This window comes from Lonchura striata, chromosome 14 (assembly GCF_046129695.1).
Source record: "Lonchura striata isolate bLonStr1 chromosome 14, bLonStr1.mat, whole genome shotgun sequence".
In the NCBI taxonomy this organism is placed as follows: Eukaryota; Metazoa; Chordata; class Aves; order Passeriformes; family Estrildidae; genus Lonchura; species Lonchura striata.
The window spans coordinates 14,490,045-14,562,133 of NC_134616.1; positions in this window are offsets into that span (position 1 = coordinate 14,490,045).

Below are 72,089 nucleotides of genomic sequence, written 5' to 3' on the forward strand. Positions count from 1 at the left end.
CACACCTTTTCCCCCACCAGCATCATGTGTTTGAACACTGGGTTGTATTGCGACTTTATCTAATGAGCCATAAATTCTGTCTTTTATAATATATCAGTTTCTGCCTCTGGGCTTCTGTTACCTGACACAAACTTGTCCTATTATTATTTCTGTGAAATCCTTCACAGTTTATAATTCACTTTCAAGAACATTTCACTGTCTCCTATTTGAAATAGCTGTCTTCCCTAACAGTACCATTCATAATTTAAAATCTATATTTCAAATAAGTTCACTTATCACTCTGTTGAAATATTTTCTATACAAAAAGAGAAAACAATAAGCAAAAACAGCTAATTAGAAGAGAGTTGTGTTTCATTTTAGAAAAGTAACAAGTGATTCCAGATCTCTGCATTAACTTTTAAAACTAGATTTAAATTTATGTTTCCCAAGTCCTGTTTCACCTGAAGATATAGCAAGAATTTCAAAAAGCTTGGAGACTTGTCTTTCTTTGAAATCAAAACAGGAAAATTCTTGCCCTGGGGCTCCTAAGTCACTTTTGAAATGTGACAGTGTTGAAAAGAATACAAATTGCTTCTTAAAGAGCTTGAAGTTATTGATGGATATAGAGTTGAAAATAGACAAAGAGTTTAATGACACTTTATTATTATTATTATTGGTAGTAGTAGCAGTAGTGTTGTTATTAATTTGTTGCTTGGCAAAAAGAAAATTTCTTGGTTAAGGATCTTTCTAAAAGCACTCAAGTAAATGGATGAAGGGGACAGGAACAACTGAGGAGCAAACTTCATTTGAAACACAATTTCATGTATATGAGCCTCTCCCTCACTCAGAAACTGTTGGATCACTTTGATAATGTTTGAACTTTCACAGAGGAGTTTGGGCAATAATTCTTATTCTCGCTCTTCACATATATAACTCTTCCAATATTATTATATAGGAAAGATATGCTAGAAAAGCCATGGATCCTCAAAAGCTGTTCCCTTTACTTTCTGCCCAGATGAAAATAATTTTCTAAATTTCAGGAAAAGCTGGGAGCTTTCCAGAGTAACATGTTCTTGAAACTTTGTTCTAAGGGAAATTTAAAACTGTTAAATATCCATTATGTGGTGTATAATTGATATATTAGATATATTAAAAATATTTAATTTGGTGTTTGTTGCTTATGGATAAGAAAACACTTTTTTCCCCCTGAGCTCACATCTAAAATAAATTAAATCCAAAGCCATTTCTGCATTTCTGTGACATCCCTGGATCATTCTAAGACCTGTCTGTCCCAACAGCACAATTGTGCAATGCAGTGAGGTGTGCAAAAAGAGAGCTCCTCCAGGCTATCACACCCTAATCCTTTTTATGAATAAAAAAGAGTGTTAAATATAGACATTTCAACTTAAAAAAAATTTAAATAAAAGAAAAATATTTTTTAAAAAATATTTTAAAAATGTAACATAGCCATTTTATCTAAATTTGAAATTATATTCTGTATAAAACTATCTTATTATAGTTTTTTACTCTGCATTATCCCTTACAAAAAGGCACAGCATCCCTGTCTCCTGACATCTTATCCAACAATATTCCACATAATCAGTGTGGCAGAATGAGTCCAATACTTACAGTGACTCATGTTCTATATTCAAGAACAAACTTTTAATTAGTTGAGAAAGGTGAACATGTCTCTTTATCTAATCAAAATCATCATAAACTGAACTTTATTCTTTTTCTTCCATTGTTTGTTGTTTGTTTTTTTTTAAAGAAATCACTCTAATTTTAAAGAAGACAACAGTAAGAGAAAGATAGAGAAATATATAATTTGATCTAATAGCACAAATTCTCATATTGCAGTAAAAGCTGGTGTCCAGTTTTAAAAAAGAAAATAACATTAAAAACAAAAAGAAAGGAAAGGGTCAATCTTGATGGATGGACTTATAATAAGGGCTCTATTTTCTTTTCCTATGTGTTCCTAAACTCTGTGTTTATAGCAGCCATTCATTTTGTTTTTCCTATATGTGAAAACATTCTTAAATGTGATGGACAAGCTTATTGTAGTACGAACACCAAGTACCTGCCATTGGTCTCACTGGATTAATATTTACTTCTACTCCATACTTCATCTGTGCAGAAGATATAGATGAAAGCAGAACCGACAAGGAGATTTTGTCAAAAAGGATTTAAAATAATTTTTTTCTAAGTATGCAACATTCAACAAAAGTCTCAACCTTGCACATGACCTAATGAGAACATAAAATGTCAACTCCAAGTTTCAAGGATAAAAAAATAAGCAAGTAATTAAAACAGAGGAGATCCATAAAAATATTTTTAGGCAATTCTATTTCTATCCTCGTTCTAAGACTTGTATTCTTTACACCCTGATTAACAAATCCTCTCACATTTTCTGGCTCCTGAATACTCTTCTTAACACTCATGACATCCATGGTATTTCACGTGGATTTGATACACATGAACTTATATTTTGCACATAAAAGACAAGGTAAACCTGTAATTTTGGCTACTGCTACACTGGAAATGAACAGCACAGCAGTTGTGGGGAAAAGTGAATTCTCTAATGGACTACAGAGCCACAACTAGTTATTCAAAAACTTCCTACTCATTCTTCAGAGAGTAAGTGAGTGAATGGAAGGGCTCTACCTCCAGCAAGAATAAATTCAACAAACTGCAAGCAAATAATGATACAATGTGAGCCAAGGCTACAATTATCAGAAGCACACTGAACCAAAAGCAAGGTGAAAATACCCTGTATTAACATCTGCCATGCTGTAGGTTGGATCTGCATTCCCACTATGTAGAACATAAGTGCACTGATCTTTAGAAGTACACGTATGTTAAAAGGAATGCAGGAATGTTTTTCCAAGGACAGCCACTTTTCCCATCCAGAAAAGGGAAGGAAAACACTGCATGTGAAAATTAAAATGCCTTTAGTGTATGTCACTTAAGACAACTGCATCACTTATCAGCTTGCAAGTACAGCTTACCTTTTAAGTAGAATATGAAATTAAAAATTTAAATATCAGCATTTACATGAAAAATGTTTTAGCCTACCATACTATTATTTCAACAAGAATTCAGATACTCACTCTCCCCCTCTCTTAGCAAACATATCCCTAAACTTTTGAGATTCTCAATATTTTGGAGGCCTATATCTCATTCTTTAAGCATTCAAAACTAAATGTGAAATTTGTGAATTTGTAAAACAGGCTGCAGTCACAGCCTGACACAGGCTGCACTATCTCATCAGTTGCTCAGTGCTCCTACAGCTGGAATCTCCAACAGAAACAAGGACTGCTGACAAATAAGGAGAAAACAGGGACAGAACCATTTCTGCCATAGGGACAGTTCACCAGAGCTGCAATATTTCTGTTTCAATAGCACATATTGATTGCCAGGCAAAAATGTGTGAAAGCCACTATAAAAGATAAAACATATCCCCAACTGGGTGAAAGCCAAGTTCACGTTCCTTAGTTAGGATGATTTAGAGTCAGGTGGATTCAATACCCTGCCAGAATATCACATTCCAGATCTTTCTGAGACAAATCTGCATCTCACATCCACAGGCAGCCAGGACCCACAGCTTTCTCCAGCCACACCTCTTGCAGACCAAAACATTCAGTTTTTTTCTAGTTTCATCTAATGAAAACAAAACTACAAAGTTCCAGAATATGGTGCAGAGAAGAACAACCCAGCTTTCTCAGGAAGACACCATCCTAACATAATCAGCTAGAAATACAAAAGCTGGAAAGATGTACCAGATGAGCAGAGTTGTTTCCTGGCACAGAGAGCTCAGGCTAAGCAAAAGCCTTTGCTGGGTCAGATTACAGCACACAAAGCATGCAGAGAAAGTGGCAAAATGAATATTCACAGTCAGGTATGAGTCCAGAAAAATATACAGAACTTTAATGCAGAAAGTCTTGAAGATACTGAAGTCTGATGGCTGATCTCTCTGTTTTAATCTAAATGGGTGCTAATCACTAAAGAGTCCTTCAAACTGGTTGGGAGTATTTTCTTTCTAAAATGTTACTAATGTTGCTAAATTTTCAATATTATCATTATTCTTTCTGCAGCTTAGGCAATGTGCTGCTGTTGGGTTTTTTACCAGTGAAAGACAAAATGCAGTGAGGGAAGAGATGTTTCCACCCCTTTCTCTTTGCAGGGGCCTTTCTGGGCCACAATAAACAGATATTTTAAAAAAAATTATACTGCACAGGTACTCCAGAGTAAATTCAGACCAAGAACTATTAACCTATGAACACACAAGGAATGAAACATTATTTTAGATCTGTTCCAGAGTTATGAGGTCTAAATCTATGTGTGAATTCTACATTCCAGACTACATAATCATCTTGAAAATTTTAGAGAACACCACAAAGCCACAGACATTCTCCCCAAATTGCATTGCCTTTAAAAACCATTGTGCTCAAAATAAACAGCAATTATATGTAGTTTTAAAAGGTGCCTTGAACTCTGCTGAGTCAATTGGCTACACACAAATTGTCCTTGAGGATTTTGGTTGTTCCATAAAATATCCCTGAGACTCTTCAGAATGCTGCCCACTCTCCTTGCTACCATTAAGAGAAATGATGCATTGCATACTGGATGAGAAGTGCTGAAAAAGTAGCTTGGGTAGGACAGGGAGATCCTCACACAAACCTGGAAAACTGAGCAATTTTGGAAATCCATAGTAACAAACATTTTGTCTAAATTCAGCAATAGAGAATTCATCTGAATTGGGGACTCACACAGAGACAAAAATCCCTTCTGCATATGGAAAATACATGAAAAAAAAAAAACAAACTCACAAGGCAGCACTTTACAAGATTCTTTCCAGTATTTGCTCTTCAAAAGCAAAAACCGTCCCAAAATTTTAAAATCACTGCAAACACTGCTTGCATTTTTTTTTCTAAAAACACACACAATAAAGATACAGCTAAAGTTTAAATTCAAATAGTCATAATTTAGCTTAACTTCAAGAAGAATCCAACTTTAGAATTTACAGAATCAAACATTGACAATAATTTGTGTTTTGATGAGAAAAAAAATACATGCTTAGAATTAAACTTAATTTTCAGTCACTCCTGGAAAGGTTTTGGGGATGGGGGGTTTATCCTCTCTTCACTTGCACTCTTGCTTAAAATATATTGTCACCTGCTATTAGATCACAGACAGTTTTCAGTAACTGTGGTTTCCCCAGTAATGCAATTTCCTTGTTCCTGTGTAACTGTATGGTTTGAAAATAATTCAAATGCCTTGTAAAGCTCATCTTGAGGATTTAAATGGGAGGAACATTAATAGAATTAATAAAAAGGGTTGTACATGTACAGGGGGATGTTTATAATACATGCATGTAAACCTCTAAAGGAGTATATCACCCATTAGTTTAAAACATTCTGTCCATTAGAGCAGAATTAATGATGAATAGGCCACAGAAAGCTGTGAAAAATTTTTGGATAAATTAAATGGATCCAAGTTGACAAGACCAGATTCAGTTCACCCAGGGGTATGCAGGAAACCAGCCAATGCAATCTGTGAGTCATTAAAGCTTATTTTCAAGAATTTGTTAAAGATATAAAGGGATGCTTTTAAAGGACTGGTGAAGGGCAAACTTCATGGGTATTTCCAAAATGAGGGAAAGGGTCTAGAAAATTATAGATCAGCCAGTCGAACTTCAATGCTCAGAGAGATACCAGAACAAATCACTTAAGAGTCAATTTAAAAGCACCTACAGGATAGTAAATGTGATAAAAAGCAGCTAACATGGATCTGTCAAGAACAAATCTCATCAAAATGATCCAATTCCCTTTCATGACAGGATAATGGGTCTGGCAGATAAGGAGGAGGCATTAGAGACAATCTGTCTTGACTTCAGCACTGCACTTGATGCCATCCCTCTGGACACTCATGAGTAAACTGGGAAATTTGGGGTTGATGAAGACAAAAAATGGGCACAAAACTTCATATAAGTGCAGCAACCAAGAGTTTGTTGTGAAGCAGGAAAGCATTTTAAGCAGAATTCTAGATGAGTCAGTCCTGGACCCACTTCTACACATATTTTCAATTTCAATGGTAGGCTGGAGCAAATACAATATTCATTCCCAAACCAAGAGACTACATATAATGGATTTAGTGGATAGAATCCAAAGTGGATTAAAAAAAAAAAATTAAAATCAGTTTTGGTAATTTCACAAATTACTACATTTAAAAAGATGCCCAGAACATTATTTTGCAGCAAAATAGTAGACTAGAATAATTTTCCACTCCCTTTGAAGAATTCAGGGCTGCTCTGGGGATCCCAGGTACTGCTTTATGCCTTCAGGCAGAAGTCTTCATAAAACCTTGTATTTTTTCTTACACATTCATATAAAATTAACCAATTTTGATTAATTAAATGTTTTACCGTCCTAAAATAGTAGCACAGGAAACAGAGAGGGAAAACAGCTTGCTTTATTTTAGAACCCTTTCTTTCTTTTCCTTCATTGTTTCTTTCAGCAATGTCCTAGACTGAAATGTAGTTAGATTTTTCTGAACTGTATTTTTTTTAAGTAGTGGTTGTGTCATAATGAATGATAAAGATGATAGTTTTCAACACAACCAAAGCAAAAAGTAGTACAAAGATAGGACCAATCAGGGAATAGGGAGGGAGTGGCTCAGGGACATAGGAACAGACATAGGAACAGGGGAAGGAGCCACTGGGGTTTTATTGGCTTTTTGAGGGAAGCTTCTTGTTTTCCCCAACCCAGGGAATTCCCCCCAGGGTCTGCACATTTCATAGGTGCTCAGCTAGAACAGCACTGATATTGTAATAATAAATGCATTTATCAAAACTACCTTGATTTAGTAAACTGCTAAAATACACTGAGTCTCAAAAAGCATTGGAAGCTGATTTTGCAAAAAGTAAATAAAGTAGCAAGACCTCTACCTATTGTGGCAGCAACTCTTTGTAGAACTCGAGCAAGTCACTTCATCTTCTGTTCTATTTAAAAGCAAATGATAGCTCTTCCTTAATTTACCCCCTGTGCTGAATAATTAGTTAATCTCTGTGTAATTATTTCAAATTGTATAAATGTGCTCAATATTGTTATTAGCATAACCCAAGCTGGGTAAGATACAGAAAAATACCACTGTGTATATTCTATCATATCAAGTTGTTAGGCCTTTGCAGTAAACAAAGTAATAGTTGGCTTAAAGCAAGATGGAACAGGGAAAGGAGAAGCTGAATTAAGTTCTTTAAAAGGAAACCAGAGAGAGTCTAAATAGAGAAACAGAAATATCAACAAAGAGCTGACAGATTGTCAGGGCAGAGGGGAAAAGAAGGCATGACCCAGTAAGACAACCACACCTCCAACCCAAAGGCAGCTCATCTGAAAAGAGATCAACACTTAGAACAAGTGTTCAGAGTGATTTCAGTCACTTGCTGAAAGAGGGAATCCCTGCATTCACAAGTTTGTAGCAAACAGGAAACAGAAAGAAAATTGGAATTTGCAGAACTGCAGAGATTCCTTCAGAGCTGCTGCAGAGAGCATGGTAACTGCACAGAGTAGGAAACATTAAAGCAAAATCCAATGCACCACAATGAAAAGGTAAAATAAACCTCACATTTCTGCATCCAACATCTTTTTTTGTGAGACTCTCAGGTCACTGCCTTGGCCATTCTTCACTTTTCACTTCCAAAAATGAACAAAAAGACAGGGAGAGAGATAAAATCAAATTAAACATCAAATATTTCTGAAAGTGGAAAATGCTACATATTTGAGTGCAACTTTAAAATCCATTTCCATTAAAATGTTGTGCCAAAAATCTGTCATTGGGGTGTGTTGGAGGGTGAATGGCGACAGGTAAATTTCATATGCGCTCCCCATGTTTGCTGTCATGGACTATCTTTTTCTCTAAAGGCACTTATAAACCTGGGTCTCTTGTGTTCAGGGAGCTAGGGAACATAGCTTTTGATTTACAGAGACATGGGAATGTGTGCAGTGAGGAAGCATCCTGATGACCAAATAAAAAAGATCAGTAATTGGTCCGCCAGCCATGGGATGAAGAATGATCAATCTCCAGAGGATAGGGATTTGCAGATTGCATTGCGCTACAGCAAATTAGTTTTTTAACCATTAGTGAAAACTTCCTGTTTAGGTGTGCCAAAGGTGCTTTTTTATTTTGCAATCAATAAAATGCTAGCACTTATTGTCTTTTTTAGCACCTTAAGTAAGCCTGTTTTAAGGTATTTGTTAATAATGAACAGAATTTCTGTAGAGATTTCATGGATTTTTTTACTTGATTCATCCCCTTTACAACTTGTACAGGGAGAATCAGTATTGATAAAGTCAAAAAATCCTGTTCTCCAAGAGCATGCATGACTTACAGCATCAGAGATTTAGAAAAAAATCAACTGAAAGGGGCCTGTGCATGACCCAAGAATAGATCAACCATCAGTCCAGCTATATGGGCATTTTATTCACCCCAGGCCAGGGTTCCAAGAGACCTCAGCAGGCCAAGACAATGAGAGTTTAAACAGACTTAGGTTTTGAACATCCTCTAGTAGGGCTTGTTTCTGCATTCCTGCTTTTCCTTTCCTCTGGTGGCTTTGCCCTTTCCACCTGTCCATCCCATCAGGAGGACTTGAACAGAATTGTAATCCAAGCTGTTTATCTGTAGCTCATTGTACTTCAAGTGAACAACCAATCTCCATGAAGAGGAAAATCTGTATACTAAAGTATAAAGTTAGCACAGTCTACAGATGTACATTATGTCTTTTTTGTCCCATAGCATAAGTTACAAAGTCAAATCTCAATTTTCCTTTCTACAGCACCCTCCAAAACGGGTAAACAAATGACTTTTTCCTTGCTACCTGGTTGGTCATTGAAAGCACTTTCACACATGCACTTCTGCTAACCTGAAGAGCATTTTTAGGTGTAGTTCTCATGATCATAACTCTCTTCAAAACCAATCTCATGTCATTTCTAACTAATTCCAGGGTGAAACAACCAGACTTCAGAAGTAAAGCCTCCATGAACAAACCCCTGATACCTTCCTGCACCAAACCTGGGAGGTTTCATTTCCCTGGGCTCAGGCCTGTCAGGGAAGGCACTCCAGCAGTCATGGGGTTAATAGGATGGGTTGATGTGTTCCCATTGACACACTGAGCATCCCTGGCTGAGGCACTGCAGGCAGAAAGGGGCCACTGATTCCTGCCAGAGTCACTCGCTGTGTACAGGAAAAAGACAGAAAAGAGGTGAAAAAACTTTCACTGTGCTCAATTATTTATCCTAAAAAATGATAAATTAAAATAATCCCTTTTCAGATCAGACACATGGGTTTTCTCTTAGATGTTCTGATAAATACCAAAGCACATTTCATCTAAATAGAACAGGCTTCTATAATAAAATGTGTGTGATACCAAGCAAGACAGCATGATAACTTCTCATCTGGGATAGCCAGTAGTCCTAAACCCATTTAGGGGGGCACACTAATTAGCTAAAATGCAGCTGGTTAAGTCCACATGATCAAGTGACCTTTCCTTACAGCAGAATTCCAAACTGTTTTACACTGATTCTATACAGGTGATATCAGAATCAGGCTGTTCAAATCCAGTATACAAGTTACTCCTTAAGCAACAATATACTGTTAAAAATGAGAATATAAACTGCCTAATAAATTAAGAAATAAGAAAAGGTATCAATATTCACAAAAATAGGTACAAGGAGAATCAAAACCAAACCTGCTTATCCCTGCAATGATTTTTTTTCATGAGATTCACTCACAGAATATCCTGAGCTGGAAAGGGATCACAAGGACCATCAGCACTGTACAGAACACCCCCAAAAATCTCACCTTGTGCCTGCTTGGGTAGCTGGACTTAAAAGTGTTCGGGGCTAATATAAATTTCCCTTACACATCAATAATAATGTTAGAAGAGAGAGAGAGAGACCAAAATTCTGGGCATGGTAATCTAAATTTTAAAATTTACTTATTAAAAAAATGCAGATATGATGAATCTACTGTTCCATCTTTTAAAAAGAGAAGAGAGAGACAGAAAAAAGTGGGGGAGAAGGTTAATTCTACCAGTTCTGTTTGTAGTTTAGTACATCTACTGGATATCATGTTGCATCAGTGAAGCATAAAACTATAATGCAAGTAAAATTTTTAAAAAGCTATTTTTGAGCATGAAAACAAAAAGTTTTATGTCTTTTACTACAAACTCTTTTACTTACACCAAAAATATATCAAGTTACAATTATCTCAGTGTGCTTTCCAGGAAAATTAAACATTTGGTGTCTTGTTGTTCTTGCTGTTTTCTGTAATGAATTGCAAACATCTAAGTGTTACTTAAATATGCAGCAGGGCTCTGCTCCCCTAAGAGTTAATTTTCTGTCTGTGAAAACCTGCTCCTATTTAACAAAGTACCAGCTCTTAATCAGCCTTCAAGTGTAATGGCTAGCTGGGGTATGAAAACAAATTCACTGCAAAGCTCATCAACACATCATTGTTTCTAACAAATAAATATCTTAATACTGAAACAGCACAATATTTGTATATATAAAATAAAAAGATTAAATGACATATCAATAACTCTGTAATTAATCATCTTTTTGCTTTTCAACATGAACAGTTAAGTGATGAAAATTGATTGGGAGGGTCTCAATAAGTACCAATGGAATTGAATGGAGATGTTCAACTCCATTCTCCCATATTTTAGGATTGTCTTTGTAAGAAATATAGAAGAATAGGGATCTGGATAAATTTTTGTCTTGCTTTTTTTTTTATTTTTTCTAACTATAGAGAACTAAGAATAATTAATAAACATAAATCATTTGCCTTCAAGAGACTTTTGCATAAACTGGATTAGAAAAACCAATGGACAGAAAATACCTGAAGAAAACATCTCCATCAATTTATGTTATCTTTTAGGAGCTTCTCTGTCATCATTCCTGCATAAAACACACAACAGGCCTCTCATCTCTTCCTTCCCCTCTGTTCTATACCTGTTGAATATTTACTATCCCTTCCTTCAGTTTTTGTTCTTCCAGAACCTGTAGGATATTGCAGTTTGTTGTCTCCCTCTGAAATAACACAATCTAAGTTATATAATTACCAGGAAAGAAAATATGCACTTACAGTAAGGTATTAGAGGCTAATGAATAAAACATGATTTGTTTCTTAAATAGAGTACAGCATTTTATTTTCTGTTGCTGCGAATTTAGGTGAAATCTGTGTAAATCTCTCCATAATAATCCTTAAAACTCCTGAGAGAAAACTTCCTGAGAAAAAAAGACATTAATTCAGAAAAAATCAGTTTAAAGAAAGAACTCAAATCTCCTTGTTAGCACTTTGACCTTGCCATGGATATTTTCTGCACTGGTTTGTCCTGCTCAGCTGCCCAGAGCTCCTGAGCTGGTGGCCCTGCCTGAGGTGTTCTGCACTCCCAGGCACTAAAACCATCACAATTCAGGGAATTTCCCAAAGACCTGTCTCTGTTCCACTGCCCTGATTCTGTTCCCTCCTTTACCCACACTTTTCTCTTCTCTCTGCCTTCTGCTTCTCAGGTATCATTTTTTTTTAATAAGTTATTTCTTCCCCCAGGAGGATAAGATTGGGTTCTCTTTCTGTTCTACAGGAAATCTGCCTTTTGTTTCTTCAATGGCATGGGGAGAGCAACAGTGTAGGAGTGATGAGGGTTTGGGGGCTTTCATGGGGATGATAGATGGGGGGTTTTAGTCAGTTTTGGTTTGTTTGTGGCTCTTTTTGAAAGTTTTTCTTCTTTTTAATAATTGGATTTCATTGTCTCACTGCCCTCATCCACAGGAAATCTCTTTTCTCACCTGGTGCTGTTCTCATCTCCTCACAGTATTAACAGTAAAATCCCTGCACAACTGAAAATAAGAGAAAGCATCCAAGTCCCAGATCGTATCTTCCAAGGCATTACTCACAGGAGCTGCAGGAGCAGAACTCAGATTATCTCAGAAGTTCAGTGTGTGATTGACACAGCTTGAGTGTCTCTTCAAGTAAAGCAAATCAAGAGACTTCTAAAATAAAAGTGGAGTAGGAAACAAAGATCTTTACAGGCACTATGCCCTAATCTTAATTATTTTAATTAATATTTTATGGGTTGCAAATGCAAGGGGTTTTATGCTTTGCCACTTTTGTGTAATCAAGTTTCTTTCACTATGAGCTGATTAATCTCTGTTTTCTCTTTTAGATGATTGCATTTGTTCAGAGTTTAGCTCAAAATGACACATTGTAGGAATAACCTATTGAAAAAGCTCATCCTTGTTGGTAATTAGCTGTAATGACTTCTAAAGGGAAAAGGAACAGCAAGGGCAGGGGAAAAAAAGGTTCTTTTTTTTCCTCTCCTCAGCATTTATGTCTTAAAGATATACTGCACTAACCCCAAACATTGCTGGCTCATTTGTTAACACACAGGTGGTTTGTTTGTCAATTTGAGACTTAAAATATTGAACATTTTATCACTTGTGACATCTGAACTCCTGAAATTATGAAACTGTAAGCTGGCTATGCTTAAATTTTCTAAGCTTAATGATTGCTGCTCTGCCCACCAAATTTATTTGACAGATATTTTGTTGCACACAAAAACTTATATCCACAGATATATATTTGTATACACACATACCTTCAAACTTTCTTCCCCTTTACCTTGAACTAAATGTAAACATTTAGTAGGAGGGAAAAAAAAAAAAAGTAATGCAACACTGCCATTATCTCACATCCCTGTTAATTTTCCAGGTATTGTGTGAGACTCTCTCCCCAAAGATGAAAGATTTTCTGAGGAATAAGAAGAGTTTCCTCAGAAAGAAAAGTACCAAACTCGTCATTGGGATGGAGGAAGAAAAACTGTGATTCCACAGTAAAAAGGGTACAGAGATGATTCTTATTTCTTCCTGCGCTCCTTGGGAAACTGTGTAACCAAAAGTAAAGGGCTGTTATAGACAAAATGCTTGTTCTAACCACACCACATCCTCAGGACAATGAATAAGGAACATTTTGGAAAATAGAAGAACAGATAAGGGGTAAGAGATTCTTCATCCACTTGACAGAGAGGAAAAAGGGAGGAGGGAAACAAAGATCGCTGCTATGTGAGATCAGAAGAAAACTAACTGCAAAGAACAGCAACAGAGGCTTGTTTGAAGCTCTCAGATCTCCTATCAGTAAGTTTTTAAAACTGAAAGGAAGCCTCTCTTTATTCTCCTCCCTCCCTTCTGGATCAAAATGAGGTTCCTTTGAACAAGTAAAACAGAACTCATAGACACACAAGAGTAACAAAGTGATAAAAGGGCTGGGGCCAGAATGTAACCATGAAGGGGATCAGAGGATAAAGGAAGAGTCATCTGAAAAGTATCAGGAGAAAAATAAAAATAGCAAAGATGATCAAATAAGATTAATAAAGTTTAATGTTAGACCAGACCTTTTGTGTCTTTTCCTAGAATGGTTGTTGCTTAAAATATCAAGGAACATATTTAGTCCTGATTGTGCTGTCATTAATATTCTCTGTAATAAAAAATCTTCCAGCATTCCTACACTCAGAGACAAAACAGGGTTTTTTTTTCCAGAAGATTTTAATATATATTTAGTGCCATTTTGTATTTTCTTCTCGATGTGCAACCATATTCTGCCTTTTGGTACCATGACAAACATCTGCATAATTGGCTTACCTTTAAGTGAAATACTCAATATATTTTAATGCACCTATATGGGTAAACAATTCCTGACTGAAAGTCAATACAAATAAATGCAACAGTTCCTAATCCATCTTTCTTTTCTCAGTATTTGTCAATTAATTAACCAGGTTAACATTGTGATGCAGTGCTATTACATCTTTACAAATTATTTTTGGGTTTGTTTGGTCGGGTATTTTTAGCATTTCCAAATATAGATATTTCCACAGTATTTGACTACAGAAGATAGCTATGCTAATCAAATAAGAAATGAGAAAGGGAGCTACTCAGAATTTGTTGTCTAATAGACAATGACACCTATGAGAAAAAGAGAAAGAAAACAAACTTACAGATACCCAGAAAACAAAAAGATCATTTAAGGAAATAGACTGATATGTGCTGAGAATGGGGGAGAAGGGAAAATCAGGGATCTTTCTGTTGTTCATCTAACTCAATGGGGAGAGGAATCCTAAACTGAACATAGCCCTTTCCTCTCTCAAATATTTCACTCAGGGCAGAAAAGTCATCCATTTTACCCCTTTCTTCCCCAAAAAATTCCAGCCTGCATTGTTAATTTCTGCTCATGCAAGTCTCTGCAAAAGATTCACATCCTTTGTGATTGTCTCCTTTTACACAGAAATCTTATTTCTCCCTAAAAGGATACATTAAGTTCAGATACTTTTTAACTTCTGAAGGAAAATTGCTTTTAAATGCAGCAAGGGTTAGCCTGTCTAGTTCAGTTCTACTGGTTCACCATGACAAACCAACAGTTGTTAGATAACTAATATCTGGTATCTTGTGGCAGAAAAAAAAAATAGGTAATTTTTAATGTTGTCCTGATTTCAACCGGGATAGAATTAATTTTCTTCCAAGTAGATGGTACAGTGCTGTGTTATGGATTCAGGATGAGAATAATGTTGAAAACTCTCTGATGTTTAATTGTTGCTAAGCAGTTCTTGCTCTCATTCAAGGACTTTTGAGCTGCCCTGCTCTGGCAGGGAGCAGGTACACCAGAAACCAGGAGGGAGCATGGCCAGGACAGCCCACCTGGGCTGCCCAGGGGATATTCCACACCATGGCACACAGTGTCCTCTATAAACTGCCCAGGGACAGGCTGAGCAATTGGCACTTGCTTTTCTTAGGCTTCACCTTTTTCTCTTTATTGTCTTCCTTTTCATCACAATTAATATTATTAATTGGTTTATTTCAGCTATGAAACTGCTCTTATCTCAACGCAAAGACTTTATCAATTTTCCCAATTTTCCTCCATGAGCTCCTGGGGTTGCAGGAGCTGCTGTGTGGCACTGAGTTGTCACCCGGGTTTAAACCATGACAGCTGCCAATGCTCACAGCCAAGGGACATCTAAATATACAACAGAAACATGGGGGGAAAGAGGACTGTGTCATAAAAATCCTTAATTTTACATTGCCTATATAAATAGCTATCCAGGAAGCTTTCCTAATGAAGTCTCAACTTAAACTTGAAATTCAATTATACTTCAGGTGATTTGAAAACAGGAAATTAATACATTTAACTCTTCAGACATTTGGTTTTCAAGATCATCTGTTTAAATCACTTTTTCCTGTCTGTAGAACAAAGTGACAGGACAGAATATGAGTCACAATGAGCATATTATGGAACCATTAATTATTTCAGTAGTTGATAAAATTATTTCCAAACATATAAACAACATCGTATAAAATTAGACAAACATTTAGAAATTTAAGAAATTCACTATTTCTTAATGACAAGTTCTCTCCTGATATATGATATGCCTTCTAAAAAAATTATATAAATCAAAGAAAAAATTTTGGCTGTTTGTTTTTTGTTTTGGTGAGGTTTTTGTTGTGTTGGCTTGGTTTGGTTTTGTTCTTTTAAACTGGGATTAACAAATACGAAGACAAACACTTTGATATTTTTCACGGTGAATGTTATAGAAAGGTACTTAAATTCTATCTAAGATGTGTTAACAATGAAACCTGAACAGCTACTATGTCACCAAACATGCAAAGGACAGACTTTTTTTTTTTTAATAATTGGGGAAGGAAACAGGTTGTACAAGCACTACAGGACTTCATGGACATTTGTTCCAGACACATTGTTCTTTGAAAAGGAACAATGCTGCAAAGTAAGTGTGGTAGCAGCTCGAGAAACAAAACTTCCTGGGAAAGGCTGTGAGAAGATCAGAGAAAAGAATGAGAAACAATTCTTATCTCCACTCACCGCACCTGTTTCTGTGCACATGTGGAATGTGTTATGGAAATTTGTTTATCAAAGGGTGGTTTCTTAATTAGCCAATGGTGGTGGTGTTTAGACTGGAGGAACAATTAGGCCACCTGTATCATAACTGCCTATAAAAGCAATGGGTTTCTTAATAAAGACAGATTGATCAGCCTTCTGTGAATCAGAGTCAATACTAATTATTACCAATTTGGGGATGTGTTACTATGACAGGTAAGAATTCAGAATCAAAAGCCTCAAATATTCATGTTTCAGTGAGTTTTATTCATATTTCAGAAAGCTTTTATCCAATCTTTCAGCTTTCTGCAATCAACAAGCAGCAAAAAATCCCTCAAAAATATTTCATTTTAAATTCTTTAGCCATTTAGACTTCTAGAAGTGTATTCAAAGCTTCTGGCATGGATCAAATGGATTCCCAGAGCCTCTGTCCTACCCCCCCAAAACTGAGCTTTCAGAGTGCTCAGGAATGGCTTGTCTTTACTCACTACAATTATCACTTCCACACTGATTTCTATCAGGAATCTACTTTAGAAGTCATCAGGGCCTCCAGTTTTATCAGAACTAGATATCAGATATGTCCAGCTTTGGTGTAATTTTTGTCCTAATGCATATTTTTAGAAGCTATATGGGTCTAGTGGGAAAAAAAGAGATTTTACTTGTTTTAGATCATGGAAAGAAATATATTTCATAGACTTTTTAAAAAAAACATTATTGTACTTCACAAATTTCTCATTTTAATGTATAAAGACTACCCTATTTCAAATAATCAATTATTCTCAAATGTTATAAACAAGGAGACCATGTTAAAGTAAAAAAATATTTCTCCTTTTTAACAGACACTGGATCTCTTTCAGTAAGATTTTTAATTAAGTTTTACACTATATTGCCATCTATAGGATAGCACTTAAATAAAACTTCCAAAAATTAAGCTGTGATAACTTTCTTTATAGCTCTTCCTTGCAATTTACAGACAGCAAAAAAAGCTAGTGTGGTTCTGTGATTCTATGTAAATAACTGATGGCTATTTCATCATTCCAGGATAGCACTGCACAAACAACTGCAAAAATCTGGTTGGGTAACCACTAGTAGATAAAGATAATTCCATTTGTTGGGACCAGAGGAAACAGCACACACACACACCAGCAGAATCCCCAGAGGTCTTTGAAGTAATGACCATATAATGTAATATTATAATGACATATTATCTGCTCAACAATAGTTAGAGTATCTTTTGCTTGACAGCCAAACAGATTTCATCTTTTGAGCTAGTTTCACTACATGCTCCACCTGGAGGATCTGCTGGATCCAGATTATCTTGAAAACATGATTGAGACTAATCCTCATGTGGCATTTTTTACCCTATTGGCTTTATCCTCCACCTAGTGCAGCATGCATTAATAAATAATATCTGGTACTGAAGCCTGATGATGAATAATCAAAATTAAAGCCATTCTTTTTGTTTCCTACTCTGAACTTCTTTGTTGTTCATCTTTTGGGTTTTTGCTTTGCCTTAGGGTTTTCAGCTTTTCAGTTATTCCGACTGGGTTATCCCGTGAATTACTGAGTTTCCCATTTTACCAGGAATCATTCATCTTTCTTTGCAGTCAGATTTGCCTAGATAGGCAATTGTTCACAGTCCAGACATGCTGTTATTTGACTGCTTGTGTCACAATTCAATTTCTGTGCACCATGATGGAAGCATAGCAGAGGAAGCAGAAATTATACATGTCTTCTTTACACTCTTATTGTAGTAATGTTGGCTGAATCTGTAAACTCTATTGTAAATTCCAGTCTTTCTCAGTAGCTCTTTTTATCCCTTTCTTCATATTTACATTTTAAAAAATAACTTGTGTTGGTCAAAATCTTGTTGTGAAGCAAAGATATTACAGCAAGCAAAGAGTAAGATGTTGAGCCAGTCTCTTTGCACAACTACTTCTGCCCACTTTCAATACATTTGGTTCTGCACATTACTTGAAAAAGAATAAAAAGCTGCATTTGGCACTAAATTTAACCTAGCAGGCATTTTTGTGTTTCTGTAGTAAAAACCTAGATTTCTCTGTATGCAGAGAGAGGAAAATCAGAAACAAAAACCCAAAAACTGTGAAACCAAGGTTTATGGCAACTAGAAGGAGTTTCTGCTCTTATTTCGCTGCAGAAACAAAATAATTTGCAGAGGGTCTTTATCATTTTCTATTTATGACATTGAAGTTCACTTTTTTTTTTTGCATCTTACTCTTGCTGATCCAGCTCCACAAGTTTGAACTTCTAGAAATACAAGCATTAGAAGGCACTAGAAAGAACAATTCAGCAGTGCCAAATATTATACTATTAAAAGCACCAGAAAATCTGTCTTAGGAAGCCAAATTTTTAGTAGAAAACACATTTTTAGGAATAACACATCAAAAACCAAAAAGATCCATTATTCTTATCCTGCTAAAGATACACAGCAAGCCTGAGAATGGTCATGCAACATTATGCAGTTATCTCCCAGCATTACTGGTTTTGTTTCTTGTCTTGAAGCCTGGCAGATACAATTTTAACTCTGTAAGCAGATGCTGTGTTCTCTGCATTCAGGTATATTGCCAATAATATAAAGATCCTCAGCAAGTGCCTCATCAAAACTTCAGAATGCATGAGTTCACCATCCCTGAGAGATCCAGATGGCAACTTTTAAGTGAAAGTAAACAAAAAAAAAAAAGCCCTCTACTTTTATACACTATTAGAGGTGAGTGCTGTTCACTAAGTACTTCATAATTAAAGATTTAATAATGGATGCTAGGAACATTCCCTAATGATGGCTGGTCAATGTCCAGCAACATTTTCTAGTTATTCCAGGACTGAATGTGACTCAGCAAAGAAAAAATATCTGCATGCCCACATGAGCCAATCTTTTGGGTTTATCCTGCAGTTCATGCCAGGGCTCAGCTGATTTTTCAAAATGTGTAAAAGAGAATTATATGGGATGAGATGCTATAGAGCTCCTACTGACCTAGTTCTTTTTTCCAGCAACATTCAGAAATATTTAGAGGGATATCTTTCCCCTCCTACTGAACAAGAAAGATATTACCTCTCCTTATCAGGTCTCGTTTCACTGAATTCACAGCAGTTTCCAATGAAAGAATTATTACATGAGTGCAGGGGGTTAACAGACATCACTTCTACCCACATTAACATATTTTCAGTACTCCTACTTGTGAAGCCACCCCAAACTCAGGCTGAGAAATTCACTGCCTGTAGTACTTGTTACATCATCTCATCCTTCCCTAGCCCTGAGGTAGACTAAATTACATTATTAAATATTACATTATTTAAATTTCCATATATCTTTTTAAGCAGACAGTAAAAAAGAAGAGATTATATAAGTTAAAATGGTCAATAATTCCATAAAGAAAAATATTTCAGTTTCTCTCCAGCACTTAAGAAAAATTCACAGCATTTTTGTGCTTCTTTCTCTGATGTCAAGTAAATGAACATATTGCCAGACTCCCACAAACAGGTATTGTCAGGTTTGCATGGCTTTGTTATTTCAAAACCAATTGCCTCAAACAAGGCAAAGTGAAGATTACTCATACTCCTGCCTCCTGCTGAGCCTGATGCTTTAAGAGAGGCTTTTAGTTTTATGTAACACAAAAAAAGATGCCAACATATTCTGAAGAGCAGAAAATACACTTTTCCTCACATTCTTATGCAGTAAGTCATGGAGTTAGCTGGATGATTGTTATGGAACTTTCCAAAACAAAGACAAGTTTAGGCCAAGCAGATGAAAGTTCATTAAATCAAAAGTGAGCAAAAATAGCATATTTGGAGAGTAAAATCTCAGAGCATTGCTACTGCAGAAGCAGGCACTCTTGGATATTTTGATTCCATACTGAATTACCAATCTGAATGCTTATATTTTCACTTAACACACAGAACTGAAAATTTTAAATTTTTAAAAGTCCATCAGCAAGAACATTGGTGGTATCAGGAAGGACTGCCCGAAACAATGCAATTTATGAGATGAAGGATGTCTATGTCTGTAAGACTATTGTGATCAACATTCACAAAATGCAGTCCAAAATGGAAAGACTGAATAAGCCCAAGTATGTACTTTGGATTACATTTACATCTGAAGTTAGAAGCTGAGCAGCATTAGCAGTTTAGAAGATCAAAGCATCCAAAGTCTTCATTTTTTTTACTCAAATCTTTGTTTTTCTTAAAAGCAGTCTTTACTAAAAATGTTTCAATTATTCTCATTGAATTCTGTCTTATGAAAGTATTAGGTTTAGTACATAGGAGAGAAAAATGCCATCTTTTGGGCTTAGTAGTATAAAAACACCAAGAGAAAACAGCTAATGGAGACTCATTTTCTCATCTTTCACTTTACTTTTTTTTCTTATATCAGTGCATGAAATATTACCAAAAATTAAACTGCTAGTTAACTTTACACACACTGCCAAAAAAATTATGAAACAGTAAATTTGGCCAAATAAGACTGTCTTTCCCTCTGAGTTACCTCACAGTCTTGATTACATTTTTCAGGAAGCTATGGCAGCAAACACATGTTGAGCACCCTGAGTTCCTCTTAATTTTAAAAGTTGTCTTCAGAATTTCACTTTCTCTGTATTTACTTTACTTTCTAATATTCCATTTCATGCAGCTAGTAGTTAAAGGTGGAATCTTTAAGTATTCCAATTAAACCATTAATGAAGATATATCCCAGCAGAGTGAAAACATTTGTAACAGAGGTTCTGGCTCTGTTACAAAAAAAACTAAACTCCATCTGCTCATCTTCTTTCTCAATTAGTGGCCAGAAATGCCAATAATAATTCTGCCCCTTCATTTAGTCATGCAGTTTTGTCCACTTTTGCTACCTAAGAAAATCAGAAACCTAAGCCTGAAACCCATGAGTGATTTGGTGGAATCAGTGGCCACCCTCCAAACACTTCAGGGATACCAAATGTGTGAGATCCAGCCCAGATTAGAGTCACCGAGCACATACCTGTGCTTAGTCAGCACAGTAATGCCATAATTGATATTATTCATGCAATGAAGTCAGAATGACTGGAAGTTTACTGTTGTGTTGCAAATTTTGAAAGAGAAGCAGCTAAAATAAGCAAATGGTAAAATTATCCATAATAGCTGCCTTTGAATCATGTCCACAGTTCCATCAGTCAGGCAAAACCAAACTGCAGCACTTGGTGAGTGACCTTGTCGCTGACACACAGCTGGGGTGTGCTGGGGCATCTGCCTGCATCCCTAAGGCCCCCCAGTAATTAGCACACAGCTGCCTACTAGATATAGTAATATGGAATTTAAACACCTTCAAATGATGCAAGCATGACATTTTAATTTCAGATAAGAAATGGGATGTACACACCTCTCACACTGCCATTTCTAGATTTTGAAGGCAGACTTCATTTTCTCCACCACCTCAGACTGCACAGAACAGAGTGGTCACAGGTCAGTGTATTCCAGCCTTGGTGGAAACTCTTTGAGACACAATGGACAACTTTGCATCATTTCACCCTTTATTGGTTGCTTTAGATGTTCAAAGAAAAAGTCTATCCATTTGCCTAGCTCCATCTAGGCAAATCACTATAGAAAAGGAAATCACTATAGAAAAGGATAAACTAATCCATCAGAAGATAAAATAGGAATATGCTCTATTCTCTTTCCTCCTGGGCAGCCAAAGCAAAGGCAGCATTTTGGATGGGGCTAGCAGATTCCATTTTTAATTTAAATTGCCATAAGGAAAAGGCTGTGAAGGAGTCTCAGAGCAGAACCTAAATGCAGTATTGATGGGGCAGCCATGCACAACACCTTTCCTAATGTAAAGAAATTAAACAAAATTACTTTTCACATAGAAAATCTACACCTGTACAGGGCTTAGTGTTCCTTCATAGATTTTTTTAAGCCCCATGTGCCTTTGGGATTCCATTTATACTAGCTATAGTTATTCAAAGATTACATAAACATATAAATATTGTTATCCTTTCTTCAGAGAAATGCAAAAATAAATACCAAAAATCCTTAACACTTCTTCAAATTGCTGGGTAAATAAAAAAAAAAAAAAGACAAAAAATCCCAAACAAACCAAAAAAACAAACAAAAGAAACCTCACAGAAACCCTCAGGCAGAACACTAAACCATTGAGAGACTGTGAGAAATTTATCACTTTGTTGTCTTCAGCTTCTAGAGAATATTCACTTTTGGTTTTCTTACATCAAGCCTCAGTGATGAAGCTCTTCCAGCATCTAAGACTAACATACATTAGTAGAACCTGAGTGAAGTGTTGCCCAAATCTCATATATATTACCTGGCCAGAGAAGAGGCCTTACTCAGGGGAAAAAAAAAAAAAAAAATTTAAATTTAATTTAATTTTTTTAAAAAATGTTTTTCAACTAAAACCAACAGAAGCTGCACATAAATTTATCTATGTTCTTCAATGGCACATGATTAATATAAATGTCCCTTTCCTAATTTATAAGTTCTGAAGTAGATAAATCATTTCAAGTAATATTTGGACCGAAATACCTCAGCACTGTATTTTGATGTTGATATTACTTTCTTTAACTGTGTAATATCCTGAGTTGCATATCCAGCAGCTGTCCAAAATCAGGCTCTTTCCCCACGGCCATGGAAGACCTCTTGCTTAAAACAAACAACCTCCCAGTCCCTTCTCCCCTCAGGGAAAACCCCCAAGCTCAAAAGTCACAAATTCTTACGTTTCCTAGTTGAAGTCATGTTTTTACTTGGCGTTCCATGATGGAAGAGCAGCATCTCCTTAATTGACAATTATGGTAGTACAGAAGCACAGAACCTAGGGCTGCTTTGCCATCCAAATTCTGCTGCTTGGGCAGAATCTCTTTGCTAAGCAGAAACATCTGGTCCACTTCGAGCAGGGCACTGTCCTAACTCATCTGAAAGGCAGAGGAAGAGTCGTGTTGCACCCCCAAAGGCAGAAATCTGGTGCATGCAGCATCCAGGGTGTTCTCACCTATCACAGAAATTTTAACTGGCTGAGGGAAGTTTGCCAAGCCAGGCAGGAAACCAAAAGTGGGATAATAAAGGGGGATTTCTAGCTCAACACAGGTAAAAACATTTGCACACCACAATTTCTTCTAGCACAAACAGTTCTTAGGACTGCAGATACATTTTCTCTGTTATTTCTCTAACTAAATGCATGAAAATGAAGCTTCTGCACATGCAGAGGGGCTGTTGGGCTGAAAACATTGAGAATTTCCAATAAGAGACACTGCACAAGAGTTTAGGCTTCTTACACTGCCAGGGAAAAGCTGTAAAGTACAATATGAATCTTTAGTTTTGTTCAGTATCAGGTCTCTTAGTGAGCTCATTTAGCAGGTTTTATAGGGTTCAAACAACGGTTTGCCAGTAATTCCCATCTCAGTGACAATGGTAACAGTGTGGTGATTTGCTTAAGAGACAGAAATTAAAACAATTTATTGTATTAATTAGCATCTCCTCTTCTACACTGAGAAACTTGCTTCAAGTAATCTGACAACTTAATTGAGGACATCATTGATTTTAATTAACATTTTTCTTAGGAGAAAGGCTGTTACTGTTGGATGGGGCTGGAAATTAACAGTAGGGGTGAAAAAAAAGACTCCTAGTCAAAGAACATTAATTTCTGGCCTCACTGCAGAATTTTGAAATTCACTGCCTTTAGATACATCAAAAACACAGGTAGAGAAGTACTAAAAAGTCATGACATCTGAGATTATTTCAGTGACTGGACTCAAAATGGAGTCAACATGCATAACATCACTTTAATTGGTCTGTATTCAGATCCAGAACAACAACTAGATCCTTGCAATACTCACCAATTTACTTTTCTTTCATTGACTAGTTTTCCATATTTCCTGATATTGAGCTTAACCTTCAGATTGAAATGATTCTTTAGTCCAACCCATCTGCTAATGTAAGCAGAAACTTGTGCCTTAACAAGATTATTTAAAATAATGTGTTCAATTTTTATTTATAAAGCCATCCAAAATTTGTTGGATAGTACCATTAGCTCTGAAAAAAAAAATTGTATTTAAAAATTGAAGATGAAAGTCGTATTTGGAGGGGAAGGAAGTGTCTTTCAGGTTTTGTAACAGAACAGTATATTGACCAAATCCAAAATGTCAAGAGCAGGGTCAGATCCCTTTACAGGAACTAAAACATTTTAAAAACACAGAGCAGGATAATTCAATCACTGTTTATCATGTGTAGAGTGCTCTATCACTTCAAAGGATTTCAGTACCAAATGAAGCAGAACCTGTTCATTAAACACTTCATTACAAAACCAGAGGAAAGGGTAAGAAACACCCAAAGGACTCAATCTGCACCATTATTTTTGTAGTTTTTGCACAAATATCTAAATTCAGGAAGAACAACTACAAGACCATCCCACTTTTTTTATTTTTTATTTTATTTAACTACATTCCTAATATAAGCTCCCTTTTTGAACCTAGTTCATGGCTACTTGCCACTTTAGACTTGCATCCTACACAACTGAAGTCAATGAGAGATTTGGTACTAAATTTATTCCAAGCACAAATTGTCCCAATTTGTGTGCAGAGACCCACAGTTCCAATTATCTTTAGCCAGCAGATGTGAATATTCAGGACTTGTTCACACCCAAAGTTGACTGCTTTACCTTTTCTATTATTATTTGAAGTAATAATTACTGACAGCAGGTTCCCCTGTATATCACCCAAAGCAAGTTCACTGCCCTTTAGCTATTTTCATCTGTCTTTGTGAATGAGAGACATCAAGGCAGAGTTTGCTTTTAAAGGTGAGGATAAAAGGCCTTCTGGGCACTTGAGATTGCAGATGGAATGCAGAAGAACTGTCCCAGGTGTCTCATGCAGACACCGTGCAGAAAATGACAAACTAAAGCCAAATGCTTTCAAATTATACTCCCCTCCACCTTGTCCCCCATTTTCTCCTTCTACCAAACATTGTAAAATCATTGGAAAAGTCTGAAGAATTTTACTTTCACTTCCATTCTATCCACAGTGAGAGATTTTAAATATTTGTTTCTTGCTTTTAAAACATCAGATGCAAGGCAAGAACTCCACAATGCTTCACAGCAGGTAGGTGCTGACTTACTGTCATAAAAGTGTTGATTACTTTACTGTTCACTCAGGTTATTGTTCTCCTTATAGGACATTTTCAAAGAACCCAACCTAAGGCTAATTTCATCTTAATTACACATGAAATTAAGAGCATGAAAATCCTCTCCACTCCACTTGATTGCTTGACCAGTTTAAGTGCTTCTCTGGACAGGTGCATAGATGAAGATATGGGAAATTATTTGGCCATTAAGAAGCTAAAAAAATCTAAGGACTGTCCCATAGCTTCTTCATAGACTATTGTTGTTCTGAACCAAGAATACAGCATGGGCCCACACTGAAATTTTCATTAAAGTCAGTGTGATCTTACAGCATGCACAAATTCTTTATTTGAATTAATGGTGTGGGGAGGTTGCAGAATACTGGCAACACCTCTCATAATTATAAAAATTTCAATATTTCAGAGACAGAGGTGTGGGCACAACAAAAGTTTCCTTGGAACACAAACCAGAACAATAATTTTGTTAAAGAAATGTGTTTGACCATTTCTATTGTTATTTTTGGTAAATTTAGCCAAAAAAAAAATTTCTTGGAATGTTTATATGAAGAAGCATGATTGGGTTATTTATTGTGCAGCAAAATTATGTCTTTTACTTCTAGAATTCACTAATTTTTAAAAGGCAGTAGAGGAGAGTACAAGCAGTAAAATATTGTTTCCATCTCTGTTTCCTGCAGCTTTGAAAATAAGTAGCTCTTGTTGGGGTTTTCTTGTGTTTGGGTGGTCTTTTTAGATTTAGTTCACACAATACTCCTTTACACAAACTGTCAAGTTTTAGAATTCTGTGTAACCTGTGGAAGAAACTGATCCCGGATTTTGCATTACCTGTTCCAGAGCACAGATTATAACACATTACACAGTGAAACTATCCTACCACTTATAAACTGTATTTAAAGAAGCTCTTTACTGAGCCTGAAATGAGAAATATACCTGAAATGCAAGTCTGGACTAACATACTTGATCTTGGACAAATCAGTTAAAGTCCTAGAGCATTTACTCTCAAGAGGCAGTGACACTTGTAGACCCTGGAAGCTTAAATTAGATTTAAAGTAGTCCAAATGAGAATATCCACTTTCAAGTCAACCCACTTGTCTTCTGTAAGTGCAAACAGGCTCTTTGATTTTTAATTTTTTTTTTTTTTTTTTCAGGTTTTAAAGTTAACCAAATAGGGAACCTTTCCACTGGGGAAAAAAAAAAAAAAAAAAAAAAAAAAAGTAATTTATGCAGGAAGAGTAAACTCATGTTTTCCACAAGGTAGATAAAAGCCACCTCTCCACTGAAAGGCATGAGTCAGCAGCAGTCTCTGTTAGGATTCAGCAAAGGCAGAGACACCCCAAACTCCAAAACTGTGCAGCAGGATTTCATGTTTCAGTGATGCCATCAGCTCATGAGTCAGCCTCCTCCTCCTCACTGGAGTCCCCCATCTCTCATGTCCCAAAACTGCCATGGCAAACTTCCACCTGTGCCTTCCCTGTTACACATTCCTGAAGCTGAGATACTCTCGGTGAGGTTTTGTGAGGAATTTCTGAATTCCAAACAAAGTTTAGCAGACTCCACGTCTGATTCCATGATGCACCACAGGAATCCTTCAGCCTTTTTGACAACAAACCTTGAGGGCAGCTCTCTGAAAGTCACTGCAAGAAAACGTGAGATTCGAAAACCTACATCCTAGAAGTGACACTCTTGGGATTAAGTGGTGTAACATTTAAACTTATCATTAATTCTAATGCACTTTACTACCACCACTACACCGGACAGAAAAAAAAGGTTATATCCTGTAGAAAAAAAGCTTTGGTGTGGCTTTCTGAAGGAATCTGGATATATATCACAGCCTGGTTCCACAATGTCCCAGATAAAGAAGTTGGATCTCAAGCTTGATTTGGTTCTCAACAGGACTCTAAGCATTCTGTATACGTCTAAACAAGTTCTGCAAGCTTCATAACTTCATCTAATAACTCAACATTTTACCCATACTTTCTACTTTGTCTGTAGTCCTTTTCAACAGGTATTTTTTCTTATTCTTTGTCCAATGCCCTCACACTTAGTATGCAGGTATTTTTAACAACGTTTTAGAGTATTACACATGTTCTATCCTCACCCTGTCAGGAGAAAACTCCTGCAGGCTCTTTGTTTAGAGTAGTGAATGATACTGACCTAAAACCCAACCCAGACCAAGGAACCCAATTGTTTGTGAGACAGGCACAGTGCTGAACTGCGAGTCACCAGTTCATCTACTGCAGGGTTTATGAAGTTCTTGAGAAGAAACCATCAGACAAAAGCTGCATTCAGAGCAACTGTGCAGATGGCCAACACACTGTTCAGCCACATCCTGGAACAGGAATACATGAACTCCATGATGATCTGGGTCAGTAGGGTTTGACCCCAAATGAACTGCCAGCAGTGACCAAGTTTTCAGAGCAGTCTCATCCCACACTGGAACTCTGCACAATGTTTCCTCTGTACCTGAAGCAGTACAGTATTGGATTATCTCAAGTGCTATAAGTTTATTTAAAGCTGATTTTTTTTCCTAACTGAATCTTGAGTGAGTCATCAATCACTCAGCTATTCAGTGCTGGTTTTTCCTCCACTGCAATCTTACATTAAACTTTGTCTAACCACTTATGACAGTTTTTGAAACACTTTTGAAATGCAGCTCCTTTTGCCTCATCTGTCTTCCTGCCACCCTTCTATTCCCTCCAGCTGTCCTCCTCCCCTGGCATCACCACTTCCATTTCTCCTCCATAGGGGAACAAAACCAGACTGTAATTACTGTCTGCAAGTATTTACTCACTCCCACATCTTAATGGAAGCAAATTGCTGCTCTCTCCACAACCCTAAAATGGGTCTCAATCCTCAGGTGAAAAAAAATATATATATTAAATCATGCCAGTACTATCCCACACCACTTACCTCTGTGCCAACAACTTACAAATATTTCAAAACTTAGCACCTTTACTACCATTACAGCCTTTTTGTTTTCTTGGTGTTCCCTCAGTCATACCACTTATATCACATCCCATTATATATTACTTATGAATTAGGCCCTCTATAGGTAACCATGTTCAAAACAACTTAAGTCAAAAAGACTCCCATTTTGAAGAAAAACATACTATAAATATATAAAACATCAAAATTACCAACAGAAGTGGGAACTAAAGGAAAGTTTACAGATAGATACCCTCTTCCAAATTTAGGTAGTTTGGTGGAATTTGTAATAGTCATCTACTTGACAATATTTTCCAGTGGACAGGGCACTCAACTAACCTTCTTCTGGTGAAAGTGATCTCAGATTCACCTAGTGCAGTCAAGAAATTAATGAGCTAAATCAGCCCACCAATTTCAACAGCTTAAACCTACACATTTGAGTTTTAGAGAATATTCATGTGAACAGCTCCTTTAGGAAGCACCTGCAGAGAGATGATGACAGATCATGGTAACTTCTTCCTGGGAGACAGAAGTCCTGTCTACAACCTGATTTACCTAGGGATTGAAATATCCTAATTTGTATCTACAGTATGAATGTAATTCATTAGAACAATTTAATTCATGTCACTTTTAACCAATTTAGAAATTAATCCAGCTTTTCCACTCAAAATAGGCCTGCCAGAAGGGTCAGTTATACATGAAAACAAAGATAAAAGAACTGCTTAGTTTCCTGTAAATTTTCCTTAAACAAAATCAAACTAGCCATACCACCCTTTCATCTAAACAGAGCACACAACTAGATAACCAAATATTTCATGTGTAAGACAAAGGATCTGTATTGGTGGGTTATACAAACATTTCTACCAATACGTTGCTCACAGAGAGGAAGAAATCACATATCTTTAAAGAATTAGCTTCCATAAGAGCAACAGCTGCTCAAATGGTGGAGTCAGTACAAAAAAAAGCCTCTCCCAGCACCTGTCAAGTGATGTTTGGGCCAGGCCATGGCTCTGTTCACAGTGGAGCTGTGTGACAGCACAAGGCAGAGCCCCCAGGTGGGATCACCCTTCCTGCATTATCCATAAGGACAGAAATCTGCTGATCAAAATGCCCAGGTGGTCCTAGCAAGTGGACTGAAACATATCCTATATAGGAGAGCAAAGTAAAAGCCAACAGGTCATTACCAAGCTGACTGGGGAGAAATTCCTTCCACACACAACACCTGGCAACCGGTTAAGATCTGTTAAAATTTACCAATAAAATATATTTGCATATACACTCACTTCTAAAATTTCTCTGGAACTTTTAGAAGTGGGTATATATACAAATACAGAACAGACTCTGCATAGTTTCTTCTCTTCCCAGGAAATTTTTGTTTTGTCAAAATTGCAGGCAGGCTTACTCCAAAGACTACAATTGAGAAACAGTTCTGAAGAGTTATTATATGTGTATTAATATGTACAAGATAAACACTTATTTCAAGCATTTATTTTCATTCCCTTGTACAGAACTGGTAGATTTTTTTGCCTTTTTTTTTTTTCTTTTTACTTCAGCATGTGGCACTATTAATCTCATTTTAACATTTTCATTTTCTCTAGTTCCAATTCGTACATCACTGCAAGACTGCACCACATCACACACATCTAATGCATCATTTTAGTTTGAGTCATTAATCTTTGCTTTCCTTTCAAAAGATAAGCCATGTTTAATAGCTATATCATACAATCTGCATCAAGGCTCTGGAAGAACAATTTGCAAACTTCAGGAAAATATTGTATCTTTACCAAATTTAATTACACATCCAAATATAATTTTTAAGAGGCCAAAAGTTCTTGCTGCAACAGAAAGAGCTAGGAATACATTTTAAATAATTTCTGCTTGAGTCTTGGGAGAAATAAAAGAACACAATCATTCCCTCATGTCCCTCTCCCCAGGCTAGTTAATGTTATCTTCATACAATAAAGATAAGGATACAGTTTTAAAAGATGTTAGCATTGATAAACATTTAGTAACCCAAAAGCACCCATCCTGAAGAGGCAGAACATTTATAGAAAATTAGATTGCCAAGGGAATAAATGAGTCTTATGCTGATACTGCACACCTTGAGGCAGGATTTAACCTATGACAAGCAGCCTGGCTTCAAACATTTCTCCAGCTGTCTGCCCCCACTTGCTCACTCCATAATTAGTGACAGCACAGCCTAAGCACTACCAAGCACGTAAAGGACACTAAGACACAACACCCAAAATCAGGTTACTTTTAGACATTTACATATTTGAAAACTTTGTGTTAAATCTTCGTAAATATTTTCTGAAGTGCTCCAACAGCATTGGGTCTCATCCATTCAATGTTTTTGTTCCATGCACACCAACACCACATCACCAACCACATTCCAGATTTCTCCAAACAGAATTAAAGCACAGGAAGTGACACAGAGCTCTTTGCTGCTCTCCTCGACTCACAAGACAGTTGTAATCTAACTGGTGACTAAATTGAAGATTTTGTCAGAGTTACTGCAATAAGGTATTTGTGGTGCTGCATTCCTGCTTGATCTTTTTCCCTGTGAGAAGGAGGTGGTGGTACTCTTTAGAAGGGTCATCCAGCCTTTCAGCAAAGATATGTCACACACTGGAGTTAAAATAAGGATAACAGGACAAGATTAAAGGAGTGAACCAACTGGTCAACTAGTCCTTATCTGAAGGAACACATCTAATTATATTCAAAAGACTTCATTAAATTTTGAAAGGAACTCTTTGCTTCTTAATTTCAGTGGAATCAGAACTATAAATAGAATCATTCACTTAATTAATAGTGCAGGCTCCTTGCAAGAATAGGATAATGTGAGAGCTCATCACAGCACTTCACATCACAACTAGGATTTCGGATAAAGAGCAGATTTCAAAAATGCCTCATTTCCTGAAGTAAAATGGCCAAATGGCCTAATTTTTTAGGAGAACTGGTGGTTCTAGCTAGCTGTGAATGACCATTGAGGCCTCTTAGAGCTGTACCATTTCAAGAACTGTTAAATGTTCTGTATGAACAGAAGCTGTATCACTGGCTGGGGCTCCATGTACAAATCATGAACGGGATGCTGAGGAATGCCTCTGGAGCTGTTTTATATTTCAGCATCTGTCTCATTGCATGGTTATGACAATGGGAAGATGCCAGCAGCTCACATCCCAACAGCAGACAAAGAACTTAATGTTACAACTCACTTTAAAAGCTTTTTGACCAGTCACACAAAGCAAAAGCATATTGACAGTAGTTCCATCCAACCACTATAAGCACACGTACCTTTGGTTAAAACAACACTGGCTTATTTTGAATACAATACTTGCTTGTAAGCCTCAAGATACAATGCACAGAGCTCCATTATTAAGCTTAGAACTTCCAAATATCTCACCAGATACACTTTTCTGTAGCTTAGGGAGTTATTCTAGCCAAGTGTTAATACACAGACCATTGTTCTATTTGTCCTTACTTTCTACTTCTTGTATAGTTTTTCTGCTGACAAATATTATGGCTATTGCTTAGCTCTAATTGCAGTTCTGCTGTCTCTGAGGCCTGCCTTTTGAAACTTGCTCAAAACCCTCTCATTTTAAGGATTCCCACAAAGATACATATAATAGAAAACAAAACTAAGAAACACAGTTCTTCAAAGTTCATTGGGACTCCCATAAGTATATTCAAGTGATCAACTTCAGGAAATCATTATGCTAAATAAAGTCACATTCCAAGCCATGCAGCTGCCTCTCTGATTCCTGAAATCATAAGCCCAAGATGTTTTCACAGCTTTTATTTAATGAATATTCCTCAACATATAGTTAGACCTGAAGGCTCAAAAATAAGAAGGCAAATAAAAAGCAGTAAAAAGTCTTTGGTTTGTTTATTTTTTAAAATCTCATTATATTTTAAGATAACGTTATGAACTGGAGAAGTAAATAGTGAGTTTTGACCTTCTGAGGTTCCTAAAAGCAAAACACCTTATAGGAAGAAAACTAGAAACACAATAATGCACAAATGTATTTAGATGGTCTTCTCCTCTAGTCTTTTCCAATTTAATAAACATGTTTAGTGTCAGTAACTGAAACACATCAATTCAGGAAGACCTCAATTCCACCCTTTTATTCCTTTCCTTTACTGTATCTAATCAGACAATTTATAAACACTATTGCATTCTCCAGAGCCAGGTGAGTCCCTGCTTTTGATTTCTCCTTAGGACTGATTCACAGTTCATCTGTGCAGTTTTTCTTACATTTTTATTCCTAACAGCCTTTCTCAAAATTCTTTCCTCCTCTCCCAATGCTAACAGTACATAAACGCAAAATTTTCTCCCAGGAAATATCTGCAAAATTTCCATGTGAAAAGTGACATCTTTTCCCCTTAAAAAGCTGTGTTTTCAATGAACTCCATACTCCCTCTTAATTATTTGACCAGTCCACTTAAGTCAGATTGAGACTTGCTGATTTTAACTCTAAACCTTCGAGCTCCAGACAATAATAGTATCCCCAAATTCCAGATCAGCTCTTGCTGCACACCCACCCACATTGTTTATCTCAGTGTATTCTGCACACAGCAGAGCATTCAGCAGCTCAGCTGAGTTAAGACCGTGTCAATTCCAGAATTACTTGGCAAAAGGGATTTCCTAGATAACAGCAGGCATGCCTTTGGTGCTCGGTGTGCATAAGCACGGGTGTTACAATCAGGGGTAGAAATCTCTTTTTGACCTATGGCTGCTTCCTAAACCCACACTCTGCTCTGTGTTTACAGAGTAGAGTAGTAACAGAGATCAAATTTCTTGAAGTATTTTAATCGACCCTTTCCTTATTGAAGTGTTCTCATAGTATCAAAGACTATTAATTAGCTGGCTGTGATTGATTTTTTTTTTTTGTTACTGTAATTTTTATCAAATTCTACACATACTATTTATATTCCCAGATACACCGGTCCACATTTTGTAATAGTTGACAAACCAGAACCAAATGCTACAATTAAGAAGGAAAATTATACTGCATTTAGCAGTAAATATTTCATTAGAGTAACAAAATACCCCTCTTGTTCAGTAATACAAGGGATATAATTTGTAAAATAAACATTCCTATCTTGTATCTATACCTTTCTGTAATATATATATATATATCTATTATATATGGCTCTAAAACATATCTCTACTAATTAACAAACAAATTAAAACACATCCACAATTGGTCTAATTAGTGATTTTGGTCTCAATACTTTGAACATTAGTTGTTTCATAAAAAAATATACAATTCAACAACATTGGAGCTTATGGGAACCACAAGTGACAGAGCCCTGGCCTCTCCCTGGGACACTGAGTGACCCCTTAATGCAAACTGCCACTTACAGAGCAGCTCTGAACTTCGAAGGAAACGTGATGAAACACATCCATGCAATGGATTAGGTGACCCAAGACAGGAAAGGAAAACAAGGTATCTCATTAATACCCTGCACAGTGATGCTGTGTGTGTTCCACTGGGGTTTAGTGCAGTGAGGAGTACTTAATGCATTATGCTAAAGAGCCTCAGACCTTAGGAAGATTCAGCCTGTGAAACAAAAAAAAATCCTATTAAATACATTTGTATTGGTAATCTTCCTAGATTATAGTAAAATAATCTGTGGAGAAATCAGAATGCTGATTATAAGCAAGGGATCCAAAATGAGCTATGGGACAAAACAGAGAGCTGGAATTTTTGCCTTTAAAGAGTTTTATATCAAGGATCTCTGCTTTATCAGCAGGTACCACCAAAAACTAAAATACATTTGCAAATTTGCACAGGTCTTACAAGACACTGAAGTTGTCTAAGAGAACTTATTTTCTTATTTTCTCTAAATTCATTTATCCCAAATTACTGGAGTACACTGAACCAATACAAGCATTATTCCATTCTGTTCTGACACCTCCTGCCAGCAGATGACTTTCCATTTAGCAAAAGCCTTAGTCTACTTGGTAAAAAAAAAAACACATATAGAATCAAACTCAAATATCTCTATCCTGCCACAAATCTGGCTTCTTTTAGAATCACAATGTGCAGCTTTTCAGCTCTTATCCACAATGAGTAACTTTCCTCGGTCATTAAAAAATACATTTTCTAAGGTGTTTCAATGGGAAACACTGGAGAAGATTTTATTTTAATGCCTTGGGATAAAGTTTTCACTAGTCTGGCATTACAACAACCCCTTAATAATCCCATGCTGATTTTGAAAATTCCTAACCTATTCCCTTTGTTACTGAAGAACTGTTTAGAAGTACAGCTAAGATTCACTTGATCCCAGTTACAGAGATGCTGCAAGCACATAACTTAAAACTGCAAGACCCCACAATTCCTTTCCCTGTTTTCATCCCTCCACAATCTCATGCTTAAAAATATTGTTATTTGACACCAAATAACTCTTAACACCTGTGAATGGAATGCTTGAAATTGTCAGAAAATTGTGTGTTTACAGTTAGCCATCCCTCAGCTGAAAGGGCTTCTCCAGCTATTCCAATATTCTTTGTGCTGTGTGTTTACCTTGCAATAACCATTTGACTCACATACAGCTGGGAATTAGTGTTTTATTAATGGTAGTAACAATGTGAATTTAAAATTCCACACAAAGCTAAATTATAATGAGTTACAAAGAAGAACATGTTGGATTTTCCATTCATTTGTACTGCAGCTAGCATAAGTCTGCTAGTTTCTACTGAGATAAATGATGATAGCCTCAATACGAGACAGAAAACTCCCCATAACAATTGCCAAAACAAACACATCACAAGGATCCCAGCAACTCCTCCTAGGACTATAAACTGTAAAACAACATAATCAACCTAAGGTCAAAGTTTGGCTGCTGGAACTTGATTACTTCAGGGCACTTAAATCTCAACATTTGATCAAGGTCATACTTTTTACATAGGAGAATATTAACTCTGGTATTGCTGGATCTATGTCAGAGACACATTGTTATTGAGCAGTAGCAGAATTCTGCATACACACTCAACTAACTGTTACAATCATGGCTGGGTTTTTTTGGTTTTTGGTTGGTTTTTTTTGCATGCTATACAAAATTACTGTTGCTTTTTATAAGGTGGGGTTCTTACAGGACACCAAGAAAGCCCAAACAGAGTTGCCCACCTGTTGTTGCAGCTTAAAATCCCCCTGTGATTTATTCCCAGAATGTTTAAGCACGCTCCAACATATTATTTCTAGCACTGCCAAGCACAAGGATTTTTTTAAAAATCTAATTCAGTGCCCTGTAAATATCATAGTAACTGCCTTAAAAGCCATGAAACTTTGTTTGAAGAAAAGCTGTAAAGTTTCTTCCCTGCCTCCTATTTTTCTGATGCTCTTAGGCGTCCTTGCTTCAGATTTTCAAGGCTTTCTCCAAACAATGGTCAGAAACAATTCCACTGAAAATGAAAGCCAAGATTCTCATGAACTCTGTTGACCACAGAAAACAAAGTGTGGAGAGAAATATCACAGAACCACGACAAAGCCTGGCAGCTTTTCAGCTGGGTTTTAATTCTAATTTCTGATACACTTCAGTGGTAAGCAGCATATACTTTTGTCCTGGAAATGCATCTCTTTTGTGTGTATGTTCACTTGAGTCTTCCTGATGGATTTGAACATAATATACTTCTAGGTTAACTCTCTCTAAAGAGATCAGTTATTTCTTTCAGAAAAAAAAAAAAGGTCACCTATCAACGTGTGAGACAAGGACAGAAAGGATACAAAGCCTTTATGATGAAATAACAAGACTTCAATTTAGGACATTATTTAAGCTAAAACATTCCTCACCTGCCCATTCCAGCAATAACTATAAGCACTCTTATTTCATTTTAAGAAAAAAAAATAAACAGAGTATTTTGGTCTTAGCAAGTGGCACTGAAGTAAATCCATTCTTATGCAACTATAGGATGCAGGAGCAAACACATATTCTGAGAACTCTAATGCTTAAAAAATCAAACCATGCTGATTTAGGGCTTAACCTGCATGAGAGATGGAAGGGGTTGACAGTGACTTCACTTCGGATTCATTATGTCCTTTTACTACAAATCACACAAAACAACCACAGAATCAGCACTGACCTCCCAAACAGGTGATTTTAAGAATCACATGACAACTGAAAAATTTGCTTTCAGGTTCTCTTCACATTTCTAAAAGCCATATGGCATAAAAGCAACACACCAGGTGCATTCTACATTGTTTCCAGAGTATTTTTGTCAAATAATATTCTGATACTAGAAAAAATAAAAGAACAAAATTTATCTGCATACTTTCGAAATACTCCTTTAAACTCTCAAGACTAGAGGACTAAATACAGTAGTATGTTTTCAAGAATATTCTCAAAGCACCTAAATGCCTGGGTTTCACTAATATAAATCTTCGTGCTAAGGAGAGCACTGAAGCATAACAAAAAGACCCAAAATTGCTGACAGGTAACACACAAGAGTAGAGGGCCACTAGCAATAAAAGTTGCATGTTTCAGTAAAAAACCCAAACCATTTTGAGCAATAACTCAAAAGTGAAATAAAATATACCTTAGGTGGTGACTGCACTACTTGTGCACTACTTGAAATTTGTGTTTCTGTATACATATGTATATATATATATATACCTTTGTTTATAATGTTGCACTGAAAGAATCACCATACTGCACTGGATTCTACATGTGCACTGCAATGGACGTGGGATGAGAGAGAGGAAAAATTATTAAATTCTTGTCAATCTGTCAGAAATGGTTCCCAACTGTTGTTAGTTACCTTTTCAACCTAAGAAAAGTCTTGTATTAATACATAGCTGATTCTTCAACTGGCAAATAATCTGTCATTTCCTGGTACACTGGATTACAAAGCACAATATTTATAGCTGTGTGATGTAAAGGTATTTAATAGATCTGAAAAAATCCATCACAAAAGCATAGTAAATGCATAACAGAATATAGAATTTTTTACAGAGAATGGCATAAGCAGCTAAGGAAAAATCAGTAGTAACTCACCAATTTCCAAAGAGAAAAAGGAAAAAACAGTTACAGCAGATTATTAGATTTTCAGACTTGTGAGCATTTTATTTTCAAACACCAATATGTAAAGAATTAAGTATTACTTCTTTTTTCCTCCAGTTTTCCTTAAGAATCAAATGTAAGTTGAGAAAATCTTCAATGTCTTCATTGGTATAAAACAATGGGCAAGGAACCCCATGGCAGAGTGCCTTATATGTTAGTAAAATGCAAGAGAAGGTATCTTTCTCTGGCTGTATCTCTTAAAGAGGAGTTAATGTACAAATTGTAACTTTTCACTGCATGAGTATCACCAGCCACTTCTTGCTTAGCTGTTGAAATACAATTAAGCACTTACAGAAGTAAGAAAACACTTTTTTTTATTATTAAATGAGTCCTGAAGAACTTGCCTGCAGAAATCTCAAAGTAGGCAGTGATACGAAGATGGCACCAAACATTTCTCCAGAAACTCTCAAACCTGGAATTGTACTCAGCTTTGAAACCAAGTGAAGCTCCCCACGGGAAGAATGTGACAAGCACCAGCACCCAAGCATGCAGCTTGTTTCTCATGTTACTTCTTCCTAGCACACCATAGTAATGCACTGCCTTCCACAGCTCTTTTTTTCACTGCATTTTATGTTCTGCACTGCTGTCACTTCCTTATAAAGAGCCAGATTGTGCACAGAGCAGAAAAAAGTTTTATTTTATTACTGAGCCCAAAAGCCAATTATCAGAAGATAATATAGTCATGCAGTCAGGGCAGAAACATCATTTCCTTTCTCTCCATGGGACCGAACAGGTCTTAAGAATTTTACATTTCATTGATTTGTTTAAAGCTTAAAAATGACTCATCAGGCACAGCACCTTTCTGCAGCACCAGAAGTCTCCTGCTGCAGCAAGTGATGCAGGGCTGGTACAGGACACAGCTGGGATTTCCAAAAGAATTGAATGCCCTTGACTTGGTGCAAGACCCAGGGCTTTGCCTCCAGGGATTTATTTTATTGTGCTTGCTTAAGTTCCTGTGCAAGAGGCTCTCCATGATAAGAGATTTGGCTTTGACACATATCAAAAAAAAAGTTAAAATTTCATTTTTGTCTCTTAATAGAACACAGTTAAAAATTTACTCCCATAATTTGGCTTAAGGGGCACCAAATCAGCCAATTTAGGAAATTAGGACACTGCCAAAAAGAGTTCTGTTGATGTAATCATTTAAAGAACTAAATGGTGTTCAACCTCAGTTTGTAAAAATACCTCATAATTTACATAAACACAAATCCATTCTTTTACACAGAAATATCTGAAAGCTGTTGCAAAACAAGACCTCTCAATTCTCATTACAGTTATAAAAGATCAAATTTAAATGAAACTAACAAAACATAGTTTATGACTCTCCTTTAAATATATCTCCAAAATATACAAATGCATTTCATTTTCTGAAGCTTCCATCTGCATGACAACTTCGAAACAGTTTTCACCTTTTCCAAATAGTTTGGCAAGAAATAGACATTCTTTTATTATCTTTTTAAAAAATATATTTTCCTCCTCTATCAAGGCTAAAATGTTTGTAGCATTGATGAGCCTTATGACAACTGTAAATCATGTTGAAATCTATCTGTTCATGAAATGAATCCAAGAGTACTGTAGAACATAAACATGCCTTTGTTTCAAATGTGGAAGCAATATTTCACCAGGCCTGGAAATGGAGAACTTAATAACCACTTTGGCTTTGTTTATTGCAGCAATCATTTCTATTCTAGACTGAACACTGGAAGAATAGTTTAGTGGCAAATTGGTCACATTTCCAGGATGTAAACTGTATTACCAGATGAAGTAGAAAGAACAACCTTTAGTAAGGGATTCTGTTTTTTTCAAAACTGGAGTCAGCATGGCATTAAAAAGCAGAATGAACTAACACTCAGCTATGTAACATTGTATTTTCATTTACACTACTCAGATTGTCATAATTGGGTTTTTACTGTCATGTATCTTCTCCCCTGGATTTGTGCTACAATTGCTCTCTTGATGCTGCAAAAATAAATGAGAGGGAATAAATTCAGAAGGAAAACCAATAATTACACTCTTATTCATTACTAGATTTCCAATATAACAATCCATTAGTGGTGTTATCTGAGAAGTATTGGCATCTGAAGACCTGACCTTAACCTTTTAATTCTGAGGCAATATCTCCAGAGCAATTCAATGTAAATGACACATATATATACACAAGTGCTTACACAAAAATCTGTGAAGTCTTCTCTGTGTTTCCATGACTGTTTACAAATATTTTACTCTTTATGAGAACAAAAATTGTTCTCTTCAACTGTATTAATTCAATGCCATAAGTAGAAATCATACAAAACATTGAGATGACATCTGACTTGAACACTTCCCTGGGATTTACATTCTTGATTAGAATCAGTAAATTACATAATGTGCACATATAAACATGCAGAAAATAGTATTAAAGTACAAATTACAAATTAATACTTCAGAGTAGTATCAGATATATTTTACCTCTGTAAACACACAGCAAAAATTCACCAATGTAGGCCAGAGGCAAAAGTACAATTAATTTAAAATCCCAAAAAAACAAACAGGGCAGGAGTGCTTGTTTTCTATTTTGCTGTTTCCATCAGCTGTCTGATCATTTTGCTGACAATCACACCTCCCATCATTCTGTGAGTACTCAGAGGAGGTCATCTCACCTCCTCTCTGCAGCTGAATCCTTGAATTCTGCTCCAGCAAACTCTAGTTCATTGTCTACATGCCATCAACTGCTTTTTATACTGCAACCTTTAGTTTTCTAATCACAGCACTTGTCTGAATGACAAGACATCAGAAACAGGAAAAGTAACAATCCAAAACATAGACTTCTTCATTAAACAAGAAGAAAGAGTGAGAAAGATTGTGCTCAGACTTAGGAAAGAATTTTATGGGATCAGACAATCTCTTTCCACTGTCAGTCCATAATTTTTACATGACTCACACTGTTTCATGTGTGCCCTCGGGGACCCACAGCTGGCCAGAAGATCTATTCCCTGACTCCCCTCAGTCCTGCCCAGCTGTGAATCACATCTCTTCACGCCGTGAGCTCTTAAATCTGCCAGCATTATCCACTTTACCCTACAGCCTACTGCAGCCACAGATTGTTAATCTCTTGATATCAAGACAGAAAACATGCTGTCATTTGCTGTGTCCACGTTTCAGATTTAAATTCTTTTGCTGCTTGCAAAAGCTGTCTGCCCTATGCTGTTGATTGCAGTAATTGATTCAAACACCTCATTTAAATACACAAGTGTAGTCTAACTGGCTGATTTGTACCATCTTTGAGCAACCTGGTCCAGTGGAAGATGCCCTGACATTGCAGGGGGGGTGGAAATAGAGGAGATTTAAGGTCTCTTCCAACCCAAACTCTTCTACAGTTCTATGACTTTGAGTTCTGAAAGTCACCTGTGCCTTTCTTTAGTGGTGTTTTCTTTCCTTGGAGCATGGACAGAGTCACTGTTACATCAACTAAGGCCTCAGTTCTCAAATTTTACATTCAATAAAGTATGGCACTGCCAGGAAGAGGGGTCTTAGTTGGGTACAGTGATCTTGATCCAGTCTTGGCTTGTGCCCTCCCAAAAAATGAGAATATTGTTAGCTAGAACAACCATCCTCCTAAGAAAATAACTGCAGATTGAACACAACCAAAGCCAAAACCACCCTAAATTCGAAGTGTTAACAGTTTGCATCTGAAGTCTGTAAATAAAAAAGCAAGGGTAGCTTCTGCAAGGTATTGCTTTACAACTTAGAGCAGGGGAGACAAGAGAAATAGAAGGTAGAATTCTATTGATAATTGGGAAAGATCTTTGGGCTCTCCTTACATCCTTAATCAACTGCAATGTAATTTCCTTTGTTATTCTCTTAGCAGAGTTGTATTTTCCTATACAAGCATCTCTCAAATAAAAACTCTGAGGGCTACAATCCCCCTGCTGTTCTTCAGCTGTCAACTCTCCCTTTCTGTACTTTTTGGCTCTAAAAATATTTAAACAATAGCCTGATTCTCAACAGGGCTTTGCTTGGCTAATTGAGCACAATAATGTACATGAACAGCTTTTTTGTTCACAGCATTCCCAGGTGAACTGGGTCAGCTCTAATTACCAGCTAAAACACTTCCAGAAGTACAGAATTAAAATGGTATCTGGGCAAACCTGATCTGCTTATCCGGTTATTCCTGCAGACATGGGCAGGAATGGTTTTGAACATCTATGGTGGAAGTATCTAGATCTGATGTAGGAATCCAGACTTCACAGTCAGCACTGGGAAACAGGCAATGCTACAGCCTGAGTTTTTCACCCTTTTCCAGTGTGCACCTTCAGCTGAGATGGTTTGCATGACAAAACTTCTCTGCTGTATGGGAACTGAGTGCCCATAGCCAGCTTTTAGTGCACATTTTTGCCATTCTCAGTCACACAAAACCTGCCCTCCCGCCACAGCCTTGAGCTGGGTTTCACAAAGCTCAGTCCTCTACACAGGACATTTTATTTAACTAAAAATGACAAATTCATTTCAAAAACTGTTTTGGATTGCTTGGCTTAAGAGAAGCTTCCCTCAGAGACTGGTGGATATGAGCTGAGAATATCTCACAGTTTCCTCAGCACCACCACCCTGGTGCTCCTGAGCAGCAAAGGCCAACCTCAAAGAACATGTGAGTCATGTCTTTATAAAGCTCTAGGCCTGGGGCTGTGCTTAAGTGGAACTGGAAGAGAATGGTGAGACAAGAACAGAAACCCAGCAAGCTTGTGGCAAAAAAATGTACCAGCAAAGAGAGACTATTCTTTCTAAAAGCCCAGACAAAACAGGTTCTTGTAATTCCTGATGCAGCAAAGAGAAATAGTAAAAAAAAAGTAAAATTTTTATTCTTACTCTCTCCTGACAGATTTTCTTCATACTGACATGAGCGATACTTGGGTTTCCAAATATCAAGGGCTGCATTATACCTTCTTCCTTTCCTTCTGGTTAAGAGTTGATAGAAACAAACCCACTTGAATCAAACTTTTTTCTTCATCTTAGCTTCTCAAAGCAAACTGTCATTTCTTCATGAAGACAGAAAGAAGGGATAATGAAAGACAAAAAACACACATAGCAATGGATTGAGGCATAGAAAAGGCATTTGCCTTGCAATAAATATTATATGTACATGTTTGATTGTGGTTGTATTTTGCAACCCTAACATGGTATTCCACACTTCTGTACAATTTAACAACACATGAGTGTCAAAGATGTCTTTAAATGAAACAAATGTATTTAACAGAATGAAATAAGGGAGGAGGACAGAGTGAGTCCCTTTTAAATTCCTAACATGACAGTCTGCTTTGTCATTTCTTATCAGCCTACTCTGTACATTGCTGTTAAAAATAGGTTAGAAAGTGTTGTAGAATAATTGATAGTTGTTAATCATGTACTGTTGGTTTGGTTATGGTAAAAGGAGTTAAAAGGGGTAGTTGTAAGAAATACAATACTCATTGTGCCGTATTACACCTAAACAAAGTGCTCCACCCCCAGCGAAACGAGCCAGCCTGGACAGAACTGTAACAGGCCAATCAACCTTAAACCTTCATGCAAATGAAGGATCCAAACATGAACCAATCCAAAGGAACAAAAAACAGGATAAAAAGGGGGTTTCTGACCCACTGAACCCGTGCTGCTCCACCTGGAACACCGGGGACATCGCTGCTCAGCAGACCCAGCGCCGACCCCTTGCTTTAGGCTTTTCTTTTTTTACTACAATAAACGCTGAAATCACTTTTATTACTGGGAGTATGGTCCCATTTCTACCACTGCCATAGCTGATTACATTTTTTTGACTCCACAGAAGCTACACCAAAACTGCCTTTCTCACACTTTTAAAAAGCACCTGGAAGTAGCACAAGAGCCACAGCGTACTGCAGGTCCCCGTGAGCTCCTGTGCATCAGCACTTCCCAGAAGCTGCAGTGCTTGCGGGGGTGGTGGTGTGTTCCAAAATATGTTCTGCTTCAAGCAAGAACGTTCCAAGTCATTAAATGCCAGATCTTCCATGCACAAATAAAAGGCTTCGGAATTCTCCTCCTTAGGATAATGGTATTGATATCCCTTCATGACTGTTTAGAGTAATAGATGCTAAAGAGCAAAATCACTCAGTAATGCTGTGCTTTATTCCACAGTGCCTGTGGGTGCAGAAGGGTGGGTATGTACTGAAACACCTCATTAGCTCCTGTTTGTTCTGCTGACTTTTGGATCAGACTTTGTAGGCCCATGTTCCACAAACTGTTTCCAGGCATGAATCAGTGCAGATCAGACTGGATCTCTTTTCAATCCTCACACCAGCCAGGATAGGGACATCAAATCTGATTGCAACTGAGGGACTAAACCAGAGAAACTTGTGAAGTCTTCTTATTCCCTAGCAAAACAAGCCCTTTTCCCTTAGCTCTTTTTCATGGTTCCCTTTGTGTGACAAGATCGTTAAAACAAAGAAAAACCCCAGCCTTATCAATTGTGTTGTAAATGTTGTCTACACAGGCATGTCCCCAAGCCTCTGTTTGTACTCATCAGTTCTAAGGGACTGATGAATCTCAGAGAAACTTTCTTCAGTAATTCTTACAGATGTACTTTCATTTCATGTAAATTAATAATTTTTTTCTGGGATTTGTGTTTGCTTTCTGCTGCTCCCATCAGTCTCTGATCATCATCAGTGCTAAATCAATAGGTATCACATTTCTAGGCCAATTACTATCTAAAACAAATGAAATGAAAATTGTATACATTTCTCACAAGATCCTTGTTTCCTTCTCACAGCTTACTGATTCCATTAGCTGTGCCTGCTCAGCTTTCAAACTTTTATCTAAATCACTCTGTCCATTATTAAACTGAGATACTAATTCAATATTCCCTGCACCTTTAACAGGATTTTTTACTTGCACATAATTTAAATTATGACCATGACATTTTTCTCAGAATAATTAAGATGTTCCAAACCAGCATCCATCCTCACCATCATTTAGACAGCTCTAGTTAGTAATTCCTGGAAAAATATGTGGGATTTTGTTGCAGTCTAGAGACCTATAGCCCAAAGTGCCAGGAGACAAAAAAAAAAAAAAAAAAAAAAAAAAAAAAAAAAAAAAGTGACACAAAATCAATGCCATCATTATGTGAACCTATTTTTGACAAACAAATAAAAAATAAAAACACAGGCTCAATTCAATTGAGTCAGAGCTGCCATTGACCCTCCTACCCCTAAAAAAGATTATTTTCTTTCAACTTCCTCCCAGGATTTTTCCACAGCCACTGCCTGAAGTAGAAGGTTATCTGCAGGAAAGTCTTTGAAGCTCAGCTCCTCGGGCAAGGCTTCTGCTATGGGAGGGGTATGAGCTCTACCTCACATCATCCTTCCTCCTCAGAAGTCTTCCTCTCCTCTCCAGGTCTCCTGGGGAGCTCGAGCTGCTCCTCACTCAGCACATCCACTTGGCCATGAATTTCCCTTCAGACTGAGGCAGTTTTTTTGCTAAAAATCTCTGAGATTTCAGAATGTCCTTGTTCTGTGCTGGATAGAATCCAAAACCTTTGATGTTTCTTCAGCTAATTAAAAGACAGACAGCCTGCCCCAGAATAACTATCTTTGATAAAAATATAAATTGATCAAAAGAGATTTCTGTCTGGTAAAGGACAGACTATTTCACAGATATATTTCTTAGATAAGAGACCTAAAATCATAGAAGAGAGCAGTTCTATTATCATCATTATTACACAGAAGTAAAATAGAACACTTATTTTGTGACTCTCTTTGTGACAGCATCAGCTGACACCCAGTACCCCTTGGCCATGACCAGTTCTCATCCTAATTCCTCCTTGTCTTCAATTAATTGAGTTGAAAGAGATTATATGTCCCAAGAGCAACAAAAAATAGTAGGTAGAATCCTTGTTAACAGAGCTGAGTAAAATATCATGAGTTTTTGTGCTGCTGGCCCAGCTGCAGGTTGCCAGACCCAATCCCTCTTCTGAGGGGCATTCATTGCCCTAAGGATACTCATGGAATCCTGATTACTAGAGAGATCATAAAACACAAAGGTAAACCCAGGGAAGCCTAGAGGGAAACTCCAACATTTAATGAAAATTCAGAGGGATAAGGCACAAACCCTGAATTATATTATTATTGGGTAGCTGGCTCCATAGTATATATGTGATGTGGCAGATTTGAGAAAAGCAAATGAAGCCTTGCTGCTACACACATCTACCAACCAGCCAGGGGGAAATGGTGTGAATCATGCTTGGGAACTGCCAGATTAGTGTACCAATAAAGCAAAATGGAGCAACATCTTATTGCACTATCAGCCGTAAAATAATTACAAATAAAACATTATGAACATATCTGGGGCAGCTCCCAACAAAGGTATAGGAGCTCAATGCTCCTATGCTTTACTAAGGAGACTGAAACTGTTTAATTGGCTCATTAATGAACAAAGGAATATTGAAAAAGTATTTTTTATTTAGGTGCCAAACTGCAATTTCAGAAATAGCAATAGTGGATGAATCGAGTCAATGAAAGACATGAGGAGAAAGGCTTTTAAAAAGCCAAAACAAAATTTCAAGATATCATTTCTCCATGAGCAGTTGCTCACTGCTGCTCAGAAAGGCTAAAGGAGCTGGGAAGAGGAATGCCAAAATCTGACCACATCACAAAGCCTTCTGTAAAAGCATCTGGTGGAAGCTGAGGGCAGTAAAACTCTGGATCAGGCTCACTCTCCACGTTCCTCTGTCACTGACAGCTGATTATGGGCTGTGGTTTTCCCCTGATGTCTGGGAAATGTGCAGCAAATATTACAGCTGCAGGAGGGCTGCAGTGAAGATTTGGGATCTGGGAGCCATTCTAATCCCTGCTGGGAGCAGAACTTGGTAAGGCGTTAGCTGGTTCAAATGCATGAAGGAGACAGAAGTTAAAGCTTCAATGAAAGTGCATTCAAGGACACCTCATTTTGCCAGACAGAGGACAGTGGCAGCCAATTTTCAAGCTTGCTTTATAAAAAAATAAAAAGTTCCCTCTGTTTTATCTGAGGAGACCAAGAAAAGCATCAGAGCTAAAAACTACAATTATAGGAAAAAAAACAAATTTGTCTTTTCTGATTTAGGATGATATACTTTGACCATAACTGGATCTCAAAATATTGTCTCTAATCCAGATCTTTAATCCAGGCTGTTTGAAATGGGAGCAGTGGAACTTGACTTCTGAAGTGTCTACAGAAATATAAACCAAAGACAGTTCAATAGATCATAATACAGAGCCTTATTATAGCAAATTTTTATCCATTCCAATTTCTTTCTGTTTTCCTTTCCATCCTCTCTTGCCTCCATCTTCCTCTACAACATGCATTTCTTTTAAACTCTTTTAATTCCAGGTTTTTGTAGATATTTATCAGGAGCTTTGGAGAGAGGACATGTTAATTTCTGTTCCTCCTCTTACGTTAAGGATAAAGGTACAGCTACAAATACACTCAGTTGTGTTTGTATTGTATTCCATGTTTACATAATGTAATTATTCTCTAACAGAGAATTTTCCATGAGCAGGTAAGAGATCTGGCCACAATTTCTTCTGTGACCCCTACCTAAATATCTCTCTCTGGGCTGGTTATTAGCCAATGAAAGATTTGTGAGGGTCTCATTAGGCATGTAATATTTACATTTGCCAATCTTCTTTTCATTCTTGATGCCAATACAATTAAGTTAACCTTAATACACAACAAGCAGAAGGCTTACAAAGCCATTAAGGTTTTTACTTTTTTTTAACTTATCCATTTATAAATTAACTAAATCATTTTACAAACTTTGTTTATCTAGTTCCTTGTAGCCAAATCACAGGTTATGCACATTAATCAGTGCAGACTCTGACTTTCAATTTAATAATTGCCAGGAGTATGTCCAGGTAGGACACTTTATGGCTGGCACTTTTAATGCCATTATTCCTGTACTCAGCCACCACTCCAGAACCTTTCATTTTGTCTCTCCATTTTTGCCATGAGGTAAAAGTATTTTTCAACCTGTCCCACTTCCAAATATATTTCAGCTATGAAAAACCTTTTATATTAAAGACAAAATAGCCTCTCTTAAAATTAGTAACTCAAATGGCTCACAAAGGAATTCTTCTATGAATGAAAACTCCTTGCATAAGGACATGTAAGATCTGTCCCTTAAACTTTATATAAGAACCTGCCACAAGAAGGTGGAAAAATGAATAGACAAGTCACATTTATTTATTCTTTTCTGATCCTGTACAGAACTTCCAGACATTGCCAGCAGGTGAGCTTTGCCTCACTCTAAAAGGTACTTTTATAAAAAGGACATACTGACAGTATTTTTCTTATAGCTCAGTGATCTTTTTATTAAAGCATTCAGCCATGCTGTTTCATTCTGAAGAACTTCAATTAATATGTCTAAATCCTCAGGATTTTTCAAATGAAATTTGTGGATTAGGAAAGTACCTTGGACAGAGCCTGCAAAAACTGTATTTCTCTTCAAACACATCAAGTAAATTCATTATGTACTTCAAGAAGGTTTTGTTTCCATCAAAGGAAGAGTATGTAAAAGGAAAAGCATGTTTTAAAATTCCATCAAAACTGATGCATTATCCTGATATTTTGACAAGTGTTGGCCAATTAAATTTTTTAGGATATTACATTTTCGTCTTTATTTTTCAACAATCATGGTGGCAAATAAAGGCATGATATGATTATCTTAAGTTTGGTTTGGATGTATTTATGTAGTCTGAAATATAAAACAGCATTACTTGTTAAAATATAATAACTCAGTGTATACTTTGGCTGTAGTTCATTAGGAGTGTAACCACAGAAAAATAGTGGATTCCTTAACTCCAGTAACGCACATGGTTTATACACTTAGGATTTGGAAGACTCAATCAGATTTGAACAGCAGTAACAATAAATACCATAGCAGCTGTTTTCCAGCTGAGTTTGAAAGATTTCTGTAACAAGAAAGATTCTGAAAGATTGTGCATAAAAAGATCTCATGACGACTGAGGTCACTGATGCATCAGAGCTGAGTCCAAGCTCTTCATTGCTTTACTGAAGAGAATAGAAGGTTCACTATGGGTGTCTTTGCATACAAACAGGGTTTTTAGTGTCATAGTCAATAAAATAATGAACTCCAAAGTTATTCTTCCATTCCTTGGATTTGTTGAAGAAAACAAAATATAGTCCACCTAATTAGTCACATTTTGCACTTTGCAATACACAGTCAAAGTCACTTGTAATTGTCTGTAATTTCCATGCAATAGGTTGAGCATACTGGGACTCCCAACAAATTTCCCAGGTATCAGAATCTGTTCTCTATTTTTTCCCACGTATAAATTAAAAATTAATTTCATCAGATAACTGAAATAATTTTAGGAGGTCATACATTAAGTCACCTTAGGCAATTTAAGTCAACTGGATGCAATGACACTAAAACAAAATCTTCTAGATAAAGAAGCCAATGGAAACTCCTTTTAGAATGTGAAACTAATTTATATCAAAACAATTAATTTATCTAACTTAAATTAATCCAGACAACAGATTGTTTCTATGTGAAAAGAAGCATCAGCTTAAAAGTTGAATACTCAAAATTCTCTTTCAACAGACGGGCCAGTTTAAAAAGGAGTAAATAGAATTTCCAGCAGCATGAAAGAGCATTTTCCACTTGTCTTTAGTTGCTTTTCCCTATTATTACCTGTTTCTGCTTTTAAGATTGAATTACAGTTGTCACTTTGCTTTCTTGATGAACAATCTATTAAGAAATTTTCTTCATGTGCAATATAATAAGCCTCCCTTTGAGTCATGGGTTGCTAATGTGCATTTCATTTACACAACTGTAAGCTCACAGTATATATTCTCAAAAGAAAAATTGGGAAGAAGAGGTAAAAATAAAATTGAGTTCTATCTTTATTTGAATGTTAGGATGACATTGAGTCAGTAACTGTGAAGCATCTTACCTATTATGTTATTTTCTACTGTATTTTAATATCTAATATATTCTACATGTACTGAATAATTTTCTGTTAGGTTTGATGTCACGCTGAAGTCCTAATGTGGCCTTAGCAGCATAACTATTTCAAACTGGTAAAATATGTCTGAATTAGAAATTATCTTCCCTAAGTGTGGTAGGGGTGGAGGAGCTGCACTTAAATGGGTCATATTAAAAATTCTTCTCTTTATCAGTTTCTACTGATTGGCTCCACAGCAACTGCCTCTGAACTAATTACAAAATTATAAATATTTATAGAATGACCTTAGGAACAAGATACTGCTACCTCAGTGCTTAAGTAACTGCTAAACTTATTCCATCCCTGAGTGGAAGAGTCCTGCAATTTATCTGCATCACTGCTTGATCTACCCCCCAGGATGACACACAGGCCTTCAAGCAAAGCACTGCAAAGTTCACTTACACACAAGAACAGTTGTGTTTTCTGCACAGCTGCCAAATGAGGAACTTCCTCCTTCCATCACACTAATATTGTAGCTACCAAGCCTGTGCAACATGAATTTACATTTTCACTTGCCTTGATCCTCCTCTCTCCTAATTTGCACAGCAGAGTCCGAGGCAGTGCCCTGACTCATTACCTTATAGGATAAATATTTCTCTCTCCACCCCTCCCAACGAAAAGTGTGTTTGAAAAGGCATCATTTTAAGGTAAGAGAAAACTTTCTGTAGAGTCAAATTGAATTCTGTAAATTATTAGGCCTAGTGAAATAATAAAAGAGTGTAGAATAATCAAATGCTAGTCATTTTACCATGGAAGCTCTCTGAGCTGTTAGGCAGCACAGACACTCAGGTTATGTGGCTCTTCATGGGGTGACAACACTTATATTTCATAATGCTTTTGTGTCCTCAAGACAGAGCTACCCTTGTTCAGCTCCATTTACCACTTCCAGACTGACACACAAAGGAAATTTTCTGATTCTCAAAACCTCAGTCACTGTAGACCTTTATGCTTTAATATCTCCAGAAAAGCTTGGGGATTCTTTTATCCCTCCTAACTTTTAAAAAAATACTCCACTTTTAACTTTTGTCTGCACCAACAGAAAAGCAGGCATTTGTGAGCAGGATCAAGGCACAACAGGAAACCACTGTAACCTAACTTCAAGTCACACTTTTGCAGCAAAGTATTAGAAGCTTAATACTGAGAATTTCCATCCTTTTGTGAGCTTGAGTCGCACCAGGAAAATTTAATGTAGCTTTTGACAGAAAAACTAGACAGGTATTCACCTTACACACACACACCATACAAAGAGTCTGAACCCATACCACTAAGGCAGTAGGATCTTTGACTGGATGAATGCAGAATCAGACCCATATTATTTTATTTGTGGTAGTAAGAAGACTGGCCTATGTCTATGAAATCTAGCTAACAAGAAGACATACTCCAGGCTCTAAACTCCTAGAACACTTAACAGTTATCAAATATTAATAGTATTAGGATAATCAAATTAATGTGATTGAGCTAACCTCTCAAAAGAGAGAAAAAACAACCTTTTGTTCTCCCTTAGTTATGTGGAAAATTACCTATGAAACAGAAGTCTTGTTTTTGTCCTGAAAATTTTCCTAGATGTAGACTGTTTCAGATTGTTAAGAACTGAAGTTTCAGCAATTCAACTGTCAATGATCACTAAAGAAAGAAATTGTCATGTAAAAAGTGGCCAAAATTACATCTTGTCTTCACAGAAAATTATTCCGACAGATTGTGACTTGAGTCCAAGTCACTCTGAAGACTAACATGAATAATAAATGTTATGGTTCAGGAAAATAATTTCTATCCATTGTTAATTTTGCAACTATTGTACCTGAGTGGGGAATGACACAGCTTTCAACCTCCTTTCACAGAGGTGATAATAGTCGTGATTAGCATCACAGGGGGTGAGCATAGTTAGTGCATCCCTTTTCTGCTCTGGAAGCACTTTGGGGAAGGACCTCTTATGAAAGGAGTCATGGAACTCCTGTGGGAAACTGATCTTTAACTGGTTTGGGAAAGGACTTTGAAGCTCATCCAGCCCTACCCCTGCCATGGCAGGGACACCTCCCACTGTCCCAGGCTGCTCCCAGCCCAGTGTCCAGCCTGGCCTTGGGCACTGCCAGGGATCCAGGGGCAGCCACAGCTGCTCTGGGCACCTGTGCCAGGCCTGCCCACCCTCACAGAGAACAATTTCAAACATCTAATATAAATCTCCTGGTTTTGGTTTAAAACCATTCTTCCTTGCCCTGTCACTACCTGCCTGTGTAAAAGGTCACTCTCTGGGTTTTTTTATGACCCCTTTAAATGCTGGAAGGTCCTTTAAGGTCTATCCAGAGCTTTCTCTTCTCCAGCCCAAACAACTCTCAGCCATCTGTGTAGGAAAGGTGCTCCACCCTCTGAGCAGGAGCACCTTCTTCAGCCTATAAAGAGACTAGACTTATAATGCATAAAATCAATATATAACTATGTTATTTTATGAAAGGAAGTTTATGAGCCTATCATAAAAACTGATTCTTTAGAAAAAACCTTTTCTGCTAAGACAGGGATCTGTTTGCTTGTGGCAAAATAGATCATGAAGCCCATCCACAACCTATTCACTACCTGGATATAAAGTTGAGAGATTTAACACATGCATAATACCTAAATCTATGGCATACTTGATAGAAAAGATGTATATCCTCAGATATTTAGACCTGGTAGAGTATGTATGTATCTGTATCAGCATAACAAGCTTTATTAAACGAATAAACTGAAGGGTATCTTTGATCTACATTTGTTATTCTTTTAATTTATAAGAGCTTATTCATAAAGTCATTACTCAATTTTTATTTCTTCAACACACAAAAGCAGAACTGGAGGTAGTATCAGAACAAAAGTGCACTACATGTAACAGAATAATAATTTCAGTACTAGTATATCATAATGATTGTTTCTGATTTCATGTTTGATTGAACAGTGATGGAAGAATAAAATCTGAAGCTTGCATTCAGTCTAAAACATATCAGTCCTGGATGAAGTGTTTGTGCTTTGACATAAGATCTTCATCCATTTCAAGAAATTTCCACTTTTAAGTAACTGTGGAAAGGGTATATATAAAAGTGTTCTGACTCCATTATGGGACTAGCGTTCCCTGCTTAAACTGCAGTCATCTTTACTTTGCATTCAAATACTCAAATTCTTTATGTTCCAAGTATTCCCTGTTCCACACAAGCAGCAGCATGAGTTTCTTCAAGGTCAGCCCTTTGGTCACCTTTGCCTAATGTAAAATCCTTCTCTTTCAGAAAAATTAAAGTGACAGAACAAACTTTTAGGATAAGGCTGCACTGTAGATAAAGGAAGAGGTTCCTAGATCCAAATGTTTGTTTCCATGTAGGAAAGGAAAATCAGGAGTACACTGTGTAGTTTATTTTGTTGTACTTCATCAAACTTGATTTTCATACAAAGTCAACTCAGCTATTAGAGCCAGAGGGAAAGTGTTGATGATGAAAGCAAGAAAGCTGTGAAATAATTTGCAGAGTTCAGCTGCTCCATAGCATAATCAGGGCCTACATGAATACAGATGACAACTATTGAAATGCAAAATCAGTAAATTCAAACAAATTTAAACACACATGGTAGGGCTAAATAATTTAGACAGGCATATTCCTTGACTGATGACTGCAGGATAGATATTAATTTCCTTCAACTATTAGGTCATCAAAACTCAAAATTCTTAAAGCTGAACACATATCACTTGGTTAATTCATACATTCTATCAACTGGGATATAATTGTTATGTAATTATTGTTTCATTTCAAGTCATTTCCCACACTAACAACCAGCAGTATTAGTCAGCTATTCCTTTTATAATACAGGCCTATCTACATAAAAGTGTAAAGCTGGGGAGAACAATACATTTAGAACCAACATCAGAAGTTACTTGCAAAAAATACTTCAATATAAATTAGTGGTGGGGAAATAAAGGAACTTCCTAAATAACAAGATGACAACTTTGGCAAGACTATCAGGTAAGCACAGGTCATTGTATTGCTCCATAAAACAAATAAAGTAATATTAGTTCCTAACTAATATTAGCGCCATCAGAATTAATTGTTAAACATTAAAATCTTTCATAACCCACACAACCCAGGCTGCAGGTTGCTCTGCCAGAGGCTGAAACTCTTTTGTCCTGGGCTCCCATGGCGAGTGCCACACTGAGCATTTGATGCTTGCTGGCTGAACTCATTCTGTCAGCAGAGCAGTTGGTATTTCACACTGGAATTCTAACTGTACTTCAAGGACAAGTCATCTGATCAAAGGGTACCACAAATCTTCACAGTGGATGACAGATAGCAAATGCTAAAGTATTATTTATGTGAATGACCATTAAGAATTTGAGATGCTTTTCTAAGCCATTTCATCATTATCCATTCACGTTTTAAATAACCCCCAATTCCTGGCATTGCAATTGTCCTCCAACTGCATAATATAATAGCTGAATAGTCTGTGAGACCAGCATGAGCTACCACATACATCTAGACATATATTTGAAGTATTTTTTTAGCTGAATGAAGGAAAGACTAATGAGACAGAACAATCAGGGAGGAAAATAAATCCTTTGCTGCAAAGGTCTGTTCTGTGGGTCCAAAGCTTGTGTTCTTGGGAGAGAACATGACACTGATGAAGAGCACCATGGCTGATGTGTGTCCTCCAGGTAAACAAGCCCACTGCGACATTCAGCTGTGCATATCAAGCATGTATGTACATGAGTAATGTTCTTTATTAAGAGGAAAATCATATGTGAAACATGACTGATTAAAACCCCCACCAGAATCACAGGAAATGAGTTCAAGAAAATGAGCATGAAAAGTCAGATGTGATACTGTACAAATAAATTTATCTGTGAAATATTTTTCTTTGACAATGTTTCTTTACAATCCTGAAATTTGTTTAATCACTCAATATTGTCTGAGGAAAATTTCATGAACAGCTGAAAATTATATTTATACAAACTAAGTAAAAACAAGTAATGGCTTAGAGATCATGACACAAGTTTTTGTGTGCATAACATCACCAGAGCAGAATTTCCATGCTTCAAAAACAGATCAATAGTTATGAAAGTGTTGAGGGATTAAGAACTTCTGCCAAGAATGTCATTTACTGAACCATTCAATAGAGCAATGAGAAATGCATTTTCTGTGACTCTAGTAGTCCCCTCCAATTAACTAAACTGAAGGAGTTAGAACTTAACAGAGTTTTTTTATGGTGGGGTACACAACAATCTTGACCTAAGATAACACATGCGCCAGTGTAAACTAGGAATTTAAATTATTACTTGTTACAAAAATAATGTGCTCAAATACAGAGGAATTATAAAAATACTCTGAGTTCTGGCCCAAAATTTCTGAGTGTCACAGGAAGGATTGGCAGTGTTCTCAATGACGGTTGGATCAGACTGGCAGAGGCTAACAAAGAACATACCCTGCCATACATGCCTGGATTTAGAGATCTTTGCTTGCTAAAATCCCAATGGTACAGCAGTTGTGCAGTGTCCCCTTGATTTATGTTCCTTGTCTTTGCTCTCATCTCAGTGAGGCTGCACCTCAGAATTTGGCTGAGACCAGGCAGAGTCAAAGCAAAATGGCAACAGCTCCAGAGGAAATTTCTGAATTATACCACTGGATTATACCTCTGCCACCTTTCTGCAAATTAATAGCCACCATTACTAACCAGCAGATCTGTTTGCACTGACTCTTCAGAATTAAGGATTTTAAAAGAATCTAATCTAGTGCTAATCTGAAGGGACAAATGCCTTCACTGAAAAATCTCAAATAGTATTGATAAAAGTGGATGGAACAACAATAACTAATCCTTCAGTTTTCACATCTTTTAGATTAACTCCAGTCTGGAAGAGATATCATAACTCATTTCCATCTACAAAACTTTGGAAGTGGCAAAGAACCTGTGTGTTTTAGTCTAGCTGTTAGGATGTTTGAGAGAGAGGGATCACATTGACTGGAATCAGTACTAAGAAAGTTTCTGGTTCAAACCACGACCAAACAGAAGCTGAAAAGTTAAAGATACACACAAACTGACTGAAAAACAACTGTAATAAACCACATCTAATTGACTGAATTGAGCTTGTATTAGACCATTTTTCCTTCAACTCTTTCTGGTGTTAAACTTAAATGATTATGGTTCAGAAAATATCAAATTATCAATACAATTTTGTAATAGAGAAATTCACATAAAGTGTAAAAAATTTTAGCAAATCCAAGTATAACAAATAATATCTTAGTCCCTAAGTAGCCAGAGTCAGGAATATGCTCATTCATCAAAGTCAAGGGGAAAAAAGCACAGATAATGAGACTATGGGGAAGAATTAATGGGAAAAGGCAGTTCGGTGGAAGGGATGCAGCTTAGTCTTAAAATCTGCAGGTTGCTTGCTAGCTATCATATCCAATTCCTGTGCCAAGTTTGCACAGCTATAAACAACTGCTGTTTAATTTCCATTTCTGAATACATTATAAGGCAGGCAGGTTGAGAAGGGTACCTTTCAAGTTTACCCTACAAATAAGGAACCATGTTTCTGTACCACTCTCACATCTTCCTTTTCATCTTTGTTGTTCTTCATGTTTCTGTACTTATTTTCATCTTTCTCCCATTATAGCTATTTAATGGTAATGAGACAACACTTGATCCCCCCTAAGTACATCAATGTGCTTTTTTTTGTGTGTGAATATCAAATGCCTGCACTCACATTACAGAAATACCCAGGTAGCCATGGAAAGACACTTAATTCTTTGACAGTAAAGGTGACTTATATTTTTGCTGTTTGTCACCCCAGACAAGAACAGTAAGAAAGGATAAAGACACTTACAGAGTCCAGGAAAAAATTCTTTTCTTCTAGAACAACTAAGCTAGGTGGGAAGGAAAGGATATAAATACTGAATGGAAAAGAATCACTATCAAGGTATAACTACAGGGACTATTAAGCAGACCAGTGCATAGCTTTATATGAGGCATAACTGTCTGCATTTAATTCAGAATAATTTGAGGTCAGTGGGAAAAGTCTTGACGAATATTCCAGCATTCAGAGAAAGCTGTGATTCTGGAAGGAACCACAGTGCCACTGTTCGCACCTTCTCCATTATAGGTTCATGGGAGGTGTGCTCATGTTACGTAGAACACCTGTCAAAGCTAACAACTAAAGTCATATCAGCACAAGACAGAGCCTCAGCCAGTCCACAGAGAAACCAACAATCAAACTCACACTTCCACTGGAGCTGGGGCAGTTCTAATGAGACTTTGTTTAGGTCTCTGAATTTTTTCTCTCCTTACACAGACAAGGATTCTTCTGACCAAGATTGGAACACCTTGATATGAACTCACAAGATTCACTTATGGTAAAAGCTCAAAGAGTATTTAAGTCCATGAAATAATCTTGATTCCTGGCAGAAGTTCTCAATGACTGACCTCTCAAAGTTTGGTATTTGAATTACAGCTGTACAAAATGCATATCTCCAGCCTCAGCCAGTTCAAAGGTAGAAATGCTCTTGACTTCCTGAATTAGTAGTGGACTGCTTGACGTGCTTTTAATATCTGCAGACTATTCACTTGCACTGGAGAGGAACAGTCTTGGTTGACTGGCTGATCCTAAAATGTTCTGAACCTGCCATGCATCTAGAGTTCAAGTTAAGGTTATTTGAGAGGTTCACATGCTGCTTTGACCTTCCCTTGGTTAATTCAATGTCTGGACACTGAGCTTAATGATCTGTTTCTCTGGCTGTTTCTCATACTGGTATACAAAATGATGCTTAAAAAGAGAGTGCAAATACTTTTCATTTGTAATATATTTATAAAATGTTATCTGTCAGGTCAAGGCACGGAACTCAGGCCAAATAAATTTGTGCTGTAGAGTTGTGAGCAAGGAGGAACATTCTTCCAGCCTCCAGGATGCAGAGACGTTAAGAAATTGACTGAACCTATTTTCTGAATTGTTTTGGTTTTTTTCCCCTTGGTGAGAGTCATGAAGAGGTCAGTTTTTTAATAGCATGGAATGAACAAAAAGTGTTGTGCACAGTAGGCAGAAGAGATGGCCAGAAATAAAAACTGGGGCTTGCTGAAAACTGTCTGTCAGAAATGTTTCACTTCACCAGTAGGACACTGAGAGCAGAAACCCTGGGGAGGCAACCAGCACCAAACACTCTGCAGTACACAACAATATTCCTCTGGCCCCAAGAACCTCACCTTTCCCCCAGCTGTTTGCAGTCATCATTCTGGCTGCTACTGAGGACTGCCAGCACTTCCAGAAGAACACTGTCAAATCTGACTCATGAGTCAGATGGCAGTGAATTATACACAAAAATATCACATCACACCAAGGACATTAAATCATAATCAATTAACGTGGCTTCCCATTATTATTTGCTTAATCTTGAAATATGACACACAGGCTGAACACATATGTCTCTGTCATCTCTGCTTTACAAGGCCAAACAGAAAAGCCTAACTCTGCTTTCTGTTAACAGAACTTTTATGATCTAACTTCCAAATTATTTTGAATTTATTGAGTAAATTTACCTAATTCAATTAGGTAGAACATTCAATTAGGTAGAAAAATCCTACTTAATTCACAGAACTCTATATAGCATGTAGCTTGGAAAGCTTCCACTTCCAAATTACAGACCACTACACAAATGAGAAAACTTACTAACATTTTACTCAGATTCTTGTGAAATATTCTTCTTGAAATGTCATACCAAGGGTAAGAAAACAATGATCACATCACACTTTCCCCCCCACCATGTCTATTAAAAGCATCAACTTTACCATGACTTCTCAGCAATAAATAAAATCCTACCCTCCATAATAACATGTTCAAGGAGTCCAGCTTGTCAGAACAACAGGAATTTCCAGGTGTACAAGCTGTCAGGTTCTCCTAGCAAGCCAGAAGAGAGTGTAAGGACGAAATCATACAGGCCAGGCTACTGGGACAAAAATCCATGAACGTTTTTGTCATCATTTGCTGCCACCTTTCAGTCAGCCCCTGCTCTGAGCTGCCTTGAGAGAGAATTTCTCTTGTTCACCCATCTTTTGGGTCTATCATAACCCCAGGGAGATCTGTCTCACAACATAAGAAATTAAATTTGGCATGTATGTTCTTCATGCCTCCCTTAATTTTTCACAGTTCTACTGACTGCTCATTTATTAGATCTTTTGATTTAGAGATTTTCATTGTGATTTTACTTATCTCTCAACATTGAACAAATAAACTTTCACTGGCATCTGCTGGATGAGCGTGAAGGGAATGAAATATGGTTGGTTTTGTTGCCTGTACATAAATTTTACTGGTACTAATCAATAAACTTTTTACTTGCAGCACTCAGGAGAACACAGTTTAACTATAAAAACTGGCAGAAGGAATGCAGAGAAGTGGCATTATTTCTGAAGTTGAAGGTAAGATCACATGAAATTGTTTTCTTTGGACTATTTGTGCCAAGCTACCACGTACAGGGGATACAACTCTCAGTCCTGAAAATCATGTATAAGTGACTATAACTGAACTGCTTTGTGCTTTTTAAGCCAATCCAGGAGTTTAAGAAATCACAACAGAAATAATTGCCTTTCCAAAGCAGTCTTCCTGCAGGTGAAATAACAAGGTAAAGAATGCCAAAAAAAAAAAAAAGGGAAAGCCTCTGTTTCAGCTCTTTTAGACTTAAACTCCACAACCACAAAATAATTCAACTAGAGGATGTAGAGTGTAGGTGTTGCACCCATCCCCATTGTAATGATAGCAGAGGCACAGCTTTTGTAATTTTTTTCCATCGGTTGAATTTAAATATACATTTCAAAAGTAGAAGCATATTTACATGTTTTAAAAAGGGAGAAGTGAGATAATGGTATGATACACTTCAAGTTTAAAAGATCGTGAAGGAGGGTCATTGGAGCAAATAGGAACTGCAAATGCATAGCCATTAATCATTGTACCAGTACAAAATTTCTTTGGAAGCCATGAATTTCACCTGTATCTCTGGATAAGACAGGGAAACCTTCCTTTCCTACACCATCTTAAAAGCCTGTGCTGGAACAAAGTTGAAGAGAAAATTACTTATTTAGATCTTTAATTGCAATATGGGACATAATAAAACGAGTCCAATGAAGATTTCACTATGCCAGAAAAAATAGATAACGAACACCATTATTTCTTTTGTAGCAGTATCAGGAGAACACAGCATGAAATACTCCTCAGACACCACAAAAAAGACCCCGAAGAATTTATGCTGAGTGCACTAAATGCTATGAAAGACAACTACTGTGGTACAGAGACATTATGGCAATTCTTGAGCTCAGTTGTGAGAGTTGCCTAAAACAGGCTAAAGCATTTAGTACCAGCAGAGAAAAGGTACAGGGAACGCTGGGGATACTCATTGTTGTGTGATCTGGAACACTGGTGACCAGAGTGAGACATTTGTCCCTAACAACTTTTTGGGGTCTGACCACAAATGATGCTTTATCCATCAGATTCCTAAGGACTCTGACAACAAAACAGGATGAAAAAATTGAATACCAGAGACAGGCTGGAATACAGGAGAAATCTCAAAGGGAAAAAGTACTGCTCTAACATATCTTTTCTTCTTTTGTTAAAACAGACATAAAAAGTATCATTGCAGTTGCAGAAGAGACCCGCACTGGTAAAAAGGTAAAAACAGTCACCCAGTCAAACCCAGAGTCTGGAATGGGACTGTAAAGCATCACTCTTATGAGAAACTGAAGACTTTGTGCAGTCAAATTTAGGTCATCTGTCCCTCAGGAACAGATAAGATCATTAATTTGATCCCAGAGTAACCTGCTGGTTTGTCACCCTTCCATCAGAGAGGAAAAAGAGACATTTGCTCACTGCAGTGAAAGGGGCAGAGGAACCCAACTATGCAGTGTTTATTTGGCTGGGCTGCAAACAAAATAAATGCAACTTTGTTATTTTGGCATTAACCTCAGCTTGCTACTTCTGGCTAAAAAGAGATAATTAAATTAAGTTCATCCCTCTCCAATTGCAGGCCTGATTACTATCACTCGGCCATAATGCAATGTTGGGAGGATACTTAGTCTTCAAAAATCATTGCTTTGTTGTGTTTTGGGATGTGGTATAATTATTATTAAATTATGCCAACTTTAATTTATTAACAACTCTATTTTCTCCACATTTAGGTTTTAGTAAAAAAAGTACTAAATAGTACTATGTTAAACTGCAGGACAAATTATTAACACATGAACTCCTGATTATTTATATTCCAGGTGGTGTTTAAAAGGCATTTGTCCAACTTCACTTCTTTTCATGTTATATTTAAGACATGGCTCAATTTCTGAAGATCAGAATAATTTTCAGAGTAAGCAGTTTACAATCATTTTCACACTGTGAGGGACTGAGGGAGACACAGCTTTGGCTTCTATTATTCATGCTTATTTTTCTTACATTAATATCCAAGATAAATATCAAGCTTTATCCACTATACCAAGGATTGCAGAGAAGCTGCACAGAAAGAAATCCATCCTCAAAGTGGAATTTACAGTCTAAATACAGTTTGTATCTTCTTAACCTTTGCAGTATCTCTACCATCTTGCAGGTATGAGGAACAATCTGCAAGATCTACGTTAATCTGTTAAGTACTTCTTGAAGCAATTGCCAGACCTATCTTTGCTAGACCTGTCTGGACATGGTGGGATTGCTAAGAGGACATTTAAAAACACTTTTCTCCTCATTCCACATTTGAGTCACTCAGGCCAAGTCATTTCCTCTTTTGTTTGATGGACATGAGACTGAAACGTTTTTGTACATCACAGTAGCTTAATTCTACTGAACTGCTTTCAAGCTGTATTTAAATCACTAAGTATTCTCCACCTAAGCCTAATCCCTCTGCCTTCTGAAAAAAACTTGATTCTTGGCAAATAGATATAATTATTTCACATGCTTTTCTCTGTAAAAACCTAAGTCCACAATTAGCTCATATGAACAGGCACAGATCAGAAGAGCTGTAAGTGTGGTTTTCTTACAAATCCTTAGAATAAAATTATCACATGTTGCCAAGATTTCCTGGGTAATTTTGTAAATAAATTCACGTGAAAGTCAGATCCACTCAGTCACAGCCTATTTGGTTTTTCATCTCTGCTGGGCTAGGGAAAATACTGTCCACTAGAGAGCACAGTCCAAGACTTCGTGTGCCAGATACTGATGCTCCAGAAATTTCCTATCCCACCTCGTTCTCTGGCACAGGTTCCTCTCATTTTCAGAAATGAAACAAGGTTTTGGTAGATATTTCTTGTCCAATCCATAGATGAATACCTCAGTGTCATCAGAAACAACTGAGTCTTTACCCCACAGACAAGGCTAGTAAAGCATGAATTAGAGCAGAGGTTTGATTTAAAACCAATCTTCTTTATTATATGAAATATTTTATTTATGTGGCATCCTACAGGGATCTCTGAGATTGGGCAGCTGCTACTTGGGTTTATTGTTGTATGGCTGTTATTGCACAGCTCTTCTCTGGTGCCCTGGTTCAACACAAAAGCATGCATGGTTACTTCTTTCTCTGTGCCACTTTCAAAGCTGGTATGTTTGTTGTGCCTGCTATACCAGATCATTCCACTATCAAAAGGAGTAAAAGATGGTTATCCAAAGTTTATCTTGTGTCTGAATTACTGCTTGTATATGCTTTAAAGCCTAAAATCCTTTCATAAACATTTTTCCTCTTACATTTTTCTTGCAGAGTTTCAGAAACAGCTTGCCAAGATCGCACACAAGCTGCCATGAAGTTCACAATATGAAAATAAAGTGATTCTTTTTCTTTGATTGATGTCCAAAGTGCTCTCTCAAGATGTGACTAATGCAGCTACAGAGCAGTGGGGGAAGGCCATTAAGGCTTGTATTGATTTCCTCTGAATTCTGGATAATATATCAACAATCTTTGCTACTTCTACTTCAAATTTTTAATTTAAATAACCAGAACCAAGCAGTCAATCACTGGCTTCCCTTAGAGCTGAGGCCATTTTGCATTGATATTTCAGATGGAATAGAAACCATAAAGCTGCATTTGTTATGCACGCTATTAATAACATTTAGACTGTGATAATATAATAAATGTAAACAAGCAAACTATGCACTTCATGGAAGGTTTTTGAATGGTTCTGCTGCTGCCCGACAGCTTTGGGCACCACAGTATCAGAAGGAGATGAAGCTGTTTGAAAGCTCCCATTTTGCTCCTACAGTTGAGAAGCAGCTGGGGTCACTTGGCTTTTCCAGCTGAAGAGACAGAGAGGAGAACTCATTGGGGTCTGCAGCTCCCTCATGATGGGCAGACCCTGATCCCTTCTCTGTGCTTGACTGTCACAGGACCCGAGGGAATGGCTGAAGTTGTGTCAGAGGAGGTTCAGCTGCATATCTGGGACAGGTTCTTCCCCCAGAGGGTGGTGGGGCACTGGAACAGCTCCCCAGGGCAGTGGTCACAGCCTGACAGAGCCCATGGAGAGGCTGGACAATGCTCTGGGGCACAGGGTGGGACTTTGGGGTGTCTGTGCAGGGCCAGGAGTTGAATTTCAATGATCCCCCTGCATACTTTCCAATTCAGGATATTCCATGAGTCTAGATCAAGAAACAAGGTACCAAAAAAATGCAATTCATCCTCAATAGTGAATATACTGTGGGGGTAATTTTACAATACTCTGCTAAGTGTTATACTCTCTTTTGAATACTATGACTTCCACCTGAAGACCAAATAAAATGAAAGCAATACTATACCCATTTATAAGAGTGTCCCCAGGACACAGAATTTCTAAAACTAAGTGCTACTTCTTTCTCTGTGCCAATTTCAAAGCCGATATGTTTGTTGTGCCTGCTATACCAAAACAGAAAATGAACATATATCTTTTAAAATAATAAAAGTGAACAAATATATTTGTTATTCAAACATTGCATGAGGATGTGCACATGTCCTTGACATTTATTTTGGCATGATAACCTGCCATTTGCACAATATCATACTCAGTCACACATAATGCTTCTGTTGAAGGATGGATGCTCTGATTAACCTCAAAGTGCTTACAAATTATAGTTGCTTTCTTTATTAGTTTGTTCAAATACACTTGAAAAGGCTCCTGAAGGATATCTTGAAGAAAAACAACCAGCATCCTTTGAGGCTTTCTTTCCTTAACACTCTCCTCCCCTGATTGGCATTGAATGCATTCTAACACTCCTGACTTTCTTGTCTCCTTTCTAATAAGTCAACTACTAATTAATCAAATGCTGATTTTAATTGGAAAAATTTTCTCATTAATTTGAAAGATGATTGAAAAAGACTTAATTCAAGAATCACCTTCTGTTCTTCCAAAAAAGACTGTGTGACAAAACTCCTGTTTCAATAAAAGTATCATATCAAGCTCACAGATCTGCTCATGTAGGGAAAAAAAAAAAAAAAAAAAAAAAACCAAAACTCAAAAGCAGTACTTTTGTAATACTTCACCAAATCAACAAAAATGCAGTAAAACTGCAACTTGAAGAGCATTCAAAGTTAAGAACTGCTTGCCAAATTTAATTCACTGTGTTTTGCTGGCTTTCTCACAAGTCTGACACAAGCATATGCTCACTGGCAATGTTTGCAAAGTTGCAAGTGCAGAATAACCTCTGGGTTACTACACTGTGCTACTAAGTGCAGAAAAAACTGCACTGTGAAGAGGATTAATCACGGAATGTATAGTCTTTGTTTCATTTTTAAGCATAAATTCAATAATTTTTTTCCAATTCCATGAACCCTAATCTAGATAAAGCCTCTTGCTAACAGAGGGTTGGAGCTGATTGTCAAGGCACACCAAGCATCAGTAAGGCTTTTAAGGACTGGTCATGAAAATTACAGTAATTCCACCTGCCTGCAAAGAAAAGGCATTAAACCAGTCTGTAGCAAATAAAATGTTGGGTTTCTTTGTAATGAGCAAGCAAAATAAAATCCCAGGTGAAAGTTCTTAGAACTTACGAAAATACTGAACTCATTGTGGCCAAAAGATAAGATCTATACTTGACTATTAAAATCATTCAAGTAATTATTAAAATCAGGCCAATTAGTTTAGACACAAAGCAGCCAACCTCTTTTTGTCCTGTCTTTTTGCAATACCAGACAAAACACACGAAATCTCAAGCTAAACATCACACTTTAAAGTGGTGATTTACAAAACATCTGCAAATGTTGAGTGCAGCAGGCTCCCTCTGATGTCCCTTGAGATTTGCATCATCGAAGTTTTAGGAGCTACATGTGTTCAACTTCAACACCTAAATATTACCAGTGTGAGCCACACAGATGTTGAATGAAAACCCTCTAAACAGCCACACTTAAAAAAAAAAAAAAAAAAAAACCAGATGAAAACACATTAAAAGGACTCTCTTACTGCAAATTTTCAATGCTCTCATGAAGTTTTCTGAGACTATGCAAATCATCTACATAACTGAATGAACTAATTGACGTTTTGATATATGGGAATATGCTTTTTGGTGAAGCAGATGTTAAGAGCTTTGTTTCATAATTTGTCAAGTTTACTAAATGTCACTGAGTTTGTCTTAAAACTGACTTTTCTTATTGTGATCCAGTTTATTCCCTGAGAAGAACCTACTTGATAAATGTGTCTCAAGTTATAAAGCCTATCTCCTTCTGTAATTGAAAAATTAAAATATCTGGAGTAAAGACACAGTCAGACTACAATAAATGCAACAAGGTGGTGGTTTGGGTTTTGTATTTTCCGCCTTTAATGGTTATAAGTCAAGATGTGTTCCAGCACTGGAAATACTCAGGCACAGTAGAGCAATGACTTCATTTGGAGAGCAGACTGGGCCCTAGGAATTTAAATAGAAAACTACTAAAGCTTTTGGTAACATAATTACAAATTTATATTCAAATTAGGTCTTTTGAACTACATCATTCTTCTGATTACTGGATTCAAGGTAAATGACATTAAAAATATAATCTTTATTTTTTTCCCTTTATGGCTAGTTATTTTCTAGACAAACATACTGACTGCAGCATAAGGCCAAATTTCTTTATTAAATTGTCAAATGGTATTCTTTCCTAAATTTCTCTGAGCAACAAGGAAGGTTTTAGAAGAAATACCTGACTATCAATTGGATTTCCAATCATTAAATAAGCAAACTGATGAAAAAGAGATCTGAAGAGGAATACTGTACTGCATTGCAGTTTTCATTTCCTTTCCTAAAACTGATGGTTATTCAGTGGTCATAAAATAGCATCCACAGACAAAAAGGCACCAATTCCATATAATGCATTTACTGAAATAATAAAATTATCTTAACCAAAGGCTATATTGTTATTAAAATGAGACACTATACAGTCCTAATAGCTTCATAACTTTGTGCACTACTTTACCAAGCCTAAAACAGAGCAGGCATCCATTCCACAACCTAAATTCAAGTAATGAAACATGATGAAATTCAACATAAAAGATAGGTGAAAATATAAAAAACTAGAAAAGAAAATAAAATGAATTACTGAAATCACAGTTCTATCAGTGTTCATATAAAAGCCTCCCAGCACAGTAAATGAGCCTGTGATATTCGCCTTCATAAACTGCAAGTAGGTTTTTTGTTTTTTATAAAATTATTATAAAATATGTTTTCCTGTCTCAATAGAAAACAGAGGGCCAAGCAGGACACAGTCAATGGGCAAAACTGTGCACTGCAGAGGATCTTGGTTCTCCTCTCCATGGTGTGCACAGTGAATCCTTTCCATGAAAGGAGATTTGCCACCCAAGTGAGGCTGCCAAGCTGTTCCCACGACACAAGAAGGGCATGGGAAACACCATAGAGAAAGGAGTTATCCAGGCCCCTCTCAATTGCCATGTAAACACAGAGATAATAGGAAAAGGAAATTAATGTGTTTTCACCTAAACTCTGACAATTCCCTCCATCAAGTGTATTTTTATTTCAGAAGTTACATCAATGTGTATCACAACAGGGCTTCCTAGAGAAGCACATCCTTGCACTACAGCTGGATGTCACTGCAGAGGTAAAGCCTGACAGAACACAGGTGAAGGATCTTCCTCAGACCTGAGTGAAGGAGGATGAACCAAACCTCACCACTGAGCTCTACTTGCTAGATGCAGACCAATAAAATGAGTATTTTAAAGGACTCCGGTGCTGCATCTGATTTCAGGGAGGGAAGCTTGAGGCTAGCTCAGCTTCCTCCCTTGGATCACACATCACGAGTGGCCGCTCCTCCCTCGACCCTCGGCCAGCAGAAAGGCAGCAGCTCAGCCCGCGACGGGTACCATATCTCTGTAGTGGACTGATGTTATAAAGCATCGAGGGAAGGAAACCAGGAGGGTTCTTGTTTGCATCTCCGAGCAGCCTTTATTCTACCCCGAGGGGGAGATGGTAGCACAGAGGCACAAAGGAACAAGCCTGAAGGGAAACAGTGACTAAGGAACCCAGAAGAGAACAATGCTGCAGTTTATAAAGGGAGGAGTCTCTGGGGAGGAGCCAACAAGAACCACTCAGAATACAGCAGGGAGGAGCAGGAGGCAGGATTACAAATTCTCAAAACCAGTGAGGGGATTAAGGGGAGGGGAACACTCTTACCTAACCAATAAGGGTTTAAGGATCACATGTCAGACACAGAGGGTTCTGGAAATAGGGGTAGGGATTAAAATGACTGATGGGGAGTAGGGGCAGGGTTACAATGATAGGCACAGAAGGAGCTGGAATAAGGGGTAGGTACTTGGGATAACAGGGAGATGGGAGGAAACACTCCTGGGCAAAACCAAAAGTGTGGTACATTGGGGCAAACCATCATAAAAGATTTGAGTAAAGCATAACAGTAACTTGAAGAAATATTACTTTAAAAAGCACACTACCACAGGACTCAATTTTTTTTAAAGAATGTCAAAGTGTTCTGCTGAAAGGATCTAACTCCTGACAACAAAAAAGCTGCCCAACCAGTTAGAATTTCAATTTATTTTCCTACAAATGCCAGTATCCTCAGTGCTCATGAATGAAATTTTAAAAAACATCAAAAACCCACAAAAACCTCATAGGTGTTAGAATTTTCTTTCTTTTCAGAAGTTGTGATAGAACAAAATAGATTCATTAACATTCATATTTTCCTTAACTGAAGTGATAAGGGACCATCTAGCTCGTCAATCTGGTGTGCAACAATATTTTTCAACTGACTGCCCCAAATTAATTTATGCTGAGAATGGAGCTCAATGCACCTCATTATAATAGTCTGTGCCATTCAATTCAAAGATAAATACACACATTTTTATCTCTGACTAGGATAAACCTGGAATAAGCCTCCTAAAATTAATTGGGGTTACTGCAGTCTTACTCTAATGTCACTCAGATCTGTGTGTGGTCTAGAATTAATACAGAATATTTGCACAATGGTAGATGGATTCTACTGCATGAAGGGATTCAGATGTTTGTGAACAGCAGAAAGTTTTTCACTTAAGAAAGAGATTAAGCAACACCACCTAAGAAGTGAGGCCATCATTTGGCTGTGTGCATATATTTAAATGTCCCTGCAGAGGAGTCACTGTTGGTTGAGTGCTGGTCTCCACAGTTTCCATTAGGCTCCAGAATAATAAGACTCAGAATAAGAAGAATCAGCATTTCAATCTTCCTAGAAAGGTCAAACTGTGTATTCCAGTTATCAGATTTACAAGAACAATAAACTCTGTTATCCCAGTCTTACACATTAGCCCACAGAGGGCTGCATTCTTCCCTTTTTCGGCCCTATCAACAGTGAAATCTTTCAAATGCATAGACTTAAAATTGATTTACCAAATTTTACCTATACTGCAGAATACATCTGAAAAGAAAGTAGGTGCTCCATTTTACCAAAAAAAAAAAAAAAAAAAGTAATTTACTATGGATTAAAACAAACCAGAACAGCTGATTAGAAATAAGGAAAGAGAGATAATAACACAGTATGTATTCTGCGTAAATGCTAGAATATCTGTTTGTCACTTCCTGTTCTGTTTAGATGACTGCTATGTAAAACTCAATTATAGTCCTGGCAGGAGGAGTCTCTCTTTATATTTCAGGAGTGTGACTTTATGCAGAGTCTGCTCAGCAATATGTGTGATACACCAGAGGAGCACATAAATAACAAGCAGCTGGGGCCAGTACAGGTTCCATTGATGTAGATGGTTCCCTCTTTATATGGCTGACAATTTTAATAAAAAAGATTAAATCCCAGAGTGGTTTTAACTTTATCATTCAATATAACTGACACTGCAGGAAGTGCAATATGCAGTTAGAAGGTAAATTAACTGTGTTCTGCATAGCATATCCATCATGCATGAGCAGTGTAACAACTTGGGGTAATCACTACTGCTTTTTTCATTTGGCTAAAAATAAATATTGAAACCAGAAGTTAATCAACTATACTGTGAAAAAAATTTATTTCCATCTTAAATCATACTGACATCCATCTAACTACCAAGATGCTCATGGGCAAGTACCCCCGGTAAGGGATGGAAGTACAAGACTGCTGCTACTCCAAATGACCAAGTCATTATAGGAAGGGCTCTTTTTGAGAGGTTCTCTGTATTTATGAAAGCTTTCCTGGTGGAGGTAAGCAGAAAACCTCTGTCTGTTCCACTCTTACCCACTGGCCATGGTAGCTGTACCATGCTGGCACTGTCCCTGCCAGCACTTGTGCCTCCAGCAGCCGAGGCAGGATTGCTGACACAGGGAACATTTCCTGCTGATCAACCCTGCAGCTCTCAGTGCTGCCCACGCAAAGGTGTGCTCCCATCCCTCAGCCCAGCTGGCACAAGGAATTACCCACACAGCTCAGCACACTACCAAGAAGAAGAAGCAAGGATAAAAATTGCATTTCTAAATGTATCTGTTATTGTGCTTCGGTTTTCAATCTAATATTAGAACTTCTGGCATGCACCTTCCCATACCTGGGCAATTGGAAAATATATTTTTTCAGTCAATTACCAAACTAATATATTTAAATTCTTTGCTTGCACATAATGAAAAAACTAACTAGAAACAACACTCAAATTTCAAAAGCCTCAGCAATTGCAATATAGAGACTGCACCCACTGAGTGTTGCAGTAACCTGACAGTTCCTTGGACAGAGGATTCACATTAAATGAATGTTTAATATATAAAGGAAGAGCTCACCACAAGATCTGATAAAAAAGCTTAATATTTTGAAGTGAACCAAGATTAGAATTACAGGTTACCCTGGTTACAGCTGCTGGTGAATTTTAAAAGCAGTTTGAATTAGCCTGAATCATTCATTGCATGCCTTAGCTAACATATGAAAGAAAAAACCTGACAATGAATTATCACTTGGGAAGGCAATTCTGATTTGAGCTGCTGTTACTAAATGTAAACAAATTTTTAATTAGTCTTGTTCAATGACTTCAGGTTCTCTTATTTTGGTAGTACCTCAATTGTTATTTGCAAATAAGCAGAGACTTTGCTATGTAAGTTATAGAAGACTTTGTAATTAATTTTGATATGATCTACACCTCTGGATAAATCCACTGGGAAATTAACTCAGCTGGATCCTACCACAATTATTTGTATTGAACTCTCTCTAATCTGCTACAGAAAAATTTACTATAACAAAATATATGGACTAGGAAGAATTTACAAAGCTGTATTTCAACTAAACATTAAAAATTCAGTGAAATACTATGAAACCTACTCAAAAAACTAAGTATTAATACTTAAGAAATTGTGAAGGAATATAGAAATTTTTCAGTTGAAAGAGATCAAAGAGAGGGGAATGGTCATTTCCCAGCAGACAGAGGAAAGATTAACTCTCTTTTGAAATATGCTAAATATTTATCCAGATAATAAATGTGTTTTTTTATAGAGCTAACTCATCTTCAGTGATCCTGTTTTATGGGTGCGGTCCTGGCAGAGAGATTTAATGTTGGAGAAAAAAAAAAATTATGAGAGACATTTAAATAATCTAGAAGAATAGCAAAGTTACCTAATGTCAATCTTCAGTGTGCCCTGAGTTTAAAACACTCTGAGGATGAAGCTCTCTGAGCTTCATAATCTATTTTGGCCATTATTCATGAACTAGCATTATAAATTACCTTCCTTGGCAAAAAATGAAACCAAACACAGTGTTCTTTCTATGTGGATGCCCCATAATAAAAGCAATCTGAAGATCAATCACTGACAATTCTAGCTCCTACTAAAAACCAAGAGTTTTATGAATAGCAACATTTTCTCAGGCAGGACCTAACAAGGCAAGCAACTCCTATCCTGCAAACATGCGTTATCAATAACAATTTTGCCCTCGGTTTATATCATCCTCCAAGAAGAAAAGAAACAGCCATGGGTTCAGACAATTGAGGCCACATTTGGATGCATTTGAATTTTCCTCTAGTTGTCAATAGCTCATTAAATGCAACAGCTTCACAACCAAGATGTAGAAATGAAATATGTAAATTAAGGCATTTTAATATTGAAGCATGCATTAAAAGGCTAAGAGTTTTCTAAATGCCAGATTAATGACAAAGGTCAATGATTATCAGTCCAATTGCTCGAAGTGACACAGCAGGTTTAACATCCTGTGCCAGAATACAATGCTGAAGATTCTTGAGAGTTCCATGAGAACTCAGGACTCTTAAATTAGTAAGATTTTCACTTGTGCTTGTGGCTCCTTTTAAAGATATTTGGTGTTCTCTTATGCTTCAAGTCTCCTGCTCTCCTAGATATCCTACAGTCAAAAACTAAGATTAATTTTCACCCTTTCTGTTGAAGCAGAGCAAATATGAATTTAGTGTATGATTCTGAGTTAGTGAAACTAAGGTTAAATGGCCTAAGCTTGTACAACAATTTCTAGAATAGGGCACTTCCAGAGTATCTATTTCCAGAGATAAAGAATTATCAGATTTCATTAACTAACTGTCCAACAAGTCCTTATGGTAACCCAGTTTGTTCTCACTCCAACACTTCCACTTCAACAACCCTGTTCCCCTGCTGCTCAGTCTTCTCTTTGTAGAGATTTCTGGACTGTAGTTGTAGGATTTGCTCTCCATCTCTTACCCTCATTTAATCCCTCCCAACGTCAATATATTTACACAAAACTTTTCTCCTCTATTCTGGTAATTAGATTTTGGAATTTCCTGTTATGGAAACTTCCCACTCTGACCATTCCCAAGACTGGCAGGCACACTCACACCACCCCAGACAATCACTGCTGGGACTGAAGCCCCTTTGCAGGGGTCTGACGGGTCCCTGTGTGTCTCCCCCACATCTCACACTCACACCAGGTTTACCCCAGGTTTCCCACAGGTGACTCTCAACTGTCTCGTTCCATAAAATAATTTATTCCTGTGCAGCAACACAGAAACAGCTCCACCTGGTGCCTGTGAGGATGACCCCAAACAGAGCAAACTCTGGGCTTTTAACCCCTCACAGTCTGATGTTTCAGCCCCTGCCTGAGCCACAGGTGCCCTTTGCTATCCAAAGGGCAGCAATTCACAGCCTCTTGCCTCAGGCCAGAGCTCACCCCAGCCCCCTGCACAGGATGAATTCCTCACCACCCTCTGTTGGACTCCCCAAAGATCCATTCTTCCCATTCAGATGAGGTGGATGAAAACCATTTATGTAGTTTTACTCCAAACAAACAAACAATCAGAAATAAAGTCAGCCGAGCAGCTTGTACTTTCCAGAGGTAACCCAACGGCTCAATAACCTAAAGTTTAGTAGCAAAGTATCCTCTAGCAAGTGGAAAGCTCATTTTACATGATAAATCAGCAAAGAGACTCAACCAGTATCCCCATACAAGTGTGACAGACCCACTTGCACCTGATATGCACTTTGCAGTTCAAAGATAACACTTTATGCTCAGCAAGGGTAGTGAGACATTATCTTTTTCCCCACTGGAAATGCAATTGGGAAACTGCTAATGGATTTATCAGGGAGCAGCAGAAACAGTTGTTGCACAAGGAAGGACAGACCAGGAGCTGAGGCTGAGCAAGCAGCAATCTTACCTGTCAGGTGCGGTGCCAGAGTATCCGGGCAGAGCTGGGCTGTGGACGTTCAGCTGGCCACCCAGTGATCCTCTGACAAGATACAGTACACAAAACAAGTCCAAGGTAAAT